The sequence below is a fragment of the Mytilus californianus genome, unplaced genomic scaffold, assembly GCF_021869535.1.
Source record: "Mytilus californianus isolate M0D057914Y unplaced genomic scaffold, xbMytCali1.0.p SCAF_5, whole genome shotgun sequence".
In the NCBI taxonomy this organism is placed as follows: Eukaryota; Metazoa; Mollusca; class Bivalvia; order Mytilida; family Mytilidae; genus Mytilus; species Mytilus californianus.
Window position 1 is genome coordinate 4,064,609 of NW_026262701.1, and position 66,280 is coordinate 4,130,888.

The 66,280-nt window shown below is 33.8% G+C and overlaps 4 protein-coding genes and 1 long non-coding RNA gene across 8 annotated transcripts in view; 2 read left to right on the forward strand and 3 right to left on the reverse strand.

The window, feature by feature from the left end:
* The window catches only part of LOC127703096 (phenylalanine--tRNA ligase, mitochondrial-like), a 17,101-nt gene extending 11,896 nt beyond the window's left edge, over nucleotides 1–5,205 (reverse strand). Inside the window, exons 1-2 of one of the 4 annotated variants that reach the window (XM_052207524.1) lie at nucleotides 5,123–5,205; nucleotides 1,277–1,853 (exon numbers count right to left, since the gene is read on the reverse strand). In XM_052207524.1, the coding sequence (XP_052063484.1) occupies nucleotides 1,277–1,846 (570 nt within the window). In that variant the 5' untranslated portion in view covers nucleotides 1,847–1,853; nucleotides 5,123–5,205. Of the gene's footprint in view, nucleotides 1–1,276; nucleotides 1,898–5,103 lie in introns of all 4 variants that reach the window. The other 3 variants (XM_052207522.1, XM_052207521.1, XM_052207523.1) reach the window with 3 other exon arrangements.
* Nucleotides 5,206–5,395: 190 nt separating this feature from the next.
* Nucleotides 5,396–13,131, forward strand: LOC127703098 (uncharacterized). The gene is made up of 6 exons (XR_007982663.1): nucleotides 5,396–5,493; nucleotides 9,514–9,601; nucleotides 10,592–10,676; nucleotides 11,263–11,347; nucleotides 12,123–12,207; nucleotides 12,978–13,131. It is a non-coding gene; the product is annotated as an uncharacterized LOC127703098 (long non-coding RNA).
* A 3,454-nt stretch (nucleotides 13,132–16,585) lies between these two features.
* LOC127701794 (uncharacterized) lies at nucleotides 16,586–18,819 on the reverse strand. The gene is made up of 3 exons (XM_052205760.1): nucleotides 18,183–18,819; nucleotides 17,258–17,482; nucleotides 16,586–16,597 (listed from the first exon to the last, which is right to left on the reverse strand). The coding sequence occupies exons 1-3, from the start codon at nucleotides 18,735–18,737 to the stop codon at nucleotides 16,586–16,588; spliced, it is 792 nt and encodes a 263-aa protein (XP_052061720.1). The 5' UTR covers nucleotides 18,738–18,819.
* A 7,549-nt stretch (nucleotides 18,820–26,368) lies between these two features.
* Nucleotides 26,369–35,727, forward strand: LOC127703097 (LYR motif-containing protein 4-like). Its single transcript, XM_052207525.1, has 3 exons — nucleotides 26,369–26,459; nucleotides 33,949–34,069; nucleotides 35,400–35,727. The coding sequence occupies exons 1-3, from the start codon at nucleotides 26,380–26,382 to the stop codon at nucleotides 35,460–35,462; spliced, it is 264 nt and encodes an 87-aa protein (XP_052063485.1). The 5' UTR covers nucleotides 26,369–26,379; the 3' UTR covers nucleotides 35,463–35,727.
* A 17,302-nt stretch (nucleotides 35,728–53,029) lies between these two features.
* On the reverse strand, nucleotides 53,030–58,621 carry LOC127701045 (adhesive plaque matrix protein-like). Its single transcript, XM_052204817.1, has 4 exons — nucleotides 58,508–58,621; nucleotides 57,113–57,160; nucleotides 55,630–55,713; nucleotides 53,030–54,724 (listed from the first exon to the last, which is right to left on the reverse strand). Exons 1-4 carry the CDS (start codon nucleotides 58,563–58,565, stop codon nucleotides 53,205–53,207), a joined length of 1,710 nt encoding a protein of 569 aa, XP_052060777.1. The 5' UTR covers nucleotides 58,566–58,621; the 3' UTR covers nucleotides 53,030–53,204.
* Nucleotides 58,622–66,280: the final 7,659 nt, after the last annotated feature.

The following is a 66,280-nucleotide window of genomic DNA, read 5'->3' on the forward strand; positions in this document are numbered from 1 at the left end:
CGTTATTGATTTCTTACGTTCGAAGTGCTTTTCTGGATTAACCTTCATCAGGAACGTACAAAGCCAAATATTTGAAAGGTTGACACCTGCCACCTGCACACACACAGGCAGAAGTATGTTGTGTTTCCAAGCATATGAATCTTCTAGTACTTACAGCTAACAATGATTCATGCAGGCAGTGGCATTTTAATATTATACAATTATCGCCTTTGAATGAGGTCAATACAAGGATACATTCACCTGAATGAAGTATATTGATTGAGAATGAAGTCAGAGATCAATATCCTTCTTTGGGTCGATATATCCTGTATTGACCTCATACAAAAGCTATAATTGTTATATTATTAATTTCCTACCATGTTTGTATCAGAACATTTGTTGGAATTTTAAAGATATCATATTGTCTCTTTGACAATAACAACATATTAGTTGTTATTTCAATTAAAATTTATGTTTTTTTGGGTACATCTTATGTATTTGAAGATTTGTTTTTCAAATAATCGACCATAAATATACACTTTTTAAAAACTTTTAACAATATCATGAAATTCATTAGATGATGTTACAAAGTATCTCGGGAAGGGGGGCCACTTCAATACTTAATTGATAGGGGGTGCCGCTGGGGTTCTTTTACCCCACACTTTTCATACAAATAATATCTTAACAATGTATAATATACCTATATATTACTTAGGTAAAAATGTACCCTTTTCACATATTGGTTGGGTTTCGTGTAGTGTGTTGAAAAATGGAATATTAGAGGCTAAATTAAGATTTCTTATGTTACCTTTTCCATCGGCACGTCCTATCAACTTGTAGATAGGAAGTGGCCCCCCTGAGCAAAGTATATTGGTTTTTAGATATTCTAAAAATAACCGTGCAATATCACTTTTATATCTGTGTTTACAATGTACTTTTGAAAATATAGATTTACATGTGACTATTCCTGAACGAATGAAATAAGTCAAAATATACAAATTAATAATATCATTACATATATATATTAGTAATAAATATTGATTTTTTTGTTGACTTGATGCATGTCTTACACTTACCTTAACCTTAATTACTGTATCTTAATTCAAATACTTCACTCCAAAAGTGAACATAATGAAAAGAATTAGAAATTTATACAACATTTTTCAAGTGAATTTTACAAAAAAAATTATAAAATGGTGACAGACAGAATTTTCTAATTCAAATTTTCTAAAATCAGTACTTTTCTGCAATGTATGTTCTAACATAGAGTGGCAAGTTCAAGTGCTGTTCTGCTTACCTCCTGGCCTCTATAAAGTCTTACTCCTTCTGCCTGATGGAAAATTGGATAGTGACTTGAATCAATAGTATCCCTTCTATACACATCACCGAATACAAGGAAGGCATTCAGTCCAGTTCTTATTAAATCACTTTGATGTGCTGATGTATGGGCACGTAACATGTACTGGGAATTCAGGTAAAAACTCTCAGATGGTTTACGACTGATGTGATCAACAGGCACTAATAAACTATCAAAATTCTGATGTAACGTCACAACTGGACTGATACTGTCATATACAGAAAACACAGGATTTTTCTGTCGATTTATAAAGTTCTCGTAAAAGTAATCAACTATTTGTTGTTTCAATAAATTCAAAGGATGGTGTTTCATGTTATGTAAACTGATTCCAATTTTTGGTATTAAGCTTGATCTAATATTTGTCACATGATCAGTTTGATATTTCTTTCCTAATAATTCAATTGTACCATTTTTCTCTGAATACTTTGGACTTGTACAATAACAACACCTGATCAGCTGAAAACTTCTCAGAGAATGTTTCAATGTGGCATGTAAGACTGGACAAATCATCTTGGTACTAAAAATAACCAACTGAAATATGTATACTTTATCTTTATAGTTCTGAAATATAGAATTGAATTAACTTCTTTCATAAGATCAATAAGAAATTCCTACATTACAGTTTTTTTTTCATGTATTCAGCAACTAGTTTGACCTCGTTAATATGAGCCTGTAAAGTTACAATGTATTTATTAATGAAAAGTATGAACATTTGACATAAACATGATAAAGAAAATGTTGCTGCATTTAAGCAGTTTTCATGCTTGGCCACAGCCAAGATTTGTAAAATTACTATTTGGCCTGTATGAATTTTAATTACAGGCTAATAGAAAACTACAAAATATTTCAACAAGAGTGCACATGCTGAAATGTCTCGCCTTCTTTACTGACCATTGATTTTATGTTGATAGTTCTAAGTAGAACGCTTTTCTAAACTTACCATGATCCAAGAAATTGAGGTCAAAGTCAGATAAACCAAACCAGAAATACATGTACACCTTACAATCATTCCATACACCAAATAAAGTTGACCTATTGCTTATAGTTTCGTTGAAATGAACTTAGTCAGAAAAAACTTAACATTGACCAATGAACCATGAAAATGAGGTCAAAGTCAGATAAATCATGCCAGACAGACATGTACACCCTACAATCAATCTATGCATTAAATATTGTTGACATATTGCTTATAGTATCCAAGGAACAAACTTAACCATGAACACTTAACATTTACCAATGAACCATGAAAATGAGGTCAAGGTCAGATGATACCTGCCGGACAGACATATACACCTTACAATCATTCCATACACCAAATATAGTTGACATATTGCTCATAGTTTAAGAAAAACAGACCAAAACGTAAAAATTTAACACTGAGCAATGAACCCTTAAAATGAGGTAACGGTCAGTTGATACATGCCAGTCAGACATATACACCTAACAATCATTCCATATGCCAAATACAGTTTTATAACATGTGGTTGAGACAATCTAAAGTTAGAGAACAGAAACGAAAAATTCAGCAATTTTTATGTTTATAAAGGGACATAACTCAAGAATGGTAAAAGTGTCACCACCAAATTTCGTACATAATCTGTATTATGTAGTAATAAGCATTGTGTATAAGTTTCATAATATTTGGTTGAGGCAAACTAAAGTTAGAAAACGGAAACAAACAATTTGTACTTGATCTTATTTTTGTGGTAATGAATATTGTGTATAGGTTTCATAATGTTTGGTTGGGGCAAACTTAAGTTACAGAATGGAAACTAAAAATTTTGCCATCTTTCGATTTATAAAGGGGCATAACTCAATAATGATTAAAGTGACACTAACCAAATTCAACTTGATCTGTGTTTTATCAGTGGAAGTCAAAATTAAATATTGCATTGTATAAAGCATTGATTGTAGTTGATTCAACTATAATCATGGACAAAGGAAGATAACTCCAATTTTAAAAATTACTTGATATTTAGAAGAAAATAAAAATTTTGCAATTTTTCCATTTACAAAGGGCATAACGTTAACTCTAGAACGGTTAAAGTGACGCCACCAAAATTCAAACTTGATCTGTGTTTTGTGGTAATAAGCATTGTGTATAAGTTTCATAAAATTTGGTTGAGACAAACTTAAGTTAGAGAACAGAAACTAAAAATTTTGCAATTTTTCCATTTATAAAGGGCATAACTCTAGAACGGTTAAAATGATGCCACCAAAATTCAAACTTGATCTGTATTTTGTGATAATAAGCATTGTGTATAAGTTTCATAACATTTGGTTGAGGCAAACTCAAGTTAGAGAACGGAAACCAATTTTTGGATGTACGTTCGTACCTGCATACAGACGGACAAGGGTAAAACTTAATGCCCCAACCGCTACAGCGGGGGCATAAAAAGACCAAACACAAAAACTAAACTTTAACCACTGAGTAACCATGAAAATGAGGTCAAGGTCAGATAACACCTGCCAGTTGGACATGTACTCCTTACAATCAAAATATACACCAAATATAGTAGAACTATATTGCTTATAGTAGCCGAGATATTGACTTGACCACAAAAACTTAACCTTGTTCACTGATCCATGAAATGAGGTCGAGGTCAAATGAAAACTGTCTGACAGGCACAAGGACAATGCAAGGTACACACAAACTAAATATAGTTATCCTTTTACTGATAATAAGAGAGAAATTAACATTACAAAAAATCTTAACTTTTTTTTCAAGTAGTCACTGAACCATGAAAATGAGGTCAAGGACAATGGACATATGACAGACAGAAACTTCATAACATAAGGCATCTATATACATGTGATATACCAAGTATGAAGCATCTAGGTCTTCCACCTTCTAAAATATAAAGCTTTTAAGTACATGTAGTTAGCTAACACTGCTGCCGCCGGATCACTATCCCTATGTCGAGCTTTCTGCAACAGAAGTCTCGGGCTCAACAAAAATCAGTGTCTGGCCGTGGCCTGCATGTGGCTTCAAATTTTAATTTCATTGTGAAGATGTTTTTAGAGGAATTATAGCATAATTCTATATATTATAAATGAACAATACATGCTAGAATATAATGTGAAACAGGTTCATGCATTTACTGATTAAAATCCATGATTAATTGACGACTTGTGTTTCCTTTAACAAATGTTTAAATTGAGCTGCTGCATATTTCTGGAAAATAAACTGTGAGCGTCAATATCGGATATTTTCAAAGAACAATACATTCACATTGACCATCGCCGATAAAAAAATCCACTAGGAGTATGTAACATTCAAGAAGTCTTACTATACAAATCCTTGGTCACGGTGACCTGCAAAAATAATGAGGTCAGTTGTCTATCTATCTATCTATCTATCTTCATATTTCCGCACTCAGTCACAACTTTGACTATTACGTGCCGTTGCATGCGTGGCTTATTTACAATTTAAAAGAAATAAATTTTCAGTAATTTTACGTTACATTGCATTGGTGCATAGAAAATGAAGTAAAAATATAACAGATAAGTTTTACAGTTTCATTGTTTGAAGATCAATTATTCATATACAAAAAGAAATATATATATATATATTGCATTTCACTCATTTGACCTGGGAATAAGTAAACTAAGTCAAATAGTCTGATAGTATCAGAAGTGACATCCTCTATTTTTCTTTCGATACAAACGTTGTTGACGTTTGCCTGATAATAGATCTCTATCACAAATGCAACGCAAACAATGATTATGCGAAAAAAAAATCAATCAAACATGATACAATGTCATACATGTAATAAAGAAGCTTACATTCAACTTTCGATTCCATGTTGTTGTTTGGCATGCCTTGTTGTTTACCGAAAATGCAAGTCCTTCCCACAGTCGACTCTAAAATTAGTCAAATATAAAGGGAGATAACCGTGTAGTATTCGTATAGACTGGGATCCCGCTATGTATAATCACCTTGTTCTATACATAGACAGGTGGAGACCGACTCCATTTTAGTACTTTTTTTAACTAATTACTGCGCAGTCAGTCGCGCAGGGGATTCCGGAAGTTCTATAGGAATTTCCTTATGTCATGAATACAGCTGTCAGATAGAACGTCTGCTACAATGAAGATCGACAATGTAACGCATAAGCACATTTAAATGATATCTTCACAGAAGAATTGAATACCATGTAAAAATATATATAAATATCATTACTATTAAAAAAAGATCTACAAAAAAAATGAGGATTTATATAGATATTTTTTATTTTTGGCAGTGGCTATTTTGCCGGCACCGGCAAAATAGCAAATATGCTGGCCTATATTGCCGGCACTGATTAAAATATCTCTTAATTAAGTCGAATTTTAATTCAAGCCGGCAAAATAGCATATTTCTATAAAAATGGCTATTTTACCGGCACCAGCAATATATTAATAGTGAACTTGTTATTTTGCCTATGGAAGTGTAATATTTACTTGGAAAGATCTATGAAAATGTGCAGTAAGACATAAAGCTTTATTTAGAGTCGGTATATGCAATACAAGTACAAACATAAGCTCTGAAGAGCTTTTAAAACCGACAGAGCAACAATAAAACAAAACATACATATCAAGTCATGCACACATAAATTAAACATATAATTAAAGCAAGAGTTCATATCAGTACATGCAGTATGGAAACATGCAGCACAAAAGTTCTTTAAGCATCTTACAAGTTCAACACACACTGAAACATGCACTTGTGAGATAAAAACTCAAAAGCAAAAATAAAATGGTTGGCAATTTAAAAGCACATATATATTAGGTAAACAACTAAAATTAGCACAAAGCAGCAGAAGTACTATAGTAAAGATAACATAAAAGAATCAAATAATTACTGATATACCAGTATTTAAATAAGAAAACAGCCAACAATATTTGAGATACATGTAATTCCTTAAAAACTTTAAACATCTATCAGTTACACCTCAGTAAAGGAACAGGCATATAAATCTTTAGTCAGACCATCACTAGAATATGCCTGTTCAGTCTGGGACCCTTAATACTTTACTGAGGATATAAACAAAATAGAAAAAGTACAAAAAAGGGCTACTAGATTTGTCACTAACCAACACAGAAACACCTCAAGCGTTAGTGACATGATAGATCACTTAAAATGGAGAGACCTCGCACACAGAAGAACAGATGCACGCCTGGTCATGTTTTATAAAATCACATATCATCTCATTGCGATCACAACAACAGACAGACTAATTCAACCGCTCAGACAGTCCCGGAACATGCACACACTCTCATATCAAATTCCATCCTGCAGAACACAAATAAGGCAACAATCATTTTTTCCACAAACAATTAAAAACAGGAACAGCCTTCCTCTGAGTATTGTGATGAGCAACTCTATAGAGTTGTTCAAAGCAGCAGTCTCAACCGACACCTACAGTCATGCAGTAAATTCATCATTTGTATATAGTTTTATCTTAATATTAAAAAAATAATAAGTTAAAAATATGCACTGCCATTATGTAAAAATGTCATTATCAATTTTTTTGTTATTAATTTCAAATTTGTAAATTTTTCACTGTATATATGTCTTCACAAAGCAATGCGCAGTACAAGTGACAAAAACTTCAACGTGTTGAAGGCGGTCATTACAAAGTAGAAGTAGAAGAAAATAGGAATTTATAATTAACAAGATAAAAATTAATATTGAGCATCCATTTGTAGCAACGAAATCATATCTATAATCTAGACATGTAGCTGAAATAATTTCTAATATCAGTCAAATTAAATTCTACATGTGTGCATAAGAATTAATTCTAAGATTTTTTAACAGTATGTTATAAAAAAAATACACGTTAAAAATCTCATTGCAAATTTATTTTGATAAGACATTATACAATATAACATAAAGTCAATCACATACATGTAGCTTAAAATATCAAAAATGTTTAAATTAATATCTTGCTTTTGAAATAATAGTCAGTTCTTTGAGTTGCATGTATGTGTTAACAAAAAATATAACTATTTTTATATAAATATGCTATTTTGCCAGCTTGTATTGAGATAATCAGTGCCGGCAAAATAGCCACTGCCTTTATTTTTACCAATTTAAGTACCATACAAACAGACAACAGTCTACAGTTCGGGGAATGTTAGATTATAATTTAAAGGTTTCCGAAGTCAGAATTTAATCAAAGAAATTTGTTTTTGCTGCTTAAAACAAGAAAGATCAGGATTAAATAGAGAATATATTTTTAAATGTTCAAAATAACATACTAATATTAAAACAAAATTAAGGGAGTCAGAAAGTCAAACATGTCTAGTCTTTAACTTGAAATGATAAAATCTATAGATTGCCAGATGTCATAAATGCATATTCTTCAGTGTCTTTTGTTTATAAACTTTTGCAAACTCTACTCCTGACTGCTCCCAAATTTTTCTTTTTTGTATTTTTTTTCCAATTATTTCTTAACACTGAGCTAAGAAACAACAACAAATAAACAACAATTTCAACATGTATCTAAATGTTGAGATACATGCAAATCTCACTTTTTTTACAATGTAGGTACCATTGTCTGTTTATTGTGGTCTGATGAAACTATATTTCATATAATTATTTCAACCAAATTCGAGGCCATATTAATTTTAAGTATAAAAAAGAAGATGTGGTATGATTGCCAATGAGACAACTCTCCACAAGAGACCAAATGACACAGAAATTAACTAACAAAGAAACAAAACAAAACTAAAGAAACTAACAACAAAGTGCCAAGATATAAAGGCGAACAAAAAATAAACAGTCACAACAAACATTTTCAAATTCAATTTATAAAATATAACACAGCCTCCTTTGTAGAAAGCAGTATAATATCACATATATTATACATGTAAGTTGTTTCATCTCTAACGAACTAACAAGGTGACCATTGGAAATTTTATCTCATCTAAAACAAATAAATAATTATGTAAAATACTGTCTTTTTTAAGATTTCATCATTTTCCGGACTAGCTAGTTTCTTCAAGTTCATAACTTTTTCTTCTTTAGGTAAACAAAATTTTGACCTCTGTTTCCCAGTATTTTGATTTAAAGAATTGATGAAACTTTCTCTAAACCAAAATAAATGGAACATTCAAGTAAATATAGACTTTCAAATTCTTAAGTACATAGTAGTTCATTTCTGGATTTATGTTTATACCAACCCTTTCCCCCAATTGCAGATTTCATTCAAGGCCCTTTTATTTGTTAGTAGCTCTATCATCTATCTTCAAAACCAATACCATTATGAAACCATTTATCAAAAGTTTTCAATAAAATGATAGATTTCAATCATACACATACATGTACTAGTAATCTTCTCTTGGTTAGACAATGCAGAAAGTTTTCTTTTAACTAGACTGTTTTAAACTAAAAAATAAAAAAAATAAACTTTTTTTCTGATATCAAATTTAATTCCCTGTACACTGGACACAATATGAAATATACAGCATAAGGGATATAACTCTATTCATATTTACCTATTTCTAATACTGTGTTGACTTATTATAGATATGTAAGCATGTCCTTTGTTTACATATTTATTTTTATTTATATATTTATAGGAATTTATTGGTGTATAAACTCTACCAATTCACTCACAAACAAATAAAAGTCCTAAACACTTTTATGATATGTTTGTGAGTGACTTGGTCCAGTTTATTATAGGATTAAACACATTTTTTCTAGAGGTTATTGATGTGTAAACCGGAGCGATTAACTCACAAACTGAATAAAAGTCCGAAATTCTTAAAATAGGTGATAAGGAATTTATTTTTCCACACTCATAACCTCTATCACACGTAAATTTATATATTTGTGTCATTGAATTGGCCTGGTGCATGAATATATTTGTTGATTAACGCAAAAATATGTACTCAATGAAATTTGCTCTCTAATTTAAATTAACTACAAAAACTCTTTTTTAGCATTCAAATAAATGTTTTGTGTTTATTGTTTAATTTAATGATTACAGCATGCATTACACCTGTTTCTTAGCCTTGTAAAAATACAGCTGATATTTAATTACACTAAACCATTAATGAATATGTTAATACGCTGCAGCCTTGCTAAATATATCGCTGTTAAAACAATGAAAAATATTTGCAATTAAATATAAGGAACTATTTTTCTTTTTAAATGCTCAATCGTCATAAAATCAATATTTTTTTTACAGATGGAAAGCTGACATCAAGCAGCAATTAGAACGACAAGACAAAACATGATGGACCACTATTAAGTAAATGAGTACAACATATATTAATGTAAGTAAAAATAGTAATGGTCCCAAAATTGAGTCATGGAAGAAGATTTCTGGATAATATAGTCCTCAAGTATAAAAATATGTAGATGTGGTATGATTGCCAATGAGACAAATATCTGCCAAAGACATGAGAAAACCATCTTAATATGACTGGTATTAGCTCATTTTACTGGAAAAAAATACACACTTCATGTACAAAATATACTAGAAGCGCTAAGCTTTGCTGGTTCCAATGTAGAATTATTCATAGAATTTTACGAACTGATTCACCACTTTACAAGATGAAAATAAATAGTAGCAACATATGTATTTTTGCAAAGAAGAACAATACTATATTTACTGAAAACAAAGTTACAAAATTATTGCCAAATTTGAATGCTTTATAAAATTATTTAAAGGAACACAAGAACTCAGAGAAATACATTTCATTTAACTCTCTGTAGAGGAATATGATAAATCTCAAAAATTTAGTGGTGTCTTCTTAATCTATCATGTCCACCTTAGACTGGTTTGCTTTTCTTCCTTGTCTGCACCCTCAACTCTAATTAAAAATATGATACCAAAAACTTTATTGTTGCTGCCCTACATGCCAATGGCATACCGGGCAGTAAGTAAGTAATATAAATAAAGCAAAAATTTATATGTGCACCTGTTCATTGAATAAAAATAGGTTAATTGCAGGAGAATTTATCCTGATTTTTTTATATTACATATTATTATATTCAAATTCAATTATTAGGACAATATCAAACAAATATATTTATATATTTAATCTAAAACTGTGAAAAATATAAGGACTATAAAGGAACTAAAAAAAAAATTTATTAGGTCAATGGTATAAGGGAGATAATTCCAATTGATGAAAAAAAAAATTGGACTAAAATTTATTCGGACAAAATCAGCCAATCAAATTGCGAGAAATTACTCTAAATCAGGATAACATATTTTATCCTGCAATCAACCAACTTTTATTAAATATTTTTATTTATAGATGTGAAGAGACTTTTAGCACCAACCTGAACAACAAAACAAACATGAATTATATATGTAGATTTTGAAATTTAACAAAGACCAAGGTAAGTTCAAATTGTGCCGCAGTTTGAACATCAATAAAAAATAAAGGGACAGAATAATGAAATATATTAAACCAGCTTCTTTTTATTGATATTAAAAAAAAATCATGGTTATTTGAAAATCATATTCCTGAATTTTAAGGAGTAGATTATGGTACATTATCATCAAGTATGCTATCAACAACACTATAAAAATAGGAGATGTGGTATGATTGCCAATGAGACAACTATCCACCAAAGTTCAAGTTGATTTAAGCAATAACATGCAACCATACAGCCTTCAACTATGAGAAAAACCCATACCTTAAGGTCGGCTATAAAAGATCACAACATAAAAATATAATACATTTCAAATAAAAAAACTAACCGAATTAATTCTTTGAGAAAATTGCTTTTTTGTCCAATGGAATAATAAAGATAGTGCATGTATATGGTCATTGTTTGAAAATAAAAGCTATATTGGCAACGGTTACAAAACTTTATTTGTCCAGTAAATAAATAAAGCAAACATTTATATGTGCACCTGTTAATTGAATAAAAATTGGTTGAATGCAGGATAAAATATTGTATTAAATATTTTTATTTATAGATGTGAAGAGACTTTAAGCACCAACCTGAACAACAAGACAAAAATGAATTATATATGTAGATTTTGAAATTTAACAAAGACCAAGGTAAGTTCAAATTGTGCCGCAGTTTGAACATCAATAAAAAAATAAAGGGACAGAATAATGAAATATATTAAACCAGCTTCTTTTTATTGATATTAAAAAAAAAATCATGGTGATTTGAAAATCATGAATTTTAAGGAGTAGATTATGGACTACATTATCATCAAGTATGCTATCAACACTGCTATAAAAATAGGAGATGTGGTATGATTGCCAATGAGACAACTATCCACCAAAGTTCAAATGAAGTCGATGTAAGTAATTACATGCAACCGTACAGCCTTCAACTATGAGAAAAACCCATACCTTATGGTGGGCTATAAAAGAATATTGCTTCTTTGTCTAATGGAATAAATAAAGACAGTGCATGTATGTGGTCATTGTTTGAAAATAAAAGCTATATTGGCAACGGTTACAAAACTTGAAAAAAGGGAACCTCTAGTATGTGCAGGATAAAAACACAATATACCTTTTAATTGTTAAAATTTATTTGTATGAGCTTGAGGACCATATTTTAAATTAAGTAATACAGATGAAATAAGCAACATTTACACACTATCTCAAAGATTTAGTGGTGTCTTCTTAAGCTATCATGTCCATCTTAAACTGGTTTACTTTTCTTCCTTGTCTGCACCCTCAACTCTAATTAAAAATATGATACCAAAAACTTTATTTGTCCAGTAAATAAAAAAACAAACATTTATATGTGCACCTGTTAATTGAATAAAAATTGGTTGATTGCAGGATAAAATATTGTATTAAATATTTTTATTTATAGATGTGAAGAGACTTTTAGCACCAACCTGAACAACAAAACAAACATGAATTATATATGTAGATTTTGAAATTTAACAAAGACCAAGGTCAGTTCAATTTGTGCCGCAGTTTGAACATCAATAAAAAATAAAGGGACAGAATAATGAAATATATTAAACCAGCTTCTTTTTATTGATATTAAAAAAAAATCATGTTTATTTGAAAATCATGAATTTTAAGGAGTAGATTATGGTATATTATTGTCAAGTATGCTATCAACACTGCTATAAAAATAGGAGATGTGGTATGATTGCCAATGAGACAACTATCCACCAAAGTTCAAATGAAGTTGATGTAAGCAGTTACATGCAACCGTACAGCCTTCAACTATGAGAAAAACCCATACCTTATGGTGGGCTATAAAAGAACATTACTTCTTTGTCTAATGGAATAAATAAAGACATTGCATGTATGTGGTCATTGTTTGAAAATAAAAGCTATATTGGCAACGGTTACAAAACTTGAAAAAAGGGAACCTCTAATAGGTGCAGGATAAAAACACAATATACTTTAATTGTTAAAATTTATTTGTATGAGCTTGAGGACCATATTTTAAATTAAGTAATACAGATGAAATAAGCAACATTTGCACTCTATCTCAAAGATTTAGTGGTGTCTTCTTAAGCTATCATGTCCATCTTAGACTGGTTTACTTTTCTTCCTTGTCTGCACCCTCAACTCTAATTAAAAATATGATACCAAAAACTTTATTTGTCCAGTAAATAAAAAAAACAAACATTTATATGTGCACCTGTTAATTGAATAAAAATTGGTTGATTGCAGGATAAAATATTGTATTAAATATTTTTATTTATAGATGTGAAGAGACTTTTAGCACCAACCTGAACAACAAAACAAACATGAATTATATATGTAGATTTTGAAATTTAACAAAGACCAAGGTCAGTTCAATTTGTGCCGCAGTTTGAACATCAATAAAAAATAAAGGGACAGAATAATGAAATATATTAAACCAGCTTCTTTTTATTGATATTAAAAAAAATCGTCTAAGGCAGATGAACTGGCAATTCTGTCAGATTTACGAGATATAAGACCTTTTCATTGTCAACCTGGTAGGAAACATTCATCTTTTGGAGAAATTTCATCATCTGTTGTTCAAAACCTTGATGTCGACCATTATCACAATTGGATCAATACCAGAAAAGTTAAATTTGCTTTGGAAAATGGGAACTAAACATTGACATAATATAATGACTATCAAGTCTGTACTTTGTGTCTTTTTTGTTGTGAGGGATGTATAAATTCCTTTGCCAGGTCCAGTTTGTTTTTTGTTACTTGTTTTTTTTTGTATTGATCTGATGAGTGAAGATATTTCATCTGATTTTTGTAGATTGTTGTTATGTTGTATTTGATAAATACACCATTTTATGCCTGTCCCATGTCCTGAGCCTGATGTCGTTGGTTGATGTCTCTCATATTTGTTTTTTTTAATTGTTTTGATATAAATATATAAGGCAGTCAGTTTTCTCAATTTATTTTTTTCCACTTTTAAGTGGGACCTTTTATAGCGGACTATAAGGTATGGGTTTATCTCATTGTTGAAGGCTATATATATGGTTGCATTGCCTATAATTGCTTACATCTACTTCTTTTGAACTTTGGTGGAGAGTTGTCTCATTGGCAATCTTACCAATTCTCCATATTTTTATGATAGGTATTCTTAATTAAAAACTGCTATAGCTTTTGTCCAATCCATCATTATTTTTTCAAATATATTCCACCTTTGGTTTGTGGTGATATTTGATATATAACAGTCCACAGTAGAGGTTTTTTTCAAAAGCTGGTTTCTGGTACATGTAAAATCAATGGAATTAACATACAATATGCAACTTCTTATAATCTATAAATATTTTCAACTTTTTAATTAGTTACATGAAATATTTTTACATACTATAAAAGAAAATGCATGATCAGTTACTCTGTTTCCTTTATTTTTCAAATTTACAATTAGCATATGCAATGTACAGAATATTGGTTCTTTTCATTGCTGTTTCATAGACCAGGAACTGGTTATTCCATTTTTGGCAATATACTCTTATTTGGAATTAAAATATTTACTTTCCTGCATAATTGGAGTTATCTCCCATTGTTTTAACAACTATTTGTGAACAAAGTAAGAGGTACATTTTATTTCTTACAGTCAAACAATTTAATAAAAATGTTGCAAATAAGGTGTTCTTTAATATTTAAGCAGTAAGTCCAAAGTTTGTTCACTTCTGAAAATCATAATAAGATAGGTCCATTTTCTTGTTGTTGCTTTTTTTCATAAATATTTTTTTAAAACTGAAATGGCCCAGTCAATGCATTTTAACTGCTCAAAAAGCACAGAATTTTGTTCACTGACTTAATTGATAAATATGTAGTGTAAAATTGGGTTAATTTAATTCAATATTTGTACAATGAGTAAAATGTTACTCAAATAATGCTGCTTTAGGTGTACATAAGGACATAACCCCTGAATGTCCCCTTCACATTTAATGTCTTTGTAGTACAAAACAATTTTGTCACACAAATTTTGGGTCAATCCTGACACAAGCTGTTGGTTTAACATGTTTATTTGATCATTTTCTGCCTTAAAATAAGATTCCAGCATTTCCTTTAATTGTTTACAATCAGGTTCATCAGCACATTGACAATTATCTATAACTTCACACTTTTCAGCTTCACTTACAAGACAATAATCACATTCACAATCTTTTTCACATACATCACAGCAGTTATGCTTTAGCATTGAATCTAAATCTGCTTCTGTTTCAAAATACTGGCTCAGAAATTTTCTTCTGCATGTTTTAAGGAGGCAGAATTCTCTCACTTCTGGTTGTACAATGGTGTTGGTGGCAATATCACTCATATTATAATGCATAAATGCACTGCTTTGTCGACCATCTCTACCAGCTCTTCCAATTTCTTGTAGATAACCTAAATGAGTAAACAATTATTGTATTTGTAAAATCATTCCCTTTCAGTTTTCAAATGTTTTGTTCTGACATGAAAAAAAACAAAAAAACGTATTACATATTACAAATCTTTGAACTGCAATTTTGTTTTGAGGAGCTAGTGGTGCAATTAGTCATTGTGAAATTGTTTTCCTCATGATCATTTTTTTTCATCTTGTGTGAAAGTCTCATGTTTTTTTTAATGTTGGTGTATCACCATTAGAAGAGGTGACCAACATATAGCATTGACCTTTGACCTCATGGTGAAATTATTGATTTTTGTATTGTACATACTTGTAACCCCTATAACTTTTCATCTTTTACAAAGTGTTATGATATTTGGAATGTAGGTATATCACAACAGGATGATGTGTAGGGTACCATCATAACTTATATGTGAGCTTGATTTTTGACCTCAAGGTCAAATTATTGCTTCTTTTTTGTTTTTGTCAAAGATGTGTTATCTGGAACCAAACTTTTTGTACTTTGCACAAGTCTTATGATATGAGTGTTATTTATAACAATGGGCTTACCCTAATCTTTTACTTAAATGTTAAGGTAAAATAATTTAATTTTTATCAGTGATATGTTGTTCAAAGTCAAAATGTCTTGTGCTGGACTTATTAAATTTGATGGTGTACAATGCAGATTTTCAAAAAAATGAAGGGGAGACATATATAATCGTTGTAACTCAAATTTATTGAAAGAAGCCTTTATATGTAACAAAAATATGCATGAAAATGACACTATGACTGAATTATTGGTACTACTCTGTTAAATTTATTGTAGAAAAGCTTGAATTAATAGAAACATATTTATTATTCAATTAATAGATTAAAACAACTTATTATGAAAAAGTTAAAAGACATTGTTTTTGAAAGCATGCTACACTGATGATGATAATGTTACTGGAAAGCTGGATACATATTTTTCTCATAAAAGTAATTTCAAAATGGAAAAATATCTTGATATTCAAAGTTTTGAATTAGGACAAATATTAATAAATATGTAAATTTTGCATATGCATATGTGCCCATCAATTACGAGTGGAAAAATAGCACTCTACAAACAAACCTATAGATAGGTCACAGAGGACTTGTAATTTTTGTTCTCATAATGATATAGAAGATGAGTTTCATTTTTGAAATAACTGTCCATTATATGATAACTTTTGAGAATTATTGTTTACACAAGCTCATGAGCACTATCAAAATTTTAATAACTTAGACTTCAAATCAAAATGTTTATGGTTAATGACCACGGAAGATAAATATATACTTGAAAAGTTATATTTTTTTATGTAATTTTCTTATCCAGCATTTTAAATTGAGTTCCAAAAATTATACAAATGGCTAAATCTCTTTTAGTTTATCTATATATATTTTAAAATAAAAAAAATTAAAATAAAATACACATTACTCTGTTTATGCGTATGCATATTTCATGTATATATATTTTTATATATATATTATGTTAATTCCTAATATATGTGTTAGACTGCAGTCAAACTTGTAAAGGTGCTTATCCAATTCTTGCAATTTAAATATTATATACATAAATATTTAGTTATTTGTTGCTGTGTGTACATGGGAGAAAACTACCCTTATATTTAATCAGTTGAGGCTTCTTTTTTTATCCAACGCTGAACACCATATCTTTAAAAATTATTAGATACTGTTTAAAGGGGAATAATCCTTACATATTTATTGATTGTCTCCCATATTAACTTTCTCTTCTATGTATTCAGTGATTTTTATGCTGTATTTTATTTTATTATTATTTCATTGTCATATAATTTAATTTTGGATGTAACACGTCTTCCGATTGGCTGACATTGTTTTGTTTATCAGTTTATAGACATAATTTTGTCATGTGACCTTGACGTCATCAACGTTTTTTCATGATTTACTCTGGTTTAAAATGGAATTAAGAATTAAATTATAAGAAATGACTGTAATATTTTTTCTGTCTATTCGAAATAACATAAAAAAAGTGGTGCACACTTTAAAATAACCTGCTACACGGGTTATTCAGTGTGCACCACATTTTTGATGTTATTTCTTCATAGACAGAAAAAATATTACAGTCATTCCTTAATTATAACAAAAATTATTGTTATCATTGTATGAAATTTAAAAACCACAAGGGTCCATAACTGGAATAATGAAGTATTTCTGTTTCTATAACCCATAGTATAATATGTAATATAGCCATAATACTTGCATTCTAATGAACTTGGTGGTCCAATGTGACAAACCCTTTCAACATCTGGGGCATCAGTTCCCATACCATAGGCTTGAGTTGCAAAAAGCAACTTTATGGATCCATTTGTATCTGCCATGTTCTGTGCTATATTTTTTTTCATCTAAAATTATATCATTAATTACAAATGCAAATGATTTATAATGTTTTCATTTTTGTTTATTATGTGTCAAATACTATTTTATTCAATTCATTGTTTAATGTTTAATACTAATGTTTGAAATATCTTGAATAAAGTGGACATAGTCATTGACGTTATGTCACAATTAAACTGTTATTTTTATATAAACATGTATGCATGTACAAAGATGAACAAGGTCTCTGTCCAAGGCCAAATATTAAAATTAAATCAACGTCAAGAGCACTATATGCATGATGGCTTCGAGTATACGACCTCGTTAGTTAGAATGAAAATTCAGAATACATGTAGTAACCAATGGATTTCAATGTCATAATCTGTTTGACAATATTATGGATGGGCACATCTAACGATTGGTTTATTTTTTAACTCTTCAAAAGATATAATATCTCTAAAATATGCCCATAAATTTCTTCCAAACCATATTATAAAAATAAAAGAAAAATCTTCTACCTTAAGAATGAGAGTATAATTCAATACAAAAATATGTACAAAAACATCAGACAGAATGAAAATAGAAAAAAAATATGTATACACCTGGAGTCAGTATACCAGATTTTAGGTTTTTTATCCATCACTTCTTTGAAATTTTGCCTGCATTTTACTGGTCTATGTTTGATTTCTTAGTACGTTCAAAAAGGATTGCTATATTAATATTAATTACCTCATCTGTGCAAGGTGCATGGAACTGTGACACTGCTGAAAGTATCTCTTGAGTATTATTTACAAGACGGGCTGCCTGTGATACCATGTCATAGCCTATACCACACCATTTGAGCTTTGAATATATTATAGTTTTTGGAACATTCCCAATTTCACTACAAAGTTCCTCAATATAAGGATTAAGTACATCCTGGAATGAACCCTCTGCTGTTGTCTTTCCTCCAGTAAGTGGTAGACGTTTTTTAACTATAATTTTAATGTTGGGTCTATCAACTGGGCCTGATAGTGTAAACACATCTTTCATACAAAGCTGTTGTTGAATTTCTCTCTTCATTTTTGGTGTAGCTGTTGCAGTTAATGCTAGTATTTTAGCTTGTGGTAGTATTGCACGCAGTTTCGAAATATGTCTGAAATCGGGACGAAAATCATGTCCCCATTGAACAACACAATGAGCCTCATCTACTACAATGTGTGAAACATTTTCCCAACTTTTCTGCTTAAAAACATTACAAATTTCTTTTTTCAGAATCTGTTCAGGGTGGCCAAAAACGTACATGAATTTACCATTCTTAAAATCTCTTCCCTCTGGACCTAAAATATAAAAATGAAACAATCTATTGGTACATAAACACCATTTATTTTTAGACATTGATTAATAAGATTAACATGTATTTACAAAATTTTATATTTTTATGAGTATAATTACATTTAATAAATATATGGTTTGTAAAGCAGGAGAGACATTTCAACATGTGCACTCTTGACTTAATAAATGATTAAAGTCATATATTTTAACCTAAAATATAATATTGAACTAATCAATTTTTTTTTTCAATTTATGTATTATCTGGTAGATAATTCAAAGTGCTACCAAAGTAATTCACACGTGCACAAAAAAAGTAATGGGAAGTACATAGAGCAAAAGACACATCAATGGTTCCTGGTCCCCCAGATTATATCAAGAATCTGTATTATCTGCCACAATGGCAGGGGTATCATTGGGCACCACCCAACTCATTGTTGCCAGGTTAAATGTGTCATCAAAAGTGTTTGAACTAATTATAAACAAGAAATGATTGTAACAGGATGCTGTTACGAAGTCTCCCAAAAGAAGCTCCCATAATTCGTAATTCCCAGGATCGCCTGACATTGGACAAAGTCCAGTAAAGTTATATGCATTAGTGATGCCTGGGGAATAACCCTGTATATCATTCAAATCATCTTGGCATGACAAACCAGAATATATATGGTTTAGTGGTGGGGATCTCGACCATTTACAAGATACTAGAACATTAGGGGTGGGGGGAACCCCTGGGGACTGACCCTATACATCATTCAAATGTTCTGAGACATGACGAACAGGAATATATATGGTTTAGGGGTGGGGATCTCGACCATTTACAAGATATTAGAACATTGGGGTGGGGGGAACCCCTGGGGACTGACCCTATACGTCATTCAAATGTTCTGAGACATGATGAACAGGAATATATATGGTTTAGGGGTGGGGATCTCGACCATTTATAAGATATTAGAACTTTCTTAAATGGCAGGGGGTGGGGGTGACCCCTGGGGACTAACCCTGTATATCATTCAAACCATCTTCGCATGACAAACCAGAATATATATGGTTTAGGGGTGGGGATCTTGACCACTTACAAGATATTAGAACTTTCTTAAATGGCAGGGGGTGGGGGTGACCCCTGGGGACTAACCCTGTATTTCATTTGATGTGCTTTATCATGACAAACCAGAATATATATGGTTTAGGGGTGGGGATCTTGACCATTTACAAGATATTAGAACTTTCTCAAATGGCAGGGGGTCCGGATGACCCCTGGGGACTAACCCTGTATATCATTCAAACCATCTTGGTATGACAAACCAGAATATATATGGTTTAGGGGTGGGGATCTTGACCACTTACAAGATATTAGAACTTTCTTAAGTGGCAAGGGGTGGGGGTGACCCCTGGGGACTAACCCTGTATTTCATTCGATGTGCTTTATCATGAGAAACCAGAATATATATGGTTTAGGGGTGGGGATCTATACCATTTAAAAGATTTTAGAATTTTCTCAAATGGCAGGAGACATTTAAAATTTTGCATATCAGAGAGATAAAATCTTTTTGGGATTTTAATGGGCATTTTTTTTCGTTCCTGCAGAAGGTGTAAAAATAAACTAAGTTTTGATACAACTTTGAGATGCTCCCTCTCAGGTAACAACTGGTTTGTATTGTATTGATTGTCCTTGATTGGCATAGACAATAGACAGGCAATAGATATTTACACATCTATAGATGAGTTAAAGGTAGTAACTGAGTGGACAGTATCAAATGCAATTCAGGTGTTTGTTTATTTTTACACCTTCTGCAGGAAGGAAAAAAAATGCCCATCAAAATCCAAAAACGATTACATCTTTCTGAAACACAAAATGCATTTAACTTTTATATATCTAGTGGATGCCAGGCCTTAAAACTTTTTAAACTGTACAGGTAAGTCTGTACACAGAGTAGTTTTTGGGGTGAAAATACGGCCATATTTGTCCATTTGTTATGATGAACCTTAAAAAGTGTCTCACTGAGGTCGAGAATGGAGATGAATATTAAAAATACCTTCAATACTATTGGTAAGCGCTGCATTAACGTTAACAGCCTTTGTACCCAACTTTCTTGTTTGCTCTTCAATTATGGCATTTAAAGGGCTGATAATAATGCATTTTGTGTTGTTCATTTTTGCCAGCATTTCGAAAATCAATGACTTTCCATATCCAGTGGGTAGCATGATCAATGCATCACTTTTCATTGCACCTTGAATACTTTGCAATTGCAAAGGTTTCAAGAACGTTAAATTCACTTTTCGTGTAGAGTTGATTTTAGCTAATGCTATTTTATGTGTCAAGACATTCTTTAGTTTTTCTTTAAAATCTTTCACAGTATCGTCTGCTGCCATATTGTTTATTGTTGTTAGTTACAAATGCATGCCGGGAGAAAACACCGGCTTTCCTATTTTGATGACGTCAAAATTTTTAAAATTAGAACAACCTCGATTTCAAATAAAAAGATGGCGTTGAACCCTACCTGTCTTGATATATGAAATATGTAATATGCACATTTATCTAGACAGGAGAACCAGTCTAGTATTCGTAGGGTTAGTTTTAGGTCATCGGATAGACCATCTAGAGAGGTCCGATGAACTACCCAGAAATCATCCTCTTCCGGTAATGAACTAAATGGCTATACAGACGATATATTTTACTGAAGAGCAATCAGGCTGTTCCTGACTGCAGGAACGACCATCCAAGGTATCTATTGGTATTTAGATATACTCGGAATCACAACATTGGCGCTGCGAGCACTAATTTGCGTGGTGATTTGCAATTTAGGGCTCATTTTGTGAGTTGAGGCGAGGTTCGCTTCAACAGAATTTCCCGCGGTAAAGGATTCGGGGGAAACCTTTGCCGATCGTTTTTTGTTGTGTAATACTCTGGGAGAGCATATTACATAACATCACAGGGGTTTTGCAGCGCGGTAGAACCCCTGTTTTTTGCGTAGTATTGAGTATTTGTTGTTTTTTCGTATTTTCAAGACGACTTGGATCACGTGACCTGGGAGGAACGGGGAACCAGTCGTGTTGTCGGGCAGTGTAAGGACTTTAAGGGATATTTATTATATTTTTGCCGTGCCGGTGGTGGACGGTAAAAATAGTAAGACAGGAGGGAAAAGGGTGTTTTTGGTTTATTCCAGCGAGGGAATAAATCATTTCAGGCATTTGTGGAGTATTCTGGAGGAATACTTCACGGTAGTTTAGGGGGAAAGATTGTGGCAGGAGACGACAGGTCATTACCTTGCTTGACCCAGAAGGGACAGCTGGGTACCAGTCACCGGTAACCGCAGACCAGAAGGACGGGTTACCAGTCAACTTGTTATTGTTTTGTTTACTTCTGTTAACCGCAGACCAGAAGGACGGGTTGCCAGTCGTTGTGTTGTTGTTTTGTTTACTTCTGTTAACCGCAGACCAGAAGGACGGGTTACCAGTCGTTGTGTTATTGTTCTGTTTACCTCTGATAACTGCAGACCAGAAGGACGGGTTACCAGTCGTATTATTGTTCTGTTCGCTTCCGCTACTAACCGCAGACCAGAAGGACGGGTTACCCAAAGCGGAAGTATTTGTTATTCAATAAAATAAAATAAAATAAAAACATCTGTATAATTAAAAGTGTTGGTTGTTGTTGTTTATTGATAAATAAATAAACTTTGTTGAAAATCAGTGTTAATTGTTTACAGTTACAATGTCCATTATAAACATAAACACTTGTAGCTTTCAAGAGTTACTTCAGCTCCCAGGTATAGGAATTAAAACTGGGGAGCAAATTATGGACATAAGGGAGGGCAAGGGCTTTGTGACTGAGTCAGATCTAGCCACAATTTCCCATCTACGAGTGACAATGGCCCTCTTGTCCAGACTTGACTTCAATCAAAATGGGGGTGGCCAAAATAGTGGGCCACCACCTGAGGCCCAAGGCAGGCATAATGAAATGTTGTGCAGGGTTAACACACTAATAGATGGGGGACATGTTGCCTCACAAAACACCCCATCACGGGTACATGTCCAATCAGCATTTAAGCAAGAGGCATGGCATCAGGGGCAAAGTCCTAGGCCCTGGGGTGGGCCCAGTCAGATGGACTCTGCCTTTCTTGAGTGTAGCCCATATCCCGGGGATGCTGGAGCTAGACCTAAGACCCCCGAAAATTGGTATGGGGGATACAGGGAACAAATTACAAAAAATGAGTGGAGTCAACCCATTATGGGTGACCCAAACCAAGGTAATCCCCAACATCAAGGGAGTAGTATTAAGACAAAACAGCACTGGCCAGGGGAAGCCAGTGCATGGGACAAAACCGTCCCAACCAAAAGGGGCGCACCTTCATACCCCATGGGTCACACAAGCAACTATTCAGGTCAGGGGTCAGCACCCTGTACCCAACTAGCTCACACTGGTGGGGGACAGTATGAAACACCCCGCAGTAGGGATGGCAAGTGGCAAGACAATAGGGGCGAGGACTCCAGACAAGCTCCAGCCCCAATGTATGAAGAAAGACCAAACAACAGGGGTGAGGACCAAAGGCGGACCCCGGCCTGTGCCTATGGGGATAGGCAATCCCATAATCCGTACAACCAAGGGTATACACCGGTGCCCCCACAAGGGGTCACCACCGGGGGGAGCTACGGGCAACATGCTTACCCAATGCCACACAATGAGGATAGGCCCAGGGAAAACATAAGGGGACCTGACAGCAGAGGTGGGGCACGAGCAACTTTAGGTGCAGTCTCTAAAGTTAGCAATGCCCCAAAAAATATTAAGTATGACGGGAAGGGCAACTGGCAGGCCTTTTTCACAAAATTTGCAAGGTACGCAGAGGTTTGTGAATGGGGTCCGCAGGAATGTAAAGACCAACTTTGCTGGTGCCTTGAGGGGAAGGCCAGCGAGTATTATGCCCTCATAACGGAAAGAGACAGGGAGGTGAGTTATAAGGAGCTTGTGGAGAAGCTCCACAAGCGCTTTGGTTTCAAGGCACTCCCTGAGACCGCCCGGGTCCAGTTCAACAATGCCCGGCAAGCCCCTGAGGAGTCTCTCGAGGACTGGGCTGATCGGGTGTTGTCCTTGGCCACCAGGGCCTTTAGAAACCTCCCTGATGACTATATGTATGAGCAGGCCGTAATGCGGCTGTGCCAGGGTATTGAAAACAAAGAGTTGGGGGTGCAAGTCTCAAATCTCCAGCCCCAAAGCATAGAGGAGGCTGTAGATAAAATACGGCTATTCCAGCACAATACCCAGGCAATATATGGGAAGCCAACTAGGCGTGAGGTTAGGCAGGTAATGGGTGGCCGGTATGACGACCACCCAGAGGTGTTCCACGAGTACCAGGTACCGCAGGTAAGGGCTACTATGGCCCCTGAGAGGGCCCCAGCGAGTACTTGGAAAAGTGAATTGGAAAAGACCAATAAAAAATTTGAAAATAAGTTTGATCTAGTCCATGAAAAACTTGACGACATAATGGACCAATTCAAGAAACTCCTCCCCTGCCATGTTGCAGGAAGCCCCTCACCGGGCAGACTAGCAGAGGCGGAAGGTTGCCACTACTGTGGGGAGAGGGGCCATTTTAAAATGGAATGTCCAAAATTTGGAGGTAAATCTGTCTCAGGGAGTCTCTCCCCTCATAGAGGGCCTCCATGGGAGGGAGTGTGCTACCACTGTTTTAAGCCTGGACATGTAAGGAAGGACTGTCTGGATTTCCAGGGGAGAGATAAAACTGTTACCTTAAGGGATCAGTCAAGCAGAACTGTAACAGGTCCATTAAACTTCAACGGGACTACTCAGGAGGCCGGAGTGAGTCCCCGCAAATGAAGTTGGGCCTCTTAGTAGTTGAGTCTGTACCCCAAGCCAGAGTAGCGGAGGTAGCTATATTGAGCACAGGGGTAGATGCCAATCTCCCCAGGGATAGGGAGGGGAATGGAGAATCTAGGGTGTCGGTGGAAGTTAGAGCAGAGAGTGAATCAGGGCAGTCCTTAATTTCTGAAGAAGAGGATACTCCTTCAGGCAGACTGGACCGCAATTTATTAAACACTCTTGCTAACATATTGAGGCATGGAGCACTGGAGTTGGGCCACAAACTTCTCCCTGGTGGGTATTTATTTGTGGAGGAAATCCTTAAAGGGCACCCAGGCTTTGCCAGGTACTCTTTACCAGATATACACAAACTGGTCACGGTCGACGTGGATAAGAGGTTTACTTTGATAAGGGACACAGACAGTGGTTGTTGGAAAATAAGGGCTAACCAGGGGCATTCCTTGGTGGTGGATACCCCAGACATGCCATTAGTGGAGAAACATGAGGAACTGGACTTGGGCAACGTAGTTGCTCCAGCAGTGCTCACAGCAGACCAGGAGGGTCCAGTAGCCAACATTGTGAGGGAACCCCTAGGAGCTATATTGGCTATGGAGGAAAGCCATAGCCATCACGAGGTTGCTGCCCCAAGAGAGAAAACTATGGCAAGTGATGAGGAGGCCCAAGAAAGTTGGGACTCCACCTCAGACATTGAGGAAGATACCACATTGGTAGAAGAGGTCAGTAATACAGTTTGTCAGCCATATCAAGGGTCGATGTGTCCAACTCCTGTTGTAGATGGAGGAATGACTGACAAGTATGAAAAAGGTCATACATCTCTCACTTTAGTGGTCCCTTCCTCAACGGGAGCAATTGACAGAAAGGCCACAACCGAAAACAATAGTCCGATCTACAAAGAAGCAGTTATTATTGTAGAATCTTTCTTCGACAAGGAATCCTCATCCATTAATCAAGAAAGTCCAAGTTTGAGTTTGGGGTCACTTTTCAAAGCAGATAATGTTGGCACTAGATACTTTAATCTGCAGCCGCCCCCAATAGACAGTGGGACAACAGTCTTGCGTGTGACCATGGCCACAGTTAGATGGGGTCCCAACAGAAGACAGTGGGACCCTGGAATTCCCTACTTTAACAAAGGTATAAAATTAAATAAAGTGCAAGTGAGGAAAAATGAGACCGAACTTTTCACGACGGAGAATGGATCAGCACAACCTCCTGGGTCCAACTATATAGAGGACTTGCAACCACTAAGTGTCCAGGGCTTAGTTTGTATAAGTTGGTATATGATCCAGAGAAGAACAATTCACAGTTGGCTGGGTTCCCAATTTGTTGGGAACCCATCGTACTAACTCTTAGTGTACCAGTAGACCCATGAATACAAAGGGTCTGTTTGGGGGGATAGGTTGTATACTTTTTTAAATTGTTAGGGGGGTAGGTAGTATACTTTTTTAATTGATGCATATTTTCGATAAATTTGGTATGATTTCCGTTTTTTGTTAATTTTGGGCAAAATTCACAGGGCCCACCTCAGTAGAGGGGGCCTTATTAATAAAACTGGGGGGAGTGTAGTATTCGTAGGGTTAGTTTTAGGTCATCGGATAGACCATCTAGAGAGGTCCGATGAACTACCCAGAAATCATCCTCTTCCGGTAATGAACTAATGGCTATACAGACGACATATTCTTCTGAAGAGCAATCCGGCCGTTCTTGACTGCAGGAACGACCATCCAAGGTATCTATTGGTATTTAGATATACTCGGAATCACAACAACCGCAAGACGAAAATAAAACATGGGTTCAAGATCAAAAGCACTTGCCTTATATAAGCAAATACTTAAAGAAAGCAAAAAGTTTACATCGTACAACTATAGGTTAGTTGTGAATTAATGTTATCGTTTGCACCCTTTTAGTCCGAAATTCCTCATATATTTTTCTAGATACCACCTTGAAAGACTTCATCGGCTTATGTCATGATCATCTGATGCCAGTGATGAACAGGTCAAATCGGCACATGGTCAATTCGGCACCGATAGAAAAAGTCAAATCGGCATTTAGTCAAATCGACCCCTGGTCAAATCGATACCTATTTAATTTATTTTCCGCATTTGGTAAATCAATACGACAACTATTTAGACATGTTAGAGTTTAACCATTACAGCAAAAAAATAAAAAAAAATACATGTGTTTCCGCTAACGTACTGAAAAAAAATAGAGTAGGTAGGTAGGCAATATTATTTTATTTTACAAACATTTTTTAGCTAGTTACTCACTAGGGAATCAGTGTCTGACTTTAACAGTGCTTGTTCCAAAATGGCATAAAAAGTGTTAGGGTAGGCACTAAAAATTAGCGTAGGTAGGGTTAACGGAAACGCATATTATTTTTTTGGCCTTATTTCTTAATATGTTGTTATCACTACAGTGCGTTTATTTGCAGATGACACCATAGTTTATTTGGCAATTAAATCAAATTCTGATGCATCTACATTCATTTTGACATATTACAAATTGGCATCTAGCTAGCTTTCATGTCGATCCGTCTCAAAGTCGATCCGTCCCAAGTCGTTCCGTCCCAAGTCGATCCAGCCCCATATTTAAAGTGATTCCGGCCCCAATATAAGAAATATTTATCAGGAATAAGAATAAAGATATATATGAATTCACTATAAATTTTCTATAGATGAGACCTTTATTTGAATATTTTTTTTATTTATATTAAGCAGTCAGGGGACTTACTTAAATGAGTGATTTTCTAAATCACTGATTCAAGTAACATTATATATGTCCATAAAGGTTGGAAGTAAGACTTGTCTTTCTTTAATAATCACCTATTTAAGTAGTACAAATTAATCACTAGACTAAAAACTATCAACACAGATATTTAAAGCTACAATATTATTCAATAAAATTAAATCACTTATAAGTGATTTAATTTTATTGAATAATATTGTAGCTTTAAATATCTGTGTTGATATGATGACCGGGTCATGTCAGGTGATGACCTTGTACTAAATCTAGGATAATGACATAAAAATCACTTGTTTAAGTATCATACATGTACCTCAATTTCCTTCCAAAAAATCACTTCTTTAAGTATCATTATTTTAATAACCCCCACTAATTTCAACACCCCTGAACAGTGAAATTTTGATCACGAACAGTAGAATTTTATTACATAATCTATAAGATGAAACCTTGAATTTTACATGAAAAATACTCCCACTGCTGGGAAAAATCTGTTAAAAAAGTATCAGTTCATTATGTAAAGCCATTTTTATAGCATTTTTTCAACTAAAATAGAATTTGCAGCTAAATGATTGCATCAAAGGCATAAACCTTGCTGCTTAAACATGTTAAAAGAAGCAAAAAGTTCATTTTTTCAATTTTACTAATGAAAAGATATTATCTAAACCTCAACTGTTACCTATGTGTTTAAAATTTTGGTAAAACTACAAAATCACAATTTGTGACAAAAATTCGAATTTGCTACTTAAATAAGTGATTTAAAAATCACTTATTTCAAAAAGTCCCCTGACTGCCTGGGGGGGGGGGTTACTTTCTATATTTTTAGTGGTACGAGTGTGCTGCAAAACAGGTTCGCTTTTTCATGCCCTACTGGTTAGAACAGGGTCCCTTTTTTATGTCCTGCTGGTTAGAACAGGGTCGCTTTTTCATGCCCTGCTGGTGAGAACAGGGTCTTTTTTTAAGCAAAGTATTTGTCTAGAACAGGATTGCTTATTTAACTGTTTAAGAAACAGTCTAGAACCCGGATCTAGAACACCATCTATTTTATACGGTCTAGAACAGGATCATTACCGGTGCATATTTTAACAAATGTCTGAGCGTGTCTTGAACAGGGTATGTTTTTCAATATTTTGTTTAGAACAGGGTATGATTTGGCAAGTACAGGTATAACCCAAAGGATAGTCAGTAACCCCCCCCCCCCCCCCCCCCCCCCGGGCCTGACTGTTAAGAATTCATATAGAAATATATTATTTTTATATAAAATATTTGAATTCAAATCAATTTATCACCTTAAACGAATACGGATGATTATGAATATAAAACAATTATGTTGATTATGTTTATATTACAAATTTTCAAGACTATTGGGTATGCATAATTATAATAAAAACATATATAACAGAATGTAGTACCATCAACATTCATCGGTAGTAATTAGCATTTTTTGCAATTGACAAGTCTCTCAACTGGTGTAATAACAAATAGTTAAATACACAACTGTACAAGCCGATCCCCAAGCTGATGTTTGTTGAAAAGTTATAAAAACTCAAAAAAAAGAAGAAAATAACACAGAGAAGACAGTGGTGAAAAGAAATAATAGTACATTTCTTCATGTTACCTGAAAAAAAAATATAACAATTAATTATTAGAATTTAAAAAAAAGATCTTTTTGCTTAAGTAAATTTTATCAATCATGATTTTGATTGAATTAAGTGATTACAACTGGCGTTAATTTGGTTCACGATCATCAGACAATTGTTGAATAAACAAACCAATTATATAGACTATTGATTTGATTTTAAATTTAGTCCTTATGATGACTACATAATTATATGTTCCATCGGATTGTAAATATCTATTTATCTCTTCTATGTGTGAATTAAATAAAAACCTTTTTTCCCCATGATATTCCAAGTTATCATGGAAAATAACTTCATATTTATATGCTGATGCTGCTTTACAAACAGTACCAATCATATTTCTTTTGTAACGTTTTAAAATTATTCATCTGAATGTTACTCCAATATTAGGCATACTTTACTTACCTGCTGTCATTAAGCATCGATACTTTTTACAAAATTCCGTTTATCCTGATTTAAATATGTCACCAAATCCTCCGAAGTTAACATAAATTAGTCATTATTTTATTATGGGGCCGGATCACAGTGGGCCAGATCAACATGGGACGGATCGACTTTGGGCCGGGTCGACTTGGGGCCGGAACAACCTGATACCTCTAGCTATATATATATATATATAGGGAAACTATGTCAGTATGTGGAAAATGGCATTCCTCCCAGATAAGTGTAATGTAATTTTTAGAACATAGGCCTGAAAGGCAGTTTTTGGCTTATATCTCAAAAACCAAAGCATTTAGAGCAAATCTGACATGGGGGTTAAAGTGTTCATTAGGTGAAGTTCTATCAGCCCTGAAATTTTCAGTTGAATCTGATAACCCATTGTTGGGTTGCTGCCACTAAATTGGTAATTTTAAGGAAATTTTGCAGTTTTTGGTTATTATCTTGAATATTATTAATGATAAAGATAAACTGTGATCAGCAAAAATGTTCAGCAAGGTAAGTTCTACAAACAAGTTTGTATGACCAAAATTGTCAATTGTCCCCTTAAGGAGTTATTGCCCTTTAAAATCAATTTTTCACAATTTGTACATTTAGTTTGCTTACTTTAAAAAATCTTCTCCTTTGAAACTGCTGAATCAATTTCAGCCAAACTTGGGCTGAATGAGTTTCAGAGTATCTAGTATAAATTTTGTATTTTATTTTCTTGTACATCAAGAAACATAGCCACTATGACTAAAATAAAACATAGGGGTAAAATGCATTTCTTGGATTTTGAAGAAAATATGACAGATACAAAGATCATTTCAATGGAAGTTTCAAGCCATTCATTAATATATATTGAAAAGCAAAAATAATCATTGATGAAAGATTTAAGCAAAAAATTACAGGTGAGTGATTCAGGCTCTTGAGAGCCTCTTGTTTTATATTTTAAGCACTACAGATTTTTGCATTTTTAAACACTACAGATGTTTGCTACTTTAGTGTTGATATGCTTTTGCAAAAGCAGTTGAATAAATGCATCAGAAAACAACACCTCTTACGTTTAGAATGGATTTCCATAGTTTTATTAATATTTGACAAAGCCTTTTGACAAACAATATCACTAACACTTTTAAATATAGTTAAAAGGGTGTACACATTTTAGCTTTAGCTTTGGAATAATTTGGTTTAGATATGAGATTGTTTTGTTTAAAAGTACTGGTTATTACCTAAAAAAATGTGACGCAAAAGCATTTCGTTTACAGCAGTCCATTCAGGATAATATCTACAAGTCAAGCAGACACAATATTGAACCCCAAAATAACATACTTTAGACAATTCTGATTTTGAAATACTTTTTATATGATTGAATAAGGCAGTGGTATAATAACATGAAAGTAAAAACAGCTTATGTTGTAATTAGTTTAATGTTTTTCACATAGATTGCCTGGACTAACAACAATGTAAAAAGATTAAAGATTCAGGCTTAAACAATAAATGAGTAAATTTATCAAAAAATTACAATTTTCTTGATTTTTATACGACCGCAAATATTAAAAATTTTTTGTTCGTATATTGGTATGACGTTGGCGTCGTCGTCTGGCGTCGTCGATGTCGTCGTCCGGCGTTGTCAGAAGACACATTGGTTTTCGCACTCTAACTTTAGTTTAAGTGAATGGATCTCCATGAAATTTTACCATAAGGTTCAATACCACGAAAGGAAGGCTGGGATTGATTTTGGGGGTTATGGTACCAACAGTTAAGGAATTAGGGGCCAAAAAGGGGCCAAAAATAAGCATTTTTGTAACTTCCAGACAATAACTTGTGTGTAAGTGTATGGATCTCTCTGACATTATACCACAAGGTTCCATATCACAAAGGGAAGGCTGTAATTGATTTTGGGGGTAATTGCCTCAAAATTTTAGGAATAAGGGGCCAAAAAAGGGGCAAAAAACAAGCATTTTTCTAGTTTCATGACAATAACTTGTGTATAAGTGTTTGGATATTTCTGAAATTGTACTACAAGGTTCCATATCACAAAGGGAAAGCTGGAATTGAGTTTGGGGGTAATTGCCCGAAACGTTTAGGAATTGGGGGCCAAAAAGGGGCCAAAAATAAGCATTTTTCTAGTTTCCAGACAATAACTTGTGTTCAACATGTTCAAGTGTATGGATCTCTCTGAAATTGTACTGCAAGGTACCATACCACAAAGGGAAGGCTGGGATTGAATTTGGGGGTGATGAATCATAAGGGGGTTCAAAAAATTTGGGGGGGGATTTTTTTTCTTTTCTTTTTTTCCTTTTTTTTCTTCTTTTAAAATTTTCCATTTTAAGTTGGTTATTTCTGATTTATATTTTAAAGCAAATAATAATGATATGGTAGGAGATACACACCAAACAGGATGTGTAAATTATTATATAATAAGTATTGTGCAATAGCAAGAAATTTTCAATAGCACAGTATTGCACAATAGCAAGAAATCTTCAATTGCACAGTATTGCGCAATAGCAAGAAATCTTCAATTGCACAGTATTGCGCAATAGCAAGAAATATCCAATAGTACAATATTGCGCAATAGCAAGAAATTGTCAATTGTACAGTATTGCGCAATAGCAAGAAATATTCAATTGCACAGTATTGTGCAAAAGAAGATACTTCGTATAAATTGCTTATTTCTTGATCAATTTCAATGGGGTTTTATTCTTGAATTCTTGGGGTTCTTTAATATGCTGAATCTAACTGTGTATTAAGTTTTTGGATTTTGGGACCCGTTTTTTAATTGGTCCACATTGAGGTCCAAAGGGTACAAAATTTAACTTTGTTTGATTTCATCAAAATTGAATTATTGGGGTTGTTTGATATGCCGAATCTAACCGTGTATTTAGATTCTTAATTTTTGGTTCCGTTTTCAAATTGGTCTACATTAAGGTCCAAAGGGTCCAAAATTAAACTTAGTTTGATTTTAACAAAAATTGAATTTTTAGGGTTCTTTGATATGCTGAATCTAAACATGTATTTAGATTTTTGATTATGGGCCCAGTTTTCAAGTTGGTCCAAATCGGGGTCCAAAATTAAACTTTGTTTGATTTCAACAAAAATTGAATATATGGGATTCTTTGATATGCTGAATCTAACCATGTATTTAGATTTTTGATTTTTGGGCCCCGTTATCAACTTTGTCCACATTGAGGTCAAAAGGGTCCAAAATTAAACTTTGTTTGATTTCATCAAAAATTGAATTCTTGGGGTTCTTTGATATGCTGAATCTAACCATGTATTTAGATTTTGGATATTGGACCATAATAGGTGAATGTCCAATTTAAAAATTTTAAGTTCTTAGACCACATTCATTCTGTGTCAGAAACCTATGCTGTGTCAAATATTTAATCACAATCCAAATTCAGAGCTGTATCAAGCTTGAATGTTGTGTCCATACTTGCCCCAACTGTTCAGGGTTCGACCTCTGCGGTCGTATCAAGCTGCGCCCTGCGGAGCATTTTATTTGTTGTTGAAAAAGTACTGTCATGACTCTGGATACATTATTATGCGTGGGATACCAATTTTTCAAAGGATTTTATGGATATAGGTAGGGCATGAATTTAAATATTTGAACTAAATACCAAACTTGTATAGACTTGTATGCAAACTTCGTCATCACCAGGAAATCAAATGTTCACGAAAACCTAATTTTTTCTCAATGCATATAAAGTAAAATCCATATTTATGTGAAAACAGAAACGACCCCAATTCATTTTACTTATGACAGATGTTAAATGCATATTCAGGAAGAGTACATGTTCTATGAATATGAATCTTGTTTGTACTAGAATGACAAGCGGTTTCAAATTTAGATGTGCAAGTTTACAAGGTAACAGTTTATAGCTAGACCTATCACCAATGACCCAGACACGTTATTACCATTAGAGGTCATCCTTATCTGTATTATACATAGAACTGCTTGTCTGCTGTGTTGGCTAAGAATATGGATGAGGGTCTTGATGTGGTTTACAGAGTAGAGTATAATGTGCAAAAGGTGCAAAATAAAGGACAAAAAATAAATAGAGGAAAATAGGGCAAAAAATAAAAAGATAAGGAATAATGATCTTGAGGTGTTAAGATATAAAGAATAGAGACTAATGGGAAAAAATGGTGAAGAATAGAGAAAAAATGGTCTAGGAATATTCAAGAATAATGAAATGAGGGAACCCCCTCCCATCCATACCATCATATATTTCTGCTATGTTGGCTGTTAACATGCTTACCAGCTGTGTTGGTTTAGTACATGCTTGCTAGCTGTGTTGGCTGAGTACATGCTTGCTAGCTGTGTTGGGTTAGTGCATGTTAGCATGCTGTGTTGGCAGAGTAATGCTTGGTGCCCTGTGTCGGCTGAGTACATGCTTGCTAGCTGTGTCAACTTAGTAAATGCATGAAAGCTGTGTTGGCTGAGTCTTCAAATGTTTGTGATAATGATTTGGTTGAATTTGAAATAATGCCTTAACAAAAACCTTGTCTTAAAAGTTTTCATTAAAAATTGAAGTTTTGATTTGTGCTGTTTCAGAAATTATGCCATTAGAAAAACAAGAGATGAATTTAGACAAAATAAAGATGTTACAGATCCACAAAAGTTAAAAGATTTATTTAAAAAGGCCAAAGATGATCTTGAGATTATACAGAGACAGGTAATATCTAGATTGATAAGATTAGCAAATTAGATTTTAAACAATATCAGTGCAGTACAATGTTTATTAAGGCAACAGTAGTTGACTAATGTTCAAATATCATTTGTCTATTCAGAAGACAAACCAAGGTAACAGATGAAAACCAAGGGAACCACATGAACTCCAAAAGGAGTGAGAATTGTTGTGTCAGTAAGGTAAACCAAGGGAACCACATGAACTCCAAAAGGAGTGAGAATTGTTGTGTCAGTAAGGTAAACCAAGGGAACCACATGAACTCCAAAAGGAGTGAGAATTGTTGTGTCAGTAAGGTAAACCAAGGGAACCACATGAACTCCCAAAAGGAGTGAGAATTGTTGTGTCAGTAAGGTAAACCAAGGGAACCACATGAACTCCAAAAGGAGTGAGAATTGTTGTGTCAGTAAGGTAAAAGCATCTCCTTCAATGCATGCATCACCTAACATGTGAATCCACATTCAGTCAAAATGTCAAAATCTGAAAAATATTGAAGGACATAAGTATGTAAGATAGATATAAATATGAAATTGTAATTTCTGCTTAAACATGACCAATAAAGATATTACAGTTGTATGTGAAAAATATTAAAACAACACTTTATTAGTTTCATGCGTCTGAAGCTCTTTCCTGGATTTTCAACTCTTTGATTATACCATTTATATACCAAATATTTAAATGGATAACTAATAAAGGAGTAAGTTTGGTAAGGGCTAAATTTGGCCCCGAATATTAAGTTCAATGTTTCAGGATAAAATGTGTTTTAAGTTGATGCAAAGACATGTGAGAAAGTAATATAGAACTATTTTTGCCAGAGTTTTATTTTTAAGCATTGATTTTGACATCCAAAATAGGTCAAATGTAGAGATTTTTGCGAAATTGGACAAAATCATCCGGATTTCAACCAAATTAAGACCTAGGAAACATAGAACGCAGGCGTCAACAAACAAAATATTCAAGTCAGATATCTAAAATGTCATAACAAACATAAGGTTTAAATATCTTTGTTGTCGACGCATGCGCTATATGTTTCCTCTCCAAAAAATCAACGTAAATATCCCTGTTTTCATCAAATTTTCATGGAAAATCAAAATGAGTGCTATTTGTGACGTCATGAATAGAACGCAAAAACATAAATCTTTAACAAATAAGACGTTTTTCCAACCTAGCCATCATAATACCTATGATTCCTTGTGACATTGGTCAATAAATCCTAATTTCAAATTTCAGCTAGAATTAGGGGCCATTTTAGGGCTTTATCGAACTTACTCTTTTGGATGTTGAAGTTGAATTTTAATATTGTACATTATGTTAACAGGTATTGGTAGGACAAATGTATGATGGAGGCCATCTTGTGATAGAACATCCAAAGACTTCATAGTGTTTAATTTTAGTAGTTACAGAGAAATTATGTTGCTTCATTATCAGAGAGTAACTTCAGTGTTTCAGTGTTCATGAAGATGTTGCACCATGATGTGATAACAGGCTCTCTAATCATTAAACATATACTTATTGTAAATTACTTAACCAGGCAAAAATACCGACCATATATGTTTAATCTCAGTTCTCAAGGTGGAACATTTGAAATGATGATCTTGAATTATATAAATGATGTTTGTTTGTTCCAATTAAAGCATTACATGTGATTATTTTTTTATCAATGAGACAACTATTCACCAGTCAAGGGTATGACTAAAACAAGTGATTCCATTATCACCTATTTAAGTGATTTTGATGGATCCTTTGATCTTCAAATACCACTTTCATTAATTTTCCATTAAATGACAATTTTTTCTGTAATTAACCTACATGGATCAATTATCCCTTTTCTCTTGTTTATTAATTTCAGCAGAGTGCTTGGGCAGTAAGCTAGTGTGCTAAAGCTTTAAAAAGTACGCTTGGGAATTTTTCTGTAATCAAATATTCATTAACAAGCTGTAGTCTTACAGTGTTCAACATTCACGACTGTCCGATTGCCTTTGACAAGTGAAAGTCATCACCGGGAAAGAAAAAGCTGATTGGCAAGTAATAAAATTCAAAGTTAAAAATGCTGAAAAATGTGCAACTGTCTGATTGGCAAGTAAAAATTCAAAGATATAAATGCTGAAAAATGTGCAACTGTCTGATTGGCAAGTAAAAATTCAAAGTTATAAATGCTGAAAAATGTGAACCTGTCTGATTGGCAAGTAAAAATTCAAAGTTATTAGTGCTGAAAAATGTGTACCTGTCTGATTGGCAAGTAAAAATTCAAAGTTATTAGTGCTGAAAAATGTGTACCTGTCTGATTGGCAAGTTAAAATTCAAAGTTAAAAATGCTGAAAAATGTGTACCTGTCTGATTGGCAAGTTAAAATTCAAAGTTAAAAATGCTGAAAAATGTGTACCTGTCTGATTGGAAGTAAAAATTCAAAGTTATAATTGCGGCTTAATGTGTACCTGTCTGATTGGCAAGTACATATTCAAAGTTAAAAATGCTGAAAAATGTGTACCTGTCTAATTAGCAAGTAATAATTTAAAGTTTTAAATGCCGCAAGTACATATTCAAGGTTAAAAATGCTGAAAAATGTGTACCTGTCTAATTAGCAAGTAATAATTTAAAGTTTTAAATGCTGCAAAATGTGAACCTGTCTGATTGGCAAGTAAAAATTCAAAGTTATAGACATGATAAATGCTGAAAAATGTGTACCTGTCTGATTGGCAAGTAAAAATTCAAAGTTATAAATGCTGAAAAATGTGTACCTGTCTGATTGGCAAGTAAAAATTCAAAGTTAAAAATGCTGAAAGATGTGTACCTGTCTGATTGGCAAGTAAAAATGCAAAGTTAAAAATGCTGAAAGATGTGTACATGTCTGATTGGCAAGTAAAAATTCAAAGTTATAAATGCTGAAAAATGTGTACCTGTCTGATTGGAAGTAAAAATTCAAAGTTATAAATGCTGAAAAATGTGTACCTGTCTGATTGGAAGTAAAAATTTAAAGTTATAAATGCTGAAAAATGTGTACCTGTCTGATTGGAAGTAAAAATTCAAAGTTAAAAATGCTGAAAAAATGTGCATATGTCTGATTGGCAAGTAAAAATTCAAAGTTAAAAATGCTGAAAAAATGTGCACATGTCTGATTGGCAAGTAATAATTCAAAGTTAAAAATGCTGGAAAATGTCTACATGTCTTATTTGCAAATTCTGAAAAATACAGAATCTGTATTAATTTTCTTTTAATCAATAAATCATCATATCAATCAGTCCCGACAATACCGTACTACCTGTGACATTCTCTGATTAATGGTGGCCATAAAAACTATGTCCACCATGATGGCCCTATATCATGTATATGTTCTTCATTATACCCCCTGTTGCTTAATTGATACACAAGGTATTACTCAAAAACTAGTCATTGGAAATTTAAGTGATAAGATTAAATAGCTTACTGGTAAAGTGTCTCAGGTACATTGTAAATGTACATGTATATGATATGTCTCGGGTAAACAATATGTGTTTGTCAAATTTAATTACTGTGGTAATGACAAGAAAAAAAAAAAAAAAAAAAAATAATAAAACTGGCTGAACACATGGAACATATAGCTTAATATTATAAATTTAGAAAAAAAATGTCTTATGACCTCAGTTTTTATATGTAGCTTATACTGCCATGACTGTTGGTTAAAAATTTAGCTGTTATACCTTTTAAATAATTATACCCCCGCTTTAAAAAAAGGGGGGGGGGGGGGTTATACTGTTTTACCTCTGTCTGTCCCTCCGTCAGTCCATCCGTCAGTCCATCAGTCAGTCCGTCCGTCCCATGAATATTTTCGTCGCATTTTTCTCAGGAACTACTTGACAAGGATTTCTGAAATTTGGTTTCAGGGTTAATATAAGTAAGTTACACCGTTTGATGCGTTTTCAGATTCATCACTCAACAACTTCCTGTTTACCGAACACTTGTATTATTTTACACATGATAGCCAAGTTGAAAATTTTCGTCACATTTTTCATGTGTTTTTCTCAGCAACTACTTAACAAGGATTTCTGAAATTTGGTTTCAGGGCTTATAAGAGTAAGTTACACCGTGTGATGCGTTTTCAGATTTATCACTCAACAACTTCTTGTTTACTGAACACTTGTATTATTTTACACATGATAGCCAAGTTGAAAATTTTCGTCACATTTTTCTCAGGAACTACTTGACAAGGATTTATGAAATTTGGTTTCAGGGTTTATATAAGTAAGTTACATCATGTGATGCGTTTTCAGATTCATCACTCAACAACTTCCTGTTTACCGAACACTTGTATTATTTTACACATGATAGCCAAGTTGAAAATTTTCGTCACATTTTTCTCAGGAACTACTTGACAAGGATTTCTGAAATTTGGATTCAGGGTTTATTTAAGTCAGCTATACCGTGTGATGCGTTTTCAGATTCATCACTCAACAACTTCCTGTTTACCGAAATATTTCGGCGGGTATATCATCAGTGAGTAGTAGCTCACAGTTTTAATTTTATACCGCTTTTAAAAAGGGGGCGTATACTGTTTTACCTCTGTCTGTCCATCCGTCAGTCCGTCCGTCCCATGAATATTTTCGTCGAATTTTTCTCAGGAACTACTTGACAAGGATTTCTGAAATATGGTTTCAGGGTTTATATAAGTAAGTTACACCGTGTGATGCGTTTTCAGATTCATCACTCAACAACTTCCTGTTTACCGAACACTTGTATCGTTTTACACATGATAGCCAAGTTGAAAATTTTCGTCACATTTTTCTCAGGAACTATTGGACAAGGATTTATGAAATTTGGTTTCAGGGTTTATATAAGTAAGGGGACGACCATTTGATATTCTGGGGGGGGGGGGGGGGGGGGGGGGGGGGGAGGAGGATTTTGAAAATAAATAACTCAGCCTTGATAATCACAAAAATAAATGGTTTGTTCTGTGGTAGTTTGAAAATAAATTACCTGACTTGCAATGTATTGAAAATAAATAACTCAGCAGGTCTAATCGAAAGTATGAGATGGCACCATATTCTTTCTTAAATTCATTTTTTTTCCGAAAAAAAAATCGGGAAACACTTCCCATATCTTTTAATAATAAAAGTATAAATATTATTTAAATATACTTGAAATGTCAGAAAATTGGTTTCATTTAACTTGAGGTTAATTGTCTCAGGAACACTTACCTCACTTTTATTAAATCAGGGCCGTAACTACATTGAGACAAATGCCTCATGTAGGAAATTTCAAAACCAAACGCTTGTCTCCATATCAAATTGTGTTCATTGTGAGTGCCTTGCAAGAAGCAAGTTCTGTTCTCCCTCAGACGTAGTCCCTGTTTTTTCGGGATCAATGTTTCTTATTTATTTGTCTTTTGTTCATTGATTGCCCTTCTGTATTCTGTTAGTGTTGCATTCATTTTGTAATGTAGTAATTTTATTATTAAGTTGATAATGAGTTTAAAAAAACACAGCAGCCACAGACTTAACTATGTGAATTACATTTTTGCTTTATCATGCATATTTGTCTTTTGATGTTGTCCCTAGAAACTTAAGTCTTACACTGAATCTATAACGTGATAGTTTGCATTGAGACCAAAATATTGTCATAAAATTATTACAACAGAACTTGCATTTTCAGTTTAAGAAAGGGTCTGGGGAACACCCAGAAGGCATGATTTTGCATCATTTGTTCTATAGCTTCTTGGGCCTTCAGCGGTTCAAAAACCCTTCAAAAAAAATTTTGCCTCGCTCCGCTTGGCGAAACATGTTTGCCACGCTCCGCTTGGCGAAACATGTTTACCAATACTTTTAAAAGAGCCTTAGTTACAACCAAACTTTAATACTGTGTATGTATGCAATACATGTATATGCATTAGGGAAATTATAGAAGATTCATTTCTGCAGAGGATAATAATTAATTCTGATTAAATGGTACATAATGACTTGACTATACATGAATTATTTATAATAAACAAATAATCTAAAAATTGTATGTTTTCGAATATTAAAAATGTAGTTGTGATAATAAATAATCAGTCCCTACTTTAATGAAAATGAAAAATCTTGCTTCAATAGTGCAGAAAATAGATAATCTGTCCTCTTAGTTTACAAAAATAAATAACCGATCCAAAACAAATCCTCCTGCCCCCCCCCCCCCCCCCCCCCCCCCCCAGAATATCAAATGGTCGTCCCCTAAGTTACACTGTGTGATGCGTTTTTAGATTAATCACTCAACAACTTCCTGTTTACCGAACACTTGTATTATTTTACACATGATAGCCAAGTTGAAAATTTTCGTCACATTTACAACCGTATTAACAAGCATTTGTACTAAATGAGACTTATTTTTTAAACTTTATATCTATACAGTTTCCATTCAATTACTACATCTAGTATTTTGGGAAATGAACATTATTACAGTATTTAGTTTGAAGACTAAAATATGCATTGAACATGGTTCTCTTAAGTCAGTTTTTACTCCTTTGGATCTTATGTTATAACATCTTTAGAATGATGATGATTTAAATCATACCTTCGTTTTTCCGTTATTTATAAGTTTTAGTAGAACGTTTTATTGATAAAACTGAAACACTATATGACAATGATGGCTATAGAAGATATTGCTGTTCTGTTTAGTCCCGAAAGGAATGCTGATGAACTGTCAATCTACCAGCAGCATTTGCTAATTGGTAACGATTTCAATAATAAGTTTTGTCTGACAATTTTCAGTTCATAAAATTATGCAATTAAAGGTTGCAACACCTTGACCCTATACTGTTTTGGTTAATACTATATGGGAATTCAAATATTTTTTTGAAAGTTTAAAGTGGTATAGCGCAAAGGTTTTTATGAATAAATTTCTGCATCAAAACATAAAATGACTATTCAAACCATTTTATTCTATTCCATACCTGTCACATATATGTAATTGTATAAAACTTTTACATTAAAGTTCGTGTGTTTGTTGTAATGTACTTTTGATTGTTCCTAAAAACTTTTCCTGTCTAATGTTGTACCATGTGCGAACAACGTTTTAAGATTTTTATATAAATGTTGGGGCGGATTGAAGCGAAGAGGATTTTCCATTTTGCATCAGGTTTAGCTGTTCAAATGAGGCTCATCGCACAAAATGGCATAGCAACTCGACAGGTTTATACTATTGTGTTCGCCAGACGCGTGTTTCGTCTTCATGATACTCATCAGTGGAGTGAATTGGAAGGCCAAATCAAATACAAAGTGTTAGGGCTTTAAAATAAGTCATAAAAGATACCAGACTTATAATTTTATAGGCCACATGCTCGTTTTGTCTACATAAAACTCATCAGTGGAGCTCAAATCAAAACATTTGGAAGGTCAACTCAAATACGTAGTTGTTGAACAATTACCGAAAATTATGAACAGTTGTTCAAAATATGTCATACAATGTAACTCGTCTTAATTGGTAGTACTGTGTATGCTAACCAATTATGATGCTTTACTATTGGTTTGCTTTTGATATATATATAAAATTTGTCCGCATGGTTTTTGTGCACTCAGATGTTAAATATTTTTGGCTTAACAAACGTTTATTTCCCGAGTACTTGTTGACAGTAATGATAGAAACACATGTTATGTACACAACAATATGAACTAATGACAAAAAAATACAATATAAATTGTCCATCTAATAAAATTCATTGTGCCTGAGAACTGGTCAGTAATACAGGTCTAATACAGAAAAACTGGTTAATACAGAATCTTTACTGGTCTTAATAGAGGATTGTAACTTCCGGTTTTGGGTTCAGAAACTAGATGTGTGTATTACGCGAAATATTAGAATTCAACAAGTTGGATGTTATTTTTCACATGTTACAATCATTTTTTATTTGAATATATACAATTAGGGACCGTAGAAAGGATGAATATCGAGAATAGTCAACCGTAAAAAAATATTTCTCTGAGGGTGCAGTCTGAAGTGAAAGAAATTAGTAGGGTTGATATGATAATTATTTTGTGTCTGGAAATTGCCCTCACCACAAAGGACGAATATTTATGTAAAATATTTGATGGGAGATAACTCATTTAAAAATCAAGATGTTCCAATAATAGAGTTATTTTCCGATGAAATAAAAGGGTCATTCATCCCACATTATATTTTTAGGGTTATTCGCCATTCCTTGCATTCAATTTAAAATCAATCCAATTAGTTCATATTTGATTAGTATGATCTTAATACTGATCGTATTAGTCCTCGATCAGCTTAATGTGGTTATTTAAGTCATTGGTTAATTAAGGTGTCATAAAATGGATTTGTTCATATTAATCCTGTATCATGTCCTCGTAAAGTAATTTAGGGTCTCGACCAGCTGTATTGGCCCTGTATACAACACAAATCGATCTTATACGACTGTACTTGAACATAATACAGGATAGATGCGAAAACATCCATTTAATATCAATATAATTATATCTAGTTTTAATCATAGTTTAGGGATATAATCATTAAATCCAAAAGGTTGATAATAAAAATACACTTTTGTTTAAACAAAAGATATTGAAGAAACAAATCATTAAATGTTATTTACATAACAAACAAAACAAGGGAAAAATAATTCTACGTGACATTAAAGAGAATTACTTGTAATATTGTTACATGTCGGTTTGTTCACCGGATAAAATATTGGATATTCATATGGGGACAAACTGAAATTTGTAATTTGAATTGTTCTAAACTAGTCTGTTAGTTGTCTCGTTTGAAGTATTGGGGACTTTTATTGCTGACTATACGGTATGGGGTTTTCTCATTGCTGAAGGCCATATGGTTGCCTATAATTTCTTGCATTCACTTCATTTAAACTTTGGTGGAAAGTAGTCTTAACTGGCAATCATACCACATCTCCTTATTTTTATATTATACAAACCAATCATATATGTGTCATTTATTTTGTTACCTTATTAAAGATAGAGTTACGTTACTTTTGTTCCATATTTATCAATTTATCTAACAAAACATATTACTCCGGACGCCAACTAAGACTATTGGCATTCAACAATAAGCAAAACCCATACTCCATTGCCGTTATAAAAGGCCTCGAACTGACAATTGTAATATAATTCAAACGGCCTGATTTGTGTACAAAACAATAGACGAAAAACAAATGTGATATTCAGCAACAAACGACAACCACTGAATTACATGCTCCTGGCATAGGATAAGCAAATACAGAATGTGGCGGGGTTTAACTTGTTTACTGGCGCCAAACCCTGCCGCTTAAGGCATTTTAGATAGTTTGTTTTGTGGCAAAAAAATCTATTTGACGTCGTTCAATATTATAAAAATTAATCTCAATTTCTTTTTTAGCGGTATAATCAATCAATAATCAACTCAATGTATCTTTCCATCTTTTCACTTTGGTAATGTTGTTGTCAGTTTTTCATCAACACTAACATTTTCCTACGTTTTGGATTATTCATTGAATAACTTAAGTCTTAACTAGATAAGTAAGTTAAAAGACATCAGGGAATATAGTGTCAATGGAAATTATATTATTACCGGTACTAATTTTACTGCACCAGTGCGCATTTTGACAATTATTTTTTTCTTCAGTGATGTTCGAGGCCAAACTATTTGAAAGTCCATACCTAAAATAAACGTCGAAGAGTCAATAAAAGCAAAAAGGACCAAAAGTAAATCCCAACCCAGACGAATGATCAGAGCTATGCATGAGGAAGATGCATTTCTTACTTTAAAAAAACTGTATAACAGCATATTTTAATCACCCAATATCCGCATTTTCATACCAGAACCGAAGTACTGGCTTTCTGGATTGATAATACCCTCAGAGACAAACAGTCCACCAGCAGAGGTATCGTCCAAGTAGTAGCAAGTAGTAGCATTAACATTAACGGTTACCAATTTTACTGACCCAAGCGTACATTTTGACAATACAGATGAGGATAGTTTTTATTATTAAACCAAGGTTCCAACTTCCTCAGGCAAAGTTGACCTTAGATATAATTGGGAATTACACAGAGTTCCATTTTTGGTCATTCAGCTTATTCTCATGTGTCGGGTCTATACAAACTGACTTCCCATTTTTTGGGGGGCATTGAGCGTTCCTGATGATGGTAAATCCAGAAAACACTTCAGACCTAGAATTTACACTACTGGAACAATGCCCCGTAGATTGGCCGTGAAAATGTCCGTAAAAATGCTGGTGATTTTTACAGTGTTTGTCACGGTTATTTTACGGTGGGCCGTGAAACTTATCCGTGACAAAGCCGTAGAATGACTGTCGTGAAAAGGCTGTGAAAAGTTTGTGAAAAGGCCGTGAAGAGGTGCCATCTGAAAACTTGGGTGAAAAGACCGTAGAAACCCTGTGAAAAAAAATGTACACCGTGAAAAAGTCGTGATAATGCATTATGTGCCCATTGTGAAAAGACCGTGAAATGTAGATATAGTACAGTATATGCCTTTATTTGTCGTGAAAAGGCCATGAAAAGGTGCCAACTGAAAACTTGGGTAAAGAGACCGTAGAAACCCTGTGAAAAACAAAAATGTACACCGTGAAAAAGTCGTGATAAATTATGTGCCCATTGTGAAAAGACCGTGAAATGTACATGTACTACTTTGATAAACAGCCATTCACTGATTGTGAAAACTCCTGTAAAATGTTAAATGTATTTTTCAGGCCATAATTTAACAAAAAACTTAAATGCTTTATCAAGTGAAGTGAAATGCCTGAAAACCTAGTGTAAACATCTACAGACAACTTATTTAAGTACAATGCAAGTGAGACTATGAAAAACCATATTAAAATGCTGTATTTTTTTTAGTTATAGTTGTGACAAAGAATAAAAATATTAATTTTAATAGAACTGTAGTAATTATGTAAAGAAAACATTAAAGCACACAATGTCAATGTGATTAAGTAGCTAAAGTCAGCTGTAACATGTATTGTAGAAATTTTGTACATCTCTTGGGTCTGATTTTACCACTTCAGCAATATTTGTCTAATGTAATCCTTCACTTCACTGCCCTTTTGAATAACTATTCCAGAAAAACAATTATTGAAGTTCCTGTTAATTCCCAGGAAATACTTTTAACTGAAAAGCTCTTCTTTCCAACTGGATTCCTGAACTATTTTATATAAAGACTGCTGTATCCTTTTGCTCTTCATTCCTAGAATAAATAAAGAAACATTACATATATTATACATGTATATAAAAAAACTATTTATATATTCAAAATAATTTTTGGCATTTATGTACATACATGTACTTAAAACAGCTACAATATTATTCCATGCAATACAGGACTTCACGGTTAATGACCCCATATTGAATAGGGGGCAGATTTTCATACTGGAGGTGAAAATTGTATGAAAAATACTAAAAAACATCATTGAAACAGAACAGCCACTTGGAAACATGCATAGGTTTTCCCATATTTTCATACCATTTTCCAGAAAATCTGCCCCTATCCAGTATGGCATCATTAGTAAACGAAGTTCTGTATTGTCAACTTATATTATTTTTTTTTAGATTTTTTAAAGACTAAAGACACTTTTAACATGTTTAAGACAGACTATTAAATTTAAATGATTCTTTGAAGTAATAATATGTATGGCTAAAGCCAAACTTGTCTAGACTAAGTGGCCGTAATGAGTCACAGCTATTTATTTTACAGGGGGGCAGGGGCGTAGCAACTTTTACTGCAGGCACATTCGCCATACCAAATATTTTTTAAACACCTTATTGCCATACCAATTATTCTTATGATATGGCACAAACCCTTATAGAAAGGACATTTTGCCGTACAAATATTAAATACTTTCCCTGCTACGCCTCTGATTAATCCCTTTTGAACTCTGTGTCCCGACGGCCAAGTCAGAAAATACTTAAATAGCTCCCGACACATTCAAAGGGGGTTACGCCTCTGATTATCAGAGTGAACTCCATTTCAGAGATACTCATTGCTATTATAATCATTTCCAATTATCTATGTCTATGTCTACGTAGTGTACTGTACATAAATGTCATTTTTTTTATGTGGCCAGTGTGGGGAAAAAGGACCCCCCCTTTTTTCCCCAAATACATAAACAAAACCAAACCATAATCGTATTTAAAGGATCCGGTAAGTCTAAGAAAACATTAACCGAAATGATTAAAGGAATCAGGTGCAACAGACTCAAATTTAAGTGAATATATCACATGCATGTTTGCCGGTTTCTGCAAATTCAGTGAAAATCAGTTCAATGGAAATGCTCACAAACGTCATCAACATTTTGGTGATATGATGCATAAAAGAATAAAATATTAATAACTTAACTTACCTCAAACTTGCTGTCACTCATCTTGCATCTATAAAGTAAATATTAATCGACCTTCGGCGTCTTTAAGTAACATCATGAACTATTTGGAGGCAAATAACATACTCTACGACCTCCAACATGGTTTCCGAAGATCGAGATCATGTGAATCACAACTCATTCAATTTATACAAGAACTTCATAACAACAACAGCAAAAATATACAAACAGACCTCATTATTATGGATTTTTCCAAAGCCTTCGATAATGTACCCCACAAACGTCTACTCTAAAAACTTAAATTCTATGGCATTGAAGATAACACTCTAAAATGGATTCAGGCTTTCTTATCAGACCGTACACAAACAGTGGTTATAGATGGAATAATATCAAATACAGCACCAGTTACATCAGGCGTGCCACAAGGAACTGTCCTTGGGCCTATACTCTTTTTAATTTACATTAATGATTTTTCCAGAATACCTTGAACACAGCAAATTACGACTCTTCGCTGATGATAGCATTATATACCGAGAAATTACATGTCAACAAGACTGCATAAAACTAAAAACAGATCTTAATGCAGCAGCTAAATGGGAGGCTGATTGGCTCATGGCCTTCCATCCAGGAAAATGCACAATTTTAACCATCACACAGAAAAAGAAACCATTCAAACACGATTACATTCTGCATAACCATATTTTAGAACCAGTAACATCAGCAAAATATCTCGGCGTAACCTTACAGTCTAATTTAAAATGGAACAATCACTACGACAACATCATATCAAATGCAAATAAATCTCTTGGCTTTCTGAGGAGAAACTTCAAAGTATCAAACACCAATATCAAATCCCGTGCATACCAATCCATAGTGAGACCAAAACTTGAATATGCCTGTAGTTTATGGGATCCACACACAGCAGAATATAAAAATAAGCTAGAAATGGTACAGAGGCGTGCGGCCCGTTATGTATGTAACAACTTCCACAACACCAGTAGTGTTACATCCATGTTAAATATTTTTAAATATGAAAGTTTTTGTACAATAAAATTGATTTTTAGATAATTGAAGAATAATATAGCATTAATGGCCCTCACTCACTGAGCGTCGCCTCAAAACCAGACAAATTATGTTCTATAAAGTCATACATGGACTCATCGCAATTCCATCACTAGTCCTTATACCATCAGATACTAGAACAAGAAAATTACATACCCAAACATTTCGGCAAATATCCACCTCTAAAGACAGTTACAAATGGTCATTTTTTCCGCAAACAATCATCCAATGGAACATGTTACCACAAGTTGAAGTAGCATGTCAAACAATTGAAACCTATAGAGATCAGTTGACACCAACTGTTCTCCACAACATAAATTAATTCTATAAATACTGTAGTACCTCGGGGTAGGGTCGGTGGTGCTCCACTGGAGGAGGAGACAGATCCGGAAGACAGAGATCCTCGTTCCGGATCTGTCAATCAAAAACTGGAAGCCAAAGCATATATATAAACACGCTGACAAGTCCAGCTGATTCGAATCTGTGAGATATAACAGAAGAACAGGTTATCGTCACGGTAAGTTGTTAAAAAGCTTACATTGGCGCTGCGAGCATTTTTCGTACTAATTCACTCGGGGAGTTGAATTCTTAAGCGAAGAATACTTCATAAAGGGGCCCAAACAGCACCTCCATTTTGTTTTTAGGGGATCCCTGACAGGTCACCTATTTCTAGTTTTTGGCTACCCACGGTTTCGCTGGTGTAGTCAATTCGGGAGGGAAAGTCAAAGCACAGGGAAGGGAAAACTTTTGTGACTAAGTTTCAGTCACGGATTTGTAATTTTAGGGATTTTTCACACTTGACCGTCTGCGGAACCCTTGTAGGGAATTGTGTGAACCCCATATTCGTTCTGAAAAACCCTTGTAGGGAATTGTGTAACCCCTGAATCCAATTCAGCCGCGCATTGCACTACGTGTTATTCAACAATGCAGCAGCAGTTATAAAAAAAAAGGAGAAAAATTGTAAGTGTCTTAACTTTCAAACCTTACACACATACACTTAATTCCCATTTGCATAAAAATACCTCTGGGGTCAACTTATAAGCTTGATCCCCAGTTATAAAACTTGTTGTTTTAAACAATACCAAATAAAAAAGCCCTTCAGCAGAGACACCGGTACAAGCCCAATTTTAAATAGTTCATTCTATAGTTGTATTACGTGTCACCATGGCTAGAGTGCATGTAAACTCTGCTACTTTTGGGGAATTGTTATCAATTCCGGGGGTTGGGGCAAAAATAGCAGCAAAGATTTGGGAATTAAGGGAGGATAAGGGTATCCTAGAGTTGGAGCATGGTCCCAGCAAATTCGGTTTAAAGAGTGATAGGGGTGTTGGCCGAACCCATGGGTCGGGAATATATCATCGAGGCAAAGGCCGAGGGCAATCTGCTGATACCCAGGACTTTACATGAGGTGGGTAAAGACCCAGTGTTGTGTGTGATCAACCTCTCAGATAGCCCACTCGCAATAACAAAAGGGGACTTACTGGCCCAGGCTCAGGAAGTTGAGGTGGGGGAGCACCAGAGTCCGATGGTATGCAAGATGGAGATGGCTGAACATTCCGAGAAAAAGGAGTTGCCTCAACACTTGCAAGAGATGTTTAAGAGGTCTTGTGCCGATTTATCAGAGGGGAGGAGGAGACCCTGTGTTCCCTGTTAAAGGATTTTCAGGATGTCTTTGCCTGTAGCGATCTCGACCTAGGCCATTTCACTGCCCTGGAGCATAGCATTGACACGGGGGATCACCCGCCTATTAAACAGTGAATGCTGCGCACACCCTTAGGGTTCGCCCAGGAAGAAGAGGCTCAGTTGGAAAAAATGTTACAGTCGGGGGTAATCCAACCATCCGTATCGGAATGGGCCTCGACCCCAGTTCTCATACGTAAGAGGGATGGCAGCGTGAGGTGGTGTGTGGACTATAGAAAGGTCAACGGGGCCTGTTCCCGCCAAATTTTCCCCTTGCCCTTAGTAGAAGAGTGCCTAGACACCCTTGCCGGTAATGTGTGGTACTCAAAGCTGGACGCCAATTCGGCGTACTGGCAGGTGAAGATCAGGGAGGAGGACCGGCCCAAAACCGCCTTTAGCACCAAGTACGGGTTGTTCGAGTTTGCACGCATGGCCTTTGGGCTATGCAATGCCCCAGCCACTTATGCCCGGGTTATTAGCCTTGTACTACGAGGGTTGACATGGAGGGTGGTGTTGGCTTTTTTGGACGATATACTGGTCCTGGGGAGGAATTTTGGGGACCATCTGGCCAATTTAAGAGTGGTATTTGAACGGTTCCGAACGTACGGGCTCAAACCCCGAAAGTGCGACCTGTTTAGGAAGAAAGTGGAATTTCTGGGGAGGATTGTGGGCCCAGAGGGGATGGAAATAGGCCCAGGATACGTAAAAGATAGCAACATGCACCTGGATAGATCCCTAATCAAGTTGGGAATGCCTCCTCGGACACCCTTGGGGGATTTCTTACGGCTAAGGTTGACCCCTGCTCCTGTGGATCCAATCAAGCTGGCAGGAGGGGTGGCAGTCTTCTGCGATCCCAAGACTTGGACCCGTGTGCCGCTCTGGCTGGAACCGGGATGGGTGGGGGCAGTGGGGATCCACCCCAAGAGTGCCGGGATGTTTTAAGATGCCACTCAGCACCGGTTTCACCACCTGGTAACTCACCCCAGTGTGTCCGCCCTTGGAGAGGTGGGGGTGGATTTCACGGTTGAGGAAAGATTACAGGCCCGCCAGATCTCGACCTTGAGGTGGGCGCTCCAGTCGTGTCGCTTTAACCAGCCTGTGGTTTTGCACATAAGAGGCGACCGACTGGACCGGGTTCACGGCCGGGCTCATCGTGAGGTCTTGAAGGTTATGACGGGCCTGGCAATCAATCCGGTGCAACTAATCCATCGTTGCTTCCAGGGGGGGATAGACCAGGTAAGGGAGTGGCAGAGCTCCTTCTGCAATGCATATTTTGGTTTTGGAATGGGCGTCCATTCCTTCAACACCGAGCAGAAGGACGCCATGAGGATGGTACCACCGCATCGAATCCTCCTGGAGAGTGACGCACCTTACTTTCCCCCGCCTAACGCACGACATGGCCACCCTCATCACTTGTTTGAGGTGGCTAAGGCAGTGGGGAAGGTGAGGGCAGAATCTCCACGGGAGATACTGCGGTTGGCACGCCTCAATGGTGGCCGTCTGTACGGAGTGACCACATAGGCTGGCCTCTGTCCCCCTGTGTATATAGTTAGAACAAGAAGAGCCCGTTGGCTACCGTTAATGAATTTAGAGCCCGTTGGCTACAGTTAATGAATTATTAGCCCGTTGGCTATCTGTAATGAATTTAAAATTGAATTTAAATTGAGTTTGTATATAGTCTGCTCCAGGGGAAAATTACTAGGGGGTTCCATGGTCCTAGTGTTATCGGGGGGTTTCCGTTTGTAGTAATTTAAGGGTCCCCATGTTTATTGTACCCCACCCCCAACCCTTTTTTATCCACACCAGTGTGATCGCCACCGGAATTGACCCCTTCCCCCCTTTCCCCTCTTTTGATTCACTCCTTTTTTTAAAAGTCAGAGGGAGTGTAGTACCTCGGGGTAGGGTCGGTGGTACTCCACTGGAGGAGGAGACGGATCCGGAAGACAGAGAGCCTCGTTCCGGATCTGTCAATCAAAAACTGGGAGCCAAAGCATATATATATACACGCTGACAAGTCCAGCTGATTCGAATCTGTGAGATATTACAGAAGTACAGGTTATCGTCACGGTAAGTTGTTAAAAAGCTTACAATACCAATGTACATATTTTTTAATCACTTGGTGTCTTTGTTTCATGTAAATATCACCAAGGTTTCTACAAATTTAAAGATAAATTTTTGTTCATATATAATTTAAATCATATAATCCGCGCATGCAACAGTTCGTAATCTTCAATATAAATGAAGCTGTAACTGTATACCAGAAGAAGAAGAAGTCTTTCAAATTTCCAATTACAACCTTGCGGAAATGTTACAACTACTCTAAAAGAAACACGAATCCGGATACGGTCTGATATTCCGGGAAGTTCTCGTTTTTACATGTTTCGGTTCCAATTAAAATTAATGTTTACATTGTTTATAATAATGTACAGACGAGAAGCAAAATACTTTTCTTTAAATACAAAATATTAATTGGCACAAAGTCATTAATTATAACAATGAATGGTTCCATTTAAAAGTCAGTCCTGTACAGTAGTATTGCATACATATAATAAATATTTAAACAGACATATATTTAAAATGAAAAGTTTATAGGATATTTAGAAAAATGTGAGTGGAAATAATTAGACCATATTACAATAATCACATGGGATGTTTTCAATCTGAATTAGGATAAGAAAAAATTGACAAGAAAAAATATCACGGCCTTTTCACTGGTTTCAACAACCAGTGAAAAGGCCGTGATATTTTTTATTAAGCATGAAAGGACAAATTATCACGGCCTTTTCACGGGATATTGAAATTTCACAGTCTTTTTCTAACATCAAATATTTTTCACGGCCTTTAGAAATATTTTTTTTACAAAAGTCACGGGGTATTTTCACGGGGTTTTCACGGCCCAGTGATATTTCACAGACATTTCACGGCCTTTTCATGGGCTGTTGTTTTTGTAGCAAAAATTGGATTAAGGGTTCCGAAAAAATATCAATAGCTATTATCAATGCAAATGCACTTTCACCAAAACCCGCCTCCCCTGAGGCACACATTTTTGGAATGTTTGGTTTTCAATGCTCTTTAACTTGTCCATTTAACAGTTCTATTTTAGTACCACTGGTCATTCTGATGAAGCCAAATGCGCACCTGCCGTACTAAATATAAGCCTGTCATCTTTGATGAGTTTCTACAATACTTGATATTGTCCTCGAATGTGACATCATCAATTTTATTCTTACATTAGCAACTCAACGAGTGCCAATTTGGAGCAGGATATGTTTACTCTTCCGGACCTGCCTCGGGTTTGGTGGGGTTTGTGTTGCTCAGTCTTTAGATTTTTTATAGTGTTTTGTAGAGTGTTGTTTGTCTTTCGTCGTTTTTCGGCATGTTATTGTCAGTTTCTCTTCGACTTATGAGAAGTGTATTTCCCTTAGGTATCTTCAACCTCTTTTTATATAACTTGTCTAACTAGTTACCAATGAGAACTGGAATATCTGGGTTTTACCAATTAACTGAATTAATTTGACTGATCAATGACATCGGAAGGATGAGTGTCAAATAAGTATGACGTGTTATGACAAATCTGCTGGCGGAGAGTCCTAGTCTAAATTTGACAGAACAACTGTTTCAAAAAGGATGTGCGAAGGAACAGGTAATTACTACATACACAATACCAGTGATCATTTTTATAAATTATCTACTTACAATCAGCTAATAATTCAGCTATTGTATTATATGATAAGTGTCAGTAAGATTAAATATGTTAAGTAGAAATAGGACTTTTGACAAATCTCTTAAATTTAAACATGTTTGCCATCTGTTAGTCTTGTTTATTATGAATAAACGTTTTGTATGTATTTTGCGTATATAATTTCACTACATAGTCATTTTAAGGCAAAGAAATAACTAAAATGTCTATTCCGATAAATCTTTATTTCAAACAAGAAATTTATAACATATTAAATACACAGTAAATGAGTTATCATTTTACTTTATCAATCCTGACTTTAACCAGATTAAATATTTTCTAAAATTATATTTGAACCTATCCTGTACTCCAGAACAAATTGTACAGCACTGTGATTATTAGTAGTATTTGTTGTGGGAATCTGGTTAGTTGTATTTTGGTGCATACGATCTTGGAGGGTAATATGTAGGCGGATATGCTTTCTTAGATGGTGCATAAGATTTTGATGCTTTCAAATTTGTTAGTTCGCTAGCGTGGTTTAATACCGCCGTCTTTGTTTTAACATGGTGGAAATTTACATATTTTCCCTTTGGGTTATATTTAGTTGGATACGAGTCATCATGGTCATATGAAGATGGATATGCATTCTTAGATGGTTCATAAGATTTTGATGCTTTCAAATGTGTTAGTTCGCTGGCATGATTCAATACCGCCGTCTTTGTTTTAATATGGTGCAATTTTAAATATTTGACCTTAGGGTTATATTTAGTTCGATACGAGTCCTTGGGGTCATATGAAGGTTCATATGCATTCTTAGATGGTGCATAAGATTTCAATGCTTTCAAATTTGTAAGTTCGCTAGCATGATTCAATACAGCCGTTTTTGTTTTCATATGGTGCAAGATTACATATTTGCCCTTAGGGTTATATTTAGTTCGATACGAGTCCTTGGGGTCATATGAAGGTTCATATGCATTCTTTGATGGTGCATAAGATTTCAAATTTGTTACTTCGCTTGCATGATTTAATACCGCTGTCTTTGTTTTAACATGGTGTAATTTTACGTATTTGCTCGTAGGATTATATGTAGGTGAATACGAGTCCTTGGCATTCTTGGATGGTGCATACGATTTTGAAGCGTGTAAATTTGTTAGCTCGCTTGCATGTTTCAATACCGCTGTCTTTGTTTTGATATGGTTCAATTTAACATATTTGCCCTTAGGGTTATATTTAGTTGGATACGAGTCATCATGATCATATGTAGGTGGTGCATAGGATTTTGATGTGTGCAATTTGGTTTGTTTGCTCGAATGTTTCAAAATTGCCGTTGAAGTTTTAGCATGATGGAGTTTTACAATCTTTTTTTTAGGTTGGTACTGCATCTTAGGTTTGTATGAAGGCGCATATTTCATTTTCGGTTGGTACTGTGGATAATACTTTGGTGTGGATGCGTACTTAGGCGTGTATTTCATTTTAGGTTGGTACTTTGGATAATACTTTGGTTCAGGTGCGTACTTAGATGGGTATTTCGTCTTAGGTTGGTACTTTGGATAATACGCTGATTTTGGTGCGTACTTAGACGGGTATTTCGTCGTCTTAGGTTGGTACTTTGGATAATACGCTTGTTTTGGTGCGTACTTAGACGGGTATTTCGTCTTAGGTTGGTACTTTGGATAATACGCTTGTTTTGGTGCGTACTTAGACGGGTATTTCGTCTTATGTTGGTACTTTGGATAATACGCTTGTTTTGGTGCGTACTTAGACGGGTATTTCGTCTTAGGTTGGTACTTTGGATAATACGCTTGTTTTGGTGCGTACTTAGACGGGTATTTCGTCTCAGGTTGGTACTTTGGATAATACGATGGTTTTGGTGCGTATTTTGACGGGTATTTCGTCTTAGATTGGTACTTTGGATAATACTTTGGCAGAGATGGATATTTAGATCCTGAAATTAAATAGTAAAAAATAAGTCTTTTACTTTTAAAACATGCATAGGTTGAAAACAACTACAGAAATTTCACTCAGCCGTTTAATAAAATAAAATATGTCTAGAGTCGTTATGGGTAATAGATGTTTTAGTTGTAAATCATGAGGTTTTTCAGCTTTTCCCCTTCTTTTTTAAAAAGTTATACTTTTTGAAAAATATATAAATAAAATGCTTGTTTCTTGATTTTAGATTTATTTCATTTGTTGATATCAAATATATAAATCAGATTATTGTGAATTTTCTGAATCTTAGTTATTGGCACATACAAAACTTATAATTTGGGGATAGCTGTTCAATTTAAGATAGAAAAAAAAATATGCGATGAAGTGGCTAATGGTTAATTAATTATTCTACTTGACAGTTACTGCGCATTTAACATGATATTTTTAAAAATTTTTTCTTTTCTTTTAAAATAGTTTTTTTTCAATCCAAGGCTCAAATATGAAATCATTGTGTTACACAGAAAAAATCGACTATAAGTTTTTTTTTATCATAAGGTCCGAATGTTTAATATGTATTGTTTGTTCCTGATTGTTTAAAAAAACAATATAGAGAATAAAAAGCCGTATTTCAAAAACAAAAGGCACAAATTATGCAACAACGCAGATACTCTTAAAAGACATATATAGATTGATATGCAAGTAGTTTGCAATCTCTGTGTGAACGAAAAAATACAAATAAAGAATATTTCAAGGTACATTGAAAAGCAGTTGCATAGGTACAGTATACCTTACTACTATACTTTTAATTTATATTATCTAACAATACACTTTATGAATAAAAGCTATTTTTCGCCACAAATAATACATTTATTCTTTATTAAAGATAACCATGCAATATATGAAGTGATTGTTATTTCTTACCATATTTTCCTTGGTTGTAGTAGTTTCCTGTATTGTATTTTCCTGGGTTAAATTTTCCTGCGTTGTAGGCTGTGGCACTTGCATCTGTAATGATACACCATTTAGTTAGATCAAATGTTTTACTGGACATTAGGAAGATTTTTGTTTAAGAAAACCACAATATATCTATCTAGATATTATTTGATTTATTTAACAGAATTACTCTTTTCGATTTCATATTTGCTAAACAAATTGTTTGCTTTTTCATTAAGATATATGATTACAATTTATGTATCGGTAATTAAATAAAAAAAAATGTGGTTCTTTCGAAAAAGCCGACATAACTGCAGCGACCATCAATGAAAAATAAAGATAATGTACCTGGAAATGCCTTTTCCAGATGTCCTTTAAGTAACAGCAATAACATTATCAGTTTTAATGCAACAGATTCGCATTTTGACAATGACAATTAAAGTCTCTTCAGTGATGATCGAGTTCAAAATATTTTAAAGTAAAAAATATTGATACAAACATTGAAGACCGAATAAAACAAAAAATGACCAAAAGTAATGCAAAACCCGGACAAGGATCACAATTATTTCGAAATTTTATAAGAAGACATTATGCCAGATGTTTTTTTAACTATTCATATTGTTATGTTGCTGTCTCAATGATAACAATACTATAATATATATCCTCAACCATATTAGATAGAAGATTACAAATATTACCAATCTTTACATGATGGTTGATAGATAAAAAAAAATATATATATATTTATGTAATTATCAAGAATAGACCTTAGTGCTATTTGTAAACCTGCGACACTTTAACCGAGATATTGCGACTCATAACTGTTGCCATCACAAAACAATTATTTTTCGTTTCTATATATGTTACCGTTTGTTTTTGTTGCAGTTCAGGTTCTTTGTTGTTCCGTTGTTTCCCTCTTATAGTTGATGGGTTTCCCTCGGTTTTAGTTTGTAACCCGGATTTGTTTTATCTCAATCGATTTATGACTTTTGAACAGCTGTATACTACTGTTGCTTTATTTAATGTTAGACATTTTTTTTAATTGTCACATCAATATTATATAGGAACATTTTAATGTCCAATAATGTCGGACAAATACCCAAAAGATGTAAAAAGAACTACTTGGTACAGAGAATTTGACTTGGGAAGTATACAAGTTTACCTGTTTTTGCATAATTTGTTTTCACTTTCAAATCATAATCTTTTATACAGGAAATTGTTAAGATAGTCTATGTATGCACTGTTTCGTCGAAACTCAAAGATCACCTTACAAAAAAGCAACTCTTTTATGGAAAACAATGTCAGTCGTAAAACTACTTATCCGATCGACACTGCTGTTTTTTTTCCGATCACTTCATTAACATGATCTAATCTAATTTCAAGCAGACCACTTCTCTGTTATTCATGAGAAATGAATCATTACTTAAAAATTGATAATCAAGTGTTGTTGACAAAAAAAAGAAGTACATACGTGCAGAAGCTACATTATACGGATCTACATATCTTTTATCTGCAGAAGCTGAAAAAACCATAATTGGTTTCTATTAAAAGTTTAAACTTAAACATGTTTATATACTAGAAACTGCTTTTGTTTACTTTAATCCTTTAAATATTGTTCTACATGTACATGTAATAATAAGATCGATAGAGTACTTGCTCCTATTTCATTTTTGTATCCCTGATTTGTCACTTCTTAATCGGTTGACGAGATTTAAACCTCGGCAAACTACTGTCGATTTATCATTCTTATGGTTAAATACTCGACAAAAGTTATATTCATGCAATGTGTGCCTATAAGTACATTTAACTCATGAACAAGTGAATTCAGATGATCGATTTAATGGAAATGAAAATAAGGCACATTCAGAATATATAATTTTCTTTATTTAGAAAAAGGTTTGTTTAAACCTTTACTTCAAACCAGTGTCATCTATTTATGTCCTTAAAACCAATATTGCAACTTTCGTTTCTATCTATTTCTTTACTGCTATTTGCGAGAGGAACGCCATCTTCTTTTTTTTGTTGTATTCGGTAAAGGCCAACACATATACGAAAATATATTATCATACTTTTTATGTTCCCCATTTTCTATTCACAGTATAGTTAATTTTAGATAACTATGGTAAAAATTCAAGACGAGATATGTTTTTATAATGTTTTTGAATGATATTTTGAAAAGTAGCATTACTAGTTTAACGTATGATTGGGTTTTTAAATTGATATGGATTATTGTATGTCGATATCTAAATTTGACGAATTTGACGATGAAGTTGAAAAATAATCAAAATTGAGTGATTTTAATTTATTATAGTTTGTGAAAGCAAGGTAGAATATTGTTGAAAAAAGTAAATGATACCCATAAAAAAGAAAATATTGAACTGATTTTTGGAAATAATATGGTTAGTGAAATCAAAGATGTTTTTGTTATTCATTTCTTAATCTTTTTCTTTTTATTGTTGCATGGAAAGACAAACAGTCATTATCTTCTTTTTTCGAAACTGTTAATGTTCAACATCTGAAATTCTAAAACACTTGCATATCTGGTTTTCTTCTAAATTGACTTTGTACAAATGTTTAATTTTTAAACAGTACTTGTATACATCCACACTACTAAATAATTTTTTTTTTTCTGTTTTAAGATGTTAGAATATATCTGAATCTTCGGTCATGGAAATAAAAAAAACCCTCATAAATCATTTTACTTGCAATTGTGAAGGTACAAAGCTATTATATCCATCTAATAGTTAGTAAGAAAGTATGATATATAATAAAGTAAAGAACAAAAATTCAAAAATCTTTTTTAAATGGTATTAATGATGAAAAAGATCAAATATACTTGATTGTATCGAGAGAAAAAAATCCTTACCAAAAGTGTAAACTGCAACGAGGCACAAGAGAGAAAGATACAAGTGTTGTCCTTCCATTGTGGATTCAAATACCTTGTACAGTAACACAATATGAGTTGCTTATTTATACAAACGCATAATGTCAAAATTAAAACATTTAATTCCGTAAAGATGTTGTAATCAAAAGGTGTAATAATTTAACAACATCAACATTTCTAATAACCAACCAAGTGCAACATATTAATGTTGTAACTATGGAATTAAGCTGATTTAAAGCTCTGGATGTAATGGTGTATAATAATCGTGTGCCGTTAATCAAGGGCATGTTTCAATTTCATATGTTAAAAAAAAACCTTTTGAAAGAGGAACCTTTTGAATATATGTAGTTAACTCTTGTTTTAATTTTAGATAAGGAAAATTTAATGAACAAATCTAAATTTAATTGACAGTGTGGGAACATCGCATTTGCGCGCATTTTGATTAAGTTTAAAAAAAGTTGCGCACAATTTGTTTTACGTTTTCTCGTATTCATTTTACAGGTAATATTTATGAATAAAAAGAGAATTTATAATGAAGATTTGGAAATGTTTAATCTTGAGGTCATAAATCCTGAGTTGAAATTTCAGTTTCATCTATGTAGGTATCTGGGTTCTTGGTCATAAAACTTTACTCAGTACTCGGAGTACAAAATTTGTGCTCGAAACACTAAATCCAGGATTTCGATTGGTTGATTTCTGAGTCTGAGTACGAAAATCGTGCTCGAAAGTTTTATGACCGCAAGGCCTGGTTTTGAATACATTTGTGGTGTTATTTTTGGGTAATCGCTGGTAAACTAGCCAGTGTAATTGGACTATTTTGGCTCTAGCCTTTGTTAGTCTTGTATTATTTTTAATTTTAGTTTCTTGTGTACAATTTGGAGTTTAGTATGGCGTTCATTATCACTGAACTAGTATATATATTTGTTTAGGGGCCAGCTGAAGGACGCCTCCGGGTGCGGGAATTTCTCGCTGCATTGAAGACCTGTTGGTGACCTTCTGCTGTTGTCTGTTCTATGGTCGGGTTGTTGTCTCTTTGACACATTACCCATTTCCATTCTCAATTTTATTTTGGTGTTGATACTTGATAAATGTTCAGCGAATAGTTAAAAAATAATTTGTGACTACCAAGGTTCTCCTTCTCATACATAATTGTTCCTTGGCTTCTTTTGGCAGACTTGTATAGTGATTCAAACTATTCAAAATTTCTTATTTTAATTTTTAGATGCCATTTTGATCTTAACGCTATCTGAAATGTCTGAACAACCGGTACTTCTATTATGTAGAAGTGCTCAATAATTTCACTTTTAGTTTATTCAGTGCTGTCATTTTTCATACATCAGTATGATTTTAGTTTTCCATAGGTACTTAACAGCTTCTGTCCTTTTAAATAAAAGGTTGGCAAGTTTGTCCTTGACAATAAAAAGAAAAGGGTTAGAATCTGAAGAGAACTGAAAAAAAAGCCGTAAATATGCCTTAAAATTAACGTATAAAAAACCCTTTCAGTTGGCCAGAAGTACGTATAAAGCCGATTATATAAGCGTTTATAAGGTAAGTTTATTTAGTGAAAAGACCGCTATCATATTATTGCAACCATCAAACTTCAAAATCGTAGAGTAATGATTTTTGTGGTTCTTAAATTGATTAGAGGTTTAATATTTGTCAAATCGCCTTGCCGATAAATGTTTTATAACCTCGTATTAACTAAGATGCGAAAGCTAGGAGGTTATTGTTATAGACCATTCGTATAAATTATCTATCTTACACATTTCAAAAGTAAAATCACAAAAATACTGAACTCCGAGGAAAATTCAAAAAGGAAAGTCCCTAATCAAATGGCAAAATCAAAAGCTCAAACACTTCAAACGAATGGATAACAACTGTCATATTCCTGACTTGGTACAGGCATTTTCTTATGTAGAAAATGGTGGACTAAACATGGTTTTATAGTTAGCTAAACCTCTCATTTGCATGACAGTCGCATCGAGTTCCATTATATTGACAACGATGAGTGAACAAAACAAACAGACACAATAGGTTAAAATGTCAAAAATAGGGGAACAGCAGTCAACATTGTGTTATCATCTTAATCACTATAAAAACAAACAAATGTAACAAAACAATACTTTCTAAAATAGGTGATAGATCCCAAAAGGACATTTGTCATTTCGGGGCCTTTTACAGCTTGCTATGTGGTATGAATTACCTTTCGGTGAAGGCCGTACGGTGACTTATAGTTGTTAAGCTATAAAGGGCCCCAAAAATGACTAGTGTAAAACCATTCAAACGTGAAAACCAATGGTCTAATCTATATAAAAACGAGAAACGAGAAACACTTATGAACCACATCAACAAACGACAACTACTGAACATCAGTTTCCTGACTTAGGACAGGTGCAAACAATTGCAGCGGGTTTAAACGTTTTAATGGTACCGAACCTTCACCCGTATCTGAAACAATAGTGTAACATTGCAACATAGAAAAACACACTATAAAATATCAATTGAAATGGCTTAACTCAATAGACTATTATGGTATCAAGCAACCAGTAGGTAAGGTTCAGTCATTAGTTATTATTTATTAGTGTAGATGAACTAATGGGTATTGTCTACACATTGAACACTTATTTGTGACAGTGGTGTTAAGAGTATTAAACGCTTAGTAGACATGCACGCTCCGGCATTGGTCGTGATTTTTGTTTTTGATTTTGGACTGTAAGGGTATGTGTATCAAGAGACCAGTAATCAAGAGTAGGTTCCAGCATAACCCATCATTATTTTTGAAGCCAAAATAACAGTAACGATATTAATTTTACAAAAATAGATGTGCCTTTTTACAATTAATGTCTATATTCAGTGATTCTTAAAGGCAACATAATTTAAGACCAAAACCTATTACTAACTTTGAAGAGCTGATGAACCAAAAACCCCAAAACAAGTACAACCAAAAACCAATTGTAAGTCCCAAACCTATTACTAACTTTGAAGAGTTGATTCGCCAAAAACCAAAAAACAAGTAAAACAAAAAAACCACGCAAATTGTCAGTTCATGCATTTAATTCATTTAACAGTAGCTAAGATTGACGCTCATTCAAACAAAGTTCACCTTTATTTGTTTCGGATTGTTCTTTAGACTCCTTATCATTGCCAAAGTCCTAATGTTTACACATATGTTTTGGCTCAGATTAACAAGTTTGTAAAACAAAAGACATTTTCAATACATAGAGAAATTATGTAACTACGAGGTAACTACGAACATCCAAATGTGTTTGTGAAGATGCGGATTGGGATCGGAAAGTAACATAATTTTGTCCCATTTTTAACGAAGGAACAAAATGACATTTTATTTAAAAAACAATAAAAAAAATCTCTGAATGATCGTGTCATTAAAGAAAATATGTTCGTCTAGCTTAAGCATGTGTTATGTTTAAAAGCTTATTAAATGTATTGAAAAATCCGACAAAATAAAAAAAGATTTAAACAACACGTGCATCATGGTGTAATTCACATGTAGAACAAATGTTATCCTCTTAATATTCAATATTAACCATGTGTACAACGGTTTTACAAATGTGTTATTTGATTTCATTGTTGTTCATACTAAAAGGGGAAAATATTTGTGACGAACTTTTCTAGTGCGCTTAGTAAGCTTTTTATATTCAGAAGCCTGGCAGTATATACTCATGTAATAAAAGGAGTAAAACGTAAACTATCCATAAGCTTCTTCTGCTTTGATTTTTTTGATGTCATCATGTCTTCGGGAATCTTAGCTATGCTGAAATTAAAGTATCGGACTGTCATATATCCGATCATTTATATTTTTTTTGTTGATTTCGCCTTTTTAAAAATAATTCAGCCTGTTGCAATGTTAATGTGCGTTTAGGCGTAAATACGAATCGATGGAGAACAATTTAAAAGTACCGGAAATTAGTCTTCTACAAGATCGTACTAAAAATGGTTAAACTTAACATTTATTGTCCAACCAATTGCATAGCGACCACGCAGGAGTATTTAGGGAAGGCTATCGCGTTTGCATTGATTTTATGTGTTTTTGCTTGTGGTGACTTATGGACGAGAATAATACCTAATATCTAAGTCAAGCATGCCAAAATGGCGTATTCTACTGCAAGTACGACAACGGGTGCACATTTTTTTCGATGAGTTGCATTTTTACAAGACACACTTAACAGTTTAACATTCAGACTACATTGTTGTTATAGTTTTTGTAGTCTTATTTTTGTGAACACAGTCAATGTAAAGGTACGTAACAAGTATCAACAATTCGAACAATTTTTTTAAAACCGGAATGAAATTGATGCAACACATTGGCCTGTCGAATATTTGTTTTTCTTCAGTTATGACGGTCATTATTATGACGTGCAAATTCGTGAAAAAGAAACGTGCAAGATTTTTCTTTCATCTATTGTTCATCTTGAAATGGCTGAAATGTTTATTGTATTTCCGGTTCGTCCGTGCACATATCCCCTCTATGACAGGTTTAGGGGCACAAACAGGTTTCACTCCCACATCATGTCTTTGCTTGTCCCAAGGCAAGAGCCTGTAATACAGTGGTTGTCTTTGATTAATGTCTGTCATATTGGTTTTTTGTTAATTGACTGAGATATAGATAAGCCGTTGGTTTTCTCGTTTGAATTGTGTCGTTTTTTTTCATGTCGGGGCATTTTATGGCTTTCTTTACGGCATTGGTTGTGCTCTTTCTTGAAGGATGTGCGGTTTAAACTTGATTACATCTACGTCATTTGAACTATGAAGGAGAGTTGTCTCATTGGTAATCATACCACATCAACTTATCTTTATAAGAATATCCTGTTTATCGGGAGGATACTACATTTTACATTTAAGGCAAACGAGAATATTGCATGAACCAGTGTCAAATTCATAGTGCTACCGGGTTAGTGATACCATGAAAGAGGTTTACTTGACATTTTTAGTGGCACCAGCTAAGTGATAATAATACAGATTTTACAAGAAATCGAATCTCACTGTATCAACGCATGCACATTTAGAAATTGTACTTTCTTTCGTCTGAGCTAGACACAAAAACTAGGATACAACATTATCAAAAGTTATCGATAAAACAAGCTCAGAAACGACTGAAGGATAACAGAAGAAATTCAAACATTTTCATGTTGGTAAACTGACAATTATCTTGTATATTTTTTTTAAGACCTAGCATGCCGATAAAATACATTTTCTTCTAGAAGACCATAGAAGATAAACAGACATAAATTGACAGGACAAAGATTTGAAGGACAGGTCATAAAATTGATTAGAATAAAAATTCACAGTTAATTAGTTTACAGTTGTTTTAATATATGAGAATGCCTTAAAAATTATCTTTATAAGATGATTACGTTCAGTTCTTTGTTCATAAGCAGTGTTTAATAATTTAAAAAAAATGTTACAACAAAAAGGATACACCATGAAGCCATTCCATTAATTATTAATATGACAAGTAATTTTGAAAGCTCTTTTCTTACGACTTATTTGATTATTATTGAATAGTGACATTAAAATTAACAAATAATAACCCCATTACAGACTGTATCTACTTGTTAACTTTAAAAAAACCAAGTCCAATTATCAGTAGAATACGGGAAAATGAAATTAGATATTTTCAAGATTTTGCTCTAGATACTGTAGTTTGGTCATACGCAAGCTTCTGTCCAAATTTCATAAGTTCATGACGGTTTGACAAATTTATTGATGACTGAAAAACTTTAACCTCAGACTGAGCCTGAGTGTTCACTGTAAAAAAACTAAGACCATGTATCAGTAAATAACGGAAAAATGAAAACCAATATTTTCAAAATTTTGCACTGGATACTGTCTTTTGGTCATAAACAAGCTTCTGTACAAATTTCGAAAAAAATACATGTAGGTTTGACAAAATTTTTGATGTCTAAAAACAAACGTTAACCTCAGACTAAAACAGCATGGTAATTGTAAAAAAAAACGAAGTTCATTTATTAGTAAAGTACGGACAAATGAAAATAAATATTTTCAAAAATTTGCTCTGGATACTGTATTTTGGTCATATCATAAAGAATCTTCTGTCCGAATTTCTTAAAATTCCATGTATGTTTGACAAAGTTATTGATGTCGGAAAAAAACTTTAACAACATACTGGACCTAAATGTTGACGCTGACGATGGAATCTAGGATCGCTCTGTCTCGCTTTTGCAAAATAAATTTCAAAGGCTCGAAAATAACATTTTTTTTAGATTATCTCAGTAGAAACTTTTGAAAAGGAAGTTAAATGTATGTCATGAAAACTATATTCACTGATTCATAGAAACAAATGACACTTGTTCATTCACATACTATTGGTCAAAGGCTAATGTACATTTTCGGCCCTTTTTGGCCATGTAGGGTCACCTTTTTTTAAATGCATTACGTACTATTAGTGATAACAAAAATAATAATTTCAAAAGTAAGGCTTTGTTTTATAACTCAATAGTAAGTTAATATCCTATAAAGACAGAGATAGAAACCAACCGCCATTTAAGGTGGTACCCAACACCTTGACTAATATAAATTTGGCTCGTTTAATTTTCATAAAATTTGGACAAAATGTTTACTTTGACCCTTTGACAAAAATATAAAAATTTCAAAAAATTTGAACCAACCACTTTATCAGAAAAATTTCATTGGTTATATAACAGTTCGACAAACAATAATTTTGATCATTGAGAAGCTTAATATTTCCTTAACAATACAACGTAATTAAAACGTTTAGCTGATTTTTACAGAGTTATCTCCCTGTAGTGTTAGGTACCACCTTAATAAACAAAAGTAATCTAGAAGCAAAAAATAAGGACTAGGTTGCACAAACGTATATCAAAGTTAAAAATCTTTTAAATTTAAATATGTTGTATTCGTTAATTATTTACGGTCAAGGAACAATAAATTGGCTACATGTATGTCTATATTTGGTGAAATTATGCATATTACTTTGGCTCGTTGAACTACTGTAACAACTGAAAATGCCTTTTTGTATTCGATTTATTACTGATTGAAGTCTTTCAAAAATAGATGAAAACTTGTATAGAAAGCACAAGAAAAACGTTGAATTTGTCTTTAAATCATCAAATATCCAATTTCAAATCCATAGATTTTCCTTAAAAAAATAAATGTTGTTGGTACACATATTTACGTTTTGATATATAAAATAATCATTTGGTCACCGACTTTGTTGTTGGTCTATCAATCAATCAGTTATCTAATTGGTAGTGAAAAAAACGTAAATAAATCGAAGTTTCACGGCCTACATTGTGATGACTTTACCTTGCTTCTACGTCTTTTTTTGTATTTTTTCACCTAGCACATCACTTTGAATGACGCAAACCGTAAAAACCGCGTCGGTGACCCTATTAATATTCTACATCATTAAAACGGAAATTTATGTATAAAATATATAAAAAAATCTATTGACTTTAAATTGAAGATTGATGATATTAAGAAAAATTTAAGAACAATTTTCGCAAAATTTATGTTCTTTCTATACAAATGTTCACCTATTTTGAAGGAATTAAATCTGTAATACATCTGACGATAAAAGAGATATATGCACTATGTTTTCGATTTCCAATTATAGTTCAACGAGCCAAAGTTGTATGCAAAATTTTTACCAAAATCTGTGACATAGCCCATGTACTGTAACATGACCTTACTTAACGTTAGAAATTTAAATAAGTGTTATCATTGACTGACATTATGTACACCTAAGTCCAGGTC

Coding starts and splice junctions, on each gene's coding strand:
- LOC127701794 (XM_052205760.1), bottom strand. CDS start 18,737: ATGTACGTTTTTGGCCACCCTGAACAGATTCTGAAAAAAGAAATTTGT. Junction 17,483..18,182: donor ATGCACCTTGCACAGATGAG/GTAATTAATATT, acceptor ATATAATTTTAG/ATGAAAAAAAATATAGCACA.
- LOC127703097 (XM_052207525.1), top strand. CDS start 26,380: ATGGGTTCAAGATCAAAAGCACTTGCCTTATATAAGCAAATACTTAAA. Junction 26,460..33,948: donor TTTACATCGTACAACTATAG/GTTAGTTGTGAA, acceptor GTGCTGTTTCAG/AAATTATGCCATTAGAAAAA. Junction 34,070..35,399: donor TTGAGATTATACAGAGACAG/GTAATATCTAGA, acceptor TTATGTTAACAG/GTATTGGTAGGACAAATGTA.
- LOC127701045 (XM_052204817.1), bottom strand. CDS start 58,565: ATGGAAGGACAACACTTGTATCTTTCTCTCTTGTGCCTCGTTGCAGTT. Junction 57,161..58,507: donor CGTTGCAGTTTACACTTTTG/GTAAGGATTTTT, acceptor TGGTTTTTTCAG/CTTCTGCAGATAAAAGATAT. Junction 55,714..57,112: donor GTATAATGTAGCTTCTGCAC/GTATGTACTTCT, acceptor GTATCATTACAG/ATGCAAGTGCCACAGCCTAC.